Raw genomic sequence first — 56,168 nt, 5'->3', positions numbered from 1 at the left:
CTACAACGCTCACCGTCTCTATTAACTTGTGGTAAGATGCTAAAAGTTCTTGATTATCCCTGAACACAAAATAGAGAAGCATTTGATGAGGATGCCAGTACTTTGTACATAATGGGTCTCACATTGAGTGAAATATTGCACAAGTTTCCATCATCTGGGAAACAAGAATATAGGAACAAAATTAGGGCCGGGACTCGAATAAAAATATTAAGCTAATTAATTAGAGGCTTTGTAATTAATTAATCGAAATTAATCGCATTTTAATTGCATAAATATTTGACCTGAGAACAGTGAGAAGTAATTTTTTTCACATGGATTTTTATTTTTGTTCAACCAATTCCAGCAGACAAGTGTAGCAATAGCATTTTTAGAAATATAGTACTTTCAGAAATTCAGGTAGCCTATAGTTAAGTAGACCTTCTGTAAACTAGGCGAATTCCTTGTTGCACAGCTTGCACACAACCACGCTCTTATCGACGCTTCCATCCGTGTGTTTGTTATAAGAAGATTTCCCATTCACGGGGCCACCCGACACGGTCTCGTCAGCTTCTTCGTTCATGTTCACTGTGGTTTGTTGTTGTCTGAAGTCATGGACGCTAGTTGGTGCTCCAGTATAATCGGTCCCTCCGAAACTCATCCAGTGAGAAACGTTCCGCGGTGCAAAAAATAAGTGTAAAAATGCGTAAAGTTTAATGTGTTATTTTTTGTGTAATTAATTAATCGTAATTAACGCGCTAAAGTCCCGGCCCTAAACAAAATATTGCTTTCACTAAACAAAGGAACATTAGACCTGCGGGTTGGATCACACACAGAAAGCAGGTTCATCCAATGGGAACCATGACTGGCTCAAGAAGGTTGTTATGGCCATTGAGGTCTTAATCTGCACCAAAGTGGTGGGCTGATGGGCCCAGAAGGCCACCCATAGCTAAATGACATGTAATGTAAAGCATAGTTCTGTCACTTGCTGACAGCACACAAACAATTTAAATCACAAAACACTTTAAAGCCAAAAGTCAACAAAGAGGCCGTGTTCGCATAAAGATTTTCTTTAATATCTGTAACAGCAAAGTCAATGCAACCAAAAGAAGAAAAAAATGGAAAAGCACTGTGAATATAGACAGAGGCTGTCCAAAAAAGTGACTCCTGGTGCAAGAAAAGAGGAGACTAAAATGATTACAATTTAAAAATAAAGTAAATACTGAAATGGCAACTCAATACAGGACAAACTAAAAATAACTGTCAAAAAAAGGTGGAATAATGGGGAAGCCTTAAAGCAGAAACTGGAATGATTAACTATGTAATGTTAATTAAAATAATGAGTTGTTATGGGAAAACCTAATGATACAAATGCCATTAATCTTCTCCGCCAGCTTGTGTTCATACAAACAGGAATGTGTTAACGATACAAGTTCAAATAGTGCATTCACACAAATCGTTTCATAAGAAAAGTCTGTCACAGAGTGTACCATTGGACATATTCAACTATTTACATCTGTCAGAAATCCTCTCTCTTCTTTTCTTTTACAAAAATAGTTATTTTCTGTAATGGGTCCGAGTCTACCTTGAAATATTCTAAATAAAAACAATCTAAATGCAAATGCATATAAACCTCAAGATGAAAACCGTGACATCTTGACTCAACAGTGGAGTGGATTCTGGCACTTCTTCATACAAACGAGTTAAAAGTACGCAACAAAGAGCATCTTCATGGCATCAGCAGCGACTGTCGAGCGGGTCCAGAGTGAAGACGGTGCCCTCTAAGGTCAGTCCCATTTTGAACCCCTCCTGGAAGACAAGCCAGAGAACAGCTGTGACATCCAGTGACACTGGTCTCTGTGGGGTCACATGTTGCCCTTTAGACAGGAAGTGGGATTCATGTACACGTTGCAGGCGATGGGATGTCTCTAAACCGCTGAGGGTGAAAGGGAATGAAACACTGGTGTCGCCTCATGCGTTCAGACATGCAAAATGTACAATGTGTACAGGGTCCTAACCTCAGCAGGAACAATGAGGCATGCAGCTAATGAGAGAAGCATCAGTGGGACTAAACATCAGAAAGTTCAAAGCTATTTTTTTCAACTTAAAACATACTTGTACTTATTGTAATATTGCACCAAGAGTTTATAGAATTGGATATCTATTCCAAAAGCTATAGCATAGTTTAAAGGGATCATTAGCTGAAAATCAACATGTTTTTTTTACTTATTACTAGAAAGTCTCAGTCTGGCACAAGCAGCTCATTAACTAAAGAGCTACGGAGCTGGTGAAAAAAAGCTACTAATTAAAGGCAATGAGGCTTGAGGCCGGTGCACTAAATCTCTACTGGAACAAAGAGTAACATTGTGGAGACGATGGAAGAGATCGATTAGACCATCAGAGTGGGAGCATTCAGCGTCCTCCACAGACATGCGAGACAAAGACACAACCACATGGACATCCAAGCAGAGCCAAGAGTACAAACCATCTCTGACGCTACAAGTGGAAAGGACAAGAGATGCATTCACTTGTTAATAGTGAGGAAGAGGAAGACATTAGAGGAAGTGTTCAGTGCACACTGCCTCCTACTGGCAATGATTACAGTCATTGTTCTCTCATCATACAGCCATGTTTAAAGGATGCCAACACCCCTAACTGTATTTGACCTATTGAACTCAAGCAGTGGTTTTCAGACAATAAAACACATTTGAATAACAATATCGGGAGAGCAGTAGAACATGAAAAAAAGCACAAAGGAATTAAGACGAAACAAGTAATCTAAACAAAGGTGGTCTGCGATATTTTTATTCTTCCACACAACGATGGCCAAAAAAAACTGACTATTTATTGCTCAATCAGACGTATTGTAAAATAAAACTGTATTTTGTATGTAAAACATGGGGAACATGGAGACAGAATGCTAATCGATTTCTAAATAAATGTGTAACTGGTTTCATGTCACTGATACCTCACACTGATATTTGATAACAGAGTCAGCTGAGGAGGAACTCATGAAAGTGTTTAACTTCAAAGAGGCCGATGCAGATAATAAGACGGACGGGACAGCGCTGTTTGACCCGCCTCGCTGCAGTTGGGCCGAAAGCCCGGTTTTCACTCACTTGCATCTCGTCCAGCTTGGACTGAATGTCCGGAGGGAAGTCAGCGGAGCCGCAGGTGAACGGATCAAACGGCTCGGCACCAAACAGGTCTTTACCTGGCGACAGCAAACAGAGCGCCGATGGACGCCTCTTTTGTATCCTGCAAGTCAGCCATGTAATTATTGATGCTGAATCTTAAGAGTGGAAACACTCACTCATGTCTGGTGGTAAAGTGGTCGGTGGTGGGGGTGGGCAGCCGTTACTGGCCATCGTGGGAACCAGCGCCGTCACAGGGGAGAAGGGAACCATGTCGAAAACGTCTGTAGACTGCGGCTTTATGGAGATGCTCCCCGCCTGTATGGAAATGGTTAAGGTCACGCTGCTGTACCCTCACACAGAGAGAAGCAAAAAAGCAAAAAGGAGGGTAAAAGCAGAAGGGCAGGAAGGAAGGAAGGAAGGAAGGAAGGAGCGTACGCGAGGCCGCGGGATGCTGCACCCCTCGGGAGGCTTAGGAGGAAGCAGGGCGGGTTTGGCAGGCGGAGGAGTTAGTAGCCCGTTGGACTCCGGCGAGCTCATGGGCGTGAGCGTGAGGGAGGAGATCTCCAGGCAGGAGAGCGACGTGATGCTGTGGCACCAGAAGAGAGAGGAGGGCCTCTGCAGCATGTACGCCTCGTTCGCCTCGGTCATGTGCAGCGGCTGAAAAGAGGAGGCGCAGTGAGAGAGAGACCAGAGAGGAACATGGTCGAGGCTCCCTGAGAGGGGCGGGGGGGGGGGGGGGGGGCGCAGGAAGCTGTCACAGGTACTGGCTTCAGCCCAATAACATGCACAATGTATCACGTAGCTAATCAGACCAATCAGGCGAGTAATTGCTTTGCGTCAGACGCGCCGTCGGCCTGCAGGTGGAGGTCTTTAATCCAACGAGCAATACGTCGTCAAATGAAGCATAAAAAGGCTTAACTTCCGTAATCAAAAGACGGCTGTGATTGTGTACTTTTGGGTAGAACATTTGGATCTCAAATGACTGGTTTTTACAGTTACATTCTCTCTGCAGTCAATGCAGATCTCCTCATATAGAAATCACCCCAATCTTCTACTGAGGAACAGTGATAGTAATGTATACATTACTACATTCATAGACAATGAAGCATAACTCTGGTATGAGCAGCATAGAAAGCATTCATAGAATCTGTTGTGACTGAAGCGTGAAGTGAAGCTGCGTGTGTGTCTGTGTGTGTGTTTGTCCTCACTGGTGACACATGAGATATCATCAGCTGCTCTTCAAGGTCTTGAAGCTGCTGCTTAAGCTCAGAGTTCTCCGTTTCCAGCTCTTGAATCTGCATGAAAGACAAAGCAGTTTTACTTTGAAACATGAATTATGACGGACTTCCTGTGGTCTACTGCTAGTTCACTTTTTGCATCTCTCATGAAATAAGTCTCCATCATTTTTGTTAGGTCTTCTTGTCTGTGTTGGAAGATGGATAAATCTCCATGACAACTGAGCAGTTTTTAACCAGTGATGGAGACGAAAGCTTCAGAAAATGCCAGCCAGTGAACTGATGGATTTCAAAGTAGTGTCAACATTGACTTTATAAAAATGATTTTTCTTCAAAAAAGTTCGACCTCCTGTCACTCACGGTAAAAGGTTCGTACCAGTGTTTGACTGAAGTTGCCATACAAACAGAACCACGGGGCGAGCTCCCCGCGCTCCGGTCCGTTACAGCATTAATGACACTTTGTACACGACGCAGCTTAATTGTCTTCGCCCCATGATTCCAACCAATCAATAGAAACAAGCGTTGCATTAATGAATGTGAATGTCAGCGTGGTGCTGCACGTTTTGAGTGAATTCCTGTGCGAGCTAAGCCCCGCGGGGAGGGACACAAACCCTTTTCTGCAGGGTTCCGATCTGCTTCCTGGTTTCCACGTCTTTGCCTCCAGACTCCAGGAACTTCTTGTAGGCCAAGTCAAACGCCTGGCCGATGGTGAGAGTTATCTCTTCTGCCTGCGGGAGGGCGGCAACAGGACTCGCTCACAATGGGCCGCTTACAGTGGAACGGATGGTGGTTGGCTTTAACACATTAAACATTCTGCCTCCTTCTTTCACTGTAAACACAAGGAAGCTGAAGGCACTTACACACTTTTCACTGTCAAACACAAAGCACAGGTGTTTGTTGGACTCGGAGTCTTTGCAGATGAAGGTAAATATCCTTTTATCCGTTTTGTCATCCGCACAGAAGGAAATCCGATGTAACTGACAGTTATGCTGCACATCCTGGAAAACAAACAGTGCTTCACTGTTACATGGACGTCATGTTGTTTATGGATGTCTTCTGTCTCTACATAGTGGCTTTTGACAGCAGGCCCCGGGCGTCATGGCAACAAAAAGCATTTCTATTTTTTGACTCACTTTTGTTTTGAGATCCAATATCTTCACGCCATAAATGGAGATCTGCAATTCCACTTTAGGGGTCTTCAGTCCCTCTGACTTCTTGATATGTCTCTGAAACTGACAAAGGCAAAGATGGGGTCAGTGCACATTCCTAAGGATGATACAGCAGTAGAACTATGGGAGTGTTGCACACATCAGTGCCGGTGTGTCCTCTGCAGAACAAGCTGAAACACAACATTCTCTCCTCAGAAAATTATGCACGTAACGTGCTGTTGATCAATAACCTAAGCACACACACATTAGCATTCATTACATGCTGGGGTACAGCGGGATGACCCCCATGGAACCTGGGGTTTTTGGTTACAGATTGCATTAGAGGCTGAGTAGAGGAGGGGAGGTTGATTTTATAAATGAGGTCAACAAGGTCTAGCGTCTCTTAACACGATGGCACTTTAAGGCTTCAGGTGAAAGGATGCACTCGGTCTTTGTAAGACCTTGACTTAGGCTTTCATCAGTTTGTGGCCTGCAGACAAGAACATGTCTGCAAGCCCCAAGTTGTTATTCAAGCAGATCCGTCTTGCTTCAGTAAAATCCCACATGAACGGATCTTAGCTGATGAGGAGACTACAGTATTTGACCTAAACCACAGAGACACGTCTCCAGGGGCTGTCTCCTTCTCCAAAGATCTCTGGAAACGATTACTAACCCTAACTCTTAATTGCCAGTGCATCTGGGAGAGTAACCATGGAGCCTAGCTCTCCACACAGGCTTTTAAGATCAAATGCCATTTAACAGAGGTGGGGGAAACCCCCCACCCCCCCCCCCCCCCCTACAAGTGGCCTCACAAATTCAACTCTTGGCAATGAGAGGCAGAGAGCACAAGAAGCTGTGGGAACGGAGTCTTGAAAGAAGTGGGTGGTGACAGCGCTATTAGGAATAATGAAGAAACCCTTCATTTGATTCAAGTTCATAGGGTTGCAATATACCTAGTGACATATCATTGTGTGCATGCAATGTTCTCCTCATCACTATCCTCCGCTTTATTTTGGAAAACCACAAGATACCCAGATACCAACAGCGTAGAAACTGAAACATTTTCTCGGAATGTACAAAAATGTTCTAAATAGAGCACTTTGTCAGGTGAAATGTGTTTTGCTCGTCCACACGAGTACGTGCTTTACTTTGACTGTTGGAAGACCAACCAGAAATGAACCTGCTGGTCAGTTGGTGAGAGTATGAACACGATGTAAAGCAAATAAATAACATCAACAAATCCTTAAACTGAACATGCTACATTTGGAATAAGGCCTCATTTGTAATATCCAAATGGACAATTATGTTTACGTGAACCTCTGGTTATTGGCGTAATCATCTTTATTGCTATCAATGAGTTCAAGGGATCAAAATAAGGTGGCTTACTATACGACATGCGGTCCAACATTGGAAGGTTTTGACAGCAGGTCTTGAAATGTACCCGAGGCTACTGTTGATGAGTAATGGACTCCACCTGCCAATCACCCAATGGCACACGGACATCCAGACGCTGGGACATTTAGTCAAAAGAGGCATGTTTTCTTTCCTTTGTTTGATTGAGTTGGTGGAGACCAAACACAAAGCCAAAAGTAGGGTTGGCGCTGCTGACTTCATGAAATGAAGCGTCAATGCTGGGTTTCCATTTTTTTAAATGCAATAACTTATTATCTGCCCACTTTAGTTGTTCCAGCAAATAGTTGCCAATTTGAATGAACATTCTTTGTGAGTTAGTGACGCCTTTCACTTTACATAAAGTAATTAAAACCATTACTAATATATGGGTTGTGCAGCTTTGATCAATGCATCTATTAGGAAGCAATATTACAGCAAACCTGTGTGTAAATGAGTGAAACGTATTCATTTATCCCCATTAATATGCAGATTGGATATAGCTATGCAAAAATAGGCTGCGGCGCTTCATTAAAATACCTACACTTGAGAATAAGTGCTCAGCTGAAACGCTGTGCTGGAATTTATCGACTGAAAGTGTCCCGGCTGAAGGACTCAAGTTGAGGAACCGACAGCTGTCACGGCAGGTAAATATCCTTCTTATTGAACCCTGCAGCACTTCTATGCATCCAACAACTACAAGGGCACCTTACTCGGTGACTGATGGAGGGAAGTGGCTGTCACTCTCCCCCACACCCCACACCCCCCCCCCCCCCCCGGCTCAGACTCTCCTGACCAATGGGCTTCAGGCTACAGCTCACTCAGAGGACTGGCTTTACCTTCAGCTTTCTGACTGCATCCTTCACAACTTCTGTGCCTTTTGGGGTTTCAACTTCTGTGTTTCCGAGGAACTGCAAAGAGAAAAGAGGCACACTGTGATATGAGAGCAACACAAGTACACACAGTACGCTTCATAGAACTAGGAGTTTGGTGCATTAAAAAGGATGTAAAGGGATCTAAGGAAGAATAGATATGATGTTATTGATAGGGGTGGGTATCTATAAGCTTTTGCTTCTCTCTACTCCTTTTCTTGAACAAAAGGTGACTTTTCTAATTTTGTGGTCTATGTCTATGTTGATTTTTAAATAAATTTAAATATTATTTTTTTTTTTTTAAATGTCTACATGTTCAAGAAATAAAATGCTTCAAAAAAAAAAAAATTTACAATGTCATGGTCATAGTCATGTATAGTCATACATTTACAAATGTGCTTTTATTACAAGTACGGAGACAATTAAATGTAGTTTAGTATTTAACCCGAGTACAAAAAGCAGATAAGTGCTGTATGCACATAATAATACTTCTAAAACGTAACCTGATTTCTAGATTGTTGCACGTTGGACTCAACACAGGGAAGCTAATGAGATCACAGAGGGGAGGTTACTGAGACATTATCTAGAACAGCGTCCTATCTTCTTATCTTCCTCTGTTCTCCAACATTAAGTCAAGGCACTAACAGCTTGTTCTTTGCAGAGGAACACCATGTATTTAGAAATGAGCATCAGGAATCAGGAATCGTTTATTGCCATAATATGTTGTACATACATGGAATTTGTCTTGGCGGTAGGTGCATGACAGAAGACAGTACAACATACGGTTTCATGGCATTTTTTGCTTGGTCACTGGGATGAAGGAAATATTCAAACCCTGATAAAAACTCAAGATCGGTGTGCAGAGGAGCTTCTTGGTAGACCACATGCTGGCACAGTAACTGTTGAGTAACCATCAGGGTGTTTGAGTTTAACAAGGCGTTTGTTCACCTTTCTGAGGAAAAAAAGATTCATTTCCATCACTACCAACATGGCTCATATCCCATGTGCTCATATGAAGCTCCTGATAAGCTGTGAGGTATGGGATGTGTTTTCAAATTACACCTCTCTTTTTCTGTCTCAAATTATTTCCTGATTTTAAACTTCCAGCGAGGGTCTAAACACTGGAAATGCAGCTCACTGCTCCAGCAAATAGGACGGACCTTCGGCGAGACTTTGCAGCGGGAATTCAATTGGCTCGGTGTTATACTTGGGCTTTGCCTCTTTAATACTGTGATAATATTCCAAGTGAAGCATTGGGATGATGGTAGATCACATGCAGCAGGATAAGGACATGAAGTCCTACAGTGGAAAAAAAAAAGATTGACACCTTGATAGGTAAACGTTTAAAACTTGAGGAAGTGGTCTTGTAGAAGGAGATGATGAAGGTGGAGGACAGGGGAACAACTGCTGTCCAACCCGGGTTTCTGTCGCCATCACGCGTCTCCCTGTGGTGCATCTTGGGAAACAAGAAGCCTCTCTTTTTCTTCTTCATTTTAAGAACAAGGTCCTTTGGGTCAGCCTTCTCCTCCTCCAACTTTTCATGCTTTTGTTTGCCACTCTTCTTTCTTGGCCAGCTCCACCGTGGACCTTCTGTCCAGATCCTGGAGGTTTGATTGCCAAGTCTTCCATCTGACTCCCCGTCTCTCAGCGAGCTCTTTTGTGAACTTGTTCCCCAGGGATTTGTGTTCAGACTGTCCCTGAATGTCAAAGACTTTGATTGTGTTCACTCAGCAACTGAGTAGACAGTAGTAAATACCCAGAGGATCAGTGAAGGCTCTGCTATCGGCCCTGAACAACTTCCAGAGTGAGACCTCAAACCGCCTCTTTCTCTCTCTTTGCACGCACACACACACACACAAGAGATAAGGCTCCAGTAGATGCTGAGAAATGCAATGTCAACTGCAAAAGAATCCTCAACATAAATGTGCACACATCCCAGTCTGTAACATCACGATAATCAGATCTCTCACTAATCTCACTTTTCATTTCATTTCCACTGTCTTCGTGTTAATCGTTGAATGACAATTAATTACGAATAAGGACCTCGAGCTGAGCTTTCCAATCGTTTGTATGAATACCTCCTGTACATAGGTGCTTATGCTCCAGACAGAAATGACCACATTACACAAATGGACTTGCGATGGTTTCTGAAATGCATGCCCTCAAATGAAGGGTGGAGCGCTGAGTCAGCTCTTCTCCAACAGATGGAGCCATTCTCCTTTGAGCCCAGCAGCAATGGTTCCAGTCACACACATGGCTTCAGTGCCTCCTGAGCCTAATGTCTATCGCTTGTTCCAATATCAGACTTCATCAACTGGTTAAAGCTTAAAGGGCGAACAAAACAACAACGTCTCCCTCTGGTAGTTTGGAGGATCCTTTTCCCTCATTGGCTCACCCCAAATCGCACAAGAAACACATCTTACATTAATGTTCAGCTGAGAAACGAGAGTTTGTGACCTGGTTGACATTTTGGAAACCTGGCTGAAGGAAACCTCACATTTTTTACTTTAAAAATTGGAGGGTGGAAATAGAGAAAGCATGAATAGAATATAGATTCTTATTTGATCATTACTTTCTGGTTTGACAGTTTGATCACAGTTGGATCAGAGTTCACTAGATCCAGAGCAGGGATTCAGCTCCAAGTGGTTGCTTCTTATTTCGATGGCGGTAGGATTCACACGTTTCAACATCAAACCATCTGTTACCACCAAGAGAAGAGGTACGGAGTGAGTCTGGCATACGAAAGCACCGGTTTGACTGATGCACGCCACGCACTTAGGGGCGTGTCTGGAAGCGCCACTGACAGAGGGAACAGGAGGGGGGGGGGGGGATCACTGGTTCCCCACCAGTGCATTCTGGGCTTGCGACCGGGGAGGGTTCGTTTAGCAAGGTAAACCGAGCTCGGAGGCTCATCCATCAACTGGTGCCTCCAGCTGCAGGACGACGACGCGCCCCCCCCCCCCCCCCCCCCCCGACCCTCATTCCCCGCAGCGACCGTTCACGCGTTAGCTTCACTTCCACCTCATGTTCCTGCACAGCTCGCTCCTGCTGACTGAGCGGTTCCATCGTTTGACGGCGTGGTGCAGAGGGCAGCGCGTGTGCACTCCAGGGCCATGTGTTTGATGTCAGACTCACTCATCTCACAGGCTTTGAAAACCTCTCAGCGATGTCTCCCCTCCCGCAGCGCCGAGGCCAATAACACTTGTTGATCAAAGGTCAGCAGGAAGTCAATAAAGCTGCACCACCACCCCCCCTCCAGAAAAAAAACAAACCACCAGTAGCTTTGCAAAAAATGTACAAAAATGCATGTGGACGTCTCAGATCACGTCGGTTATTTTCTATTGTTAGATATTATTTTGTTAATGTAATGTGAGAGAGACTTGAGCCCCACTGAAGGTCTTCTTCAGCTCGTTTGGAAGCGGCTCAGCAGAATGTCCACTATTTGCCCAGTGCACACGTGACCTTTAGAGATGCTGAACCGAAGGCTGGGCCACTGGTGTGTGAACGAGCATCAGCTGGGCGTCGGGGTGAGCTCCTTGTATCAGGTCACTTTTATGTAGACATGTACGTGATGTGTGATAATTAAACCATTCCAAACCCTCCCATTTGACCTACGAATGATGTATATTTAAAGAATTGACTCCAACTCAGCAGTCGGTTTTCAAAATAGTTGCAAATTGATTTTCCGTCCATTGATTGACAAATAAATTCACAAATTGTTGCAACTTTGGCATAAATGTATCACATGAACTCTGCAGCATATCTGGACCATCTATTCACTGAGAGTAGTGAAGATGTGTCAAAGTTTCCCAAATCTTGATCCAATTCATTCCACATGAGTTAAGTTTAATCAAAATGTTTCATTTAATATCGAGCAGTTCCTTCAAGCTTGATTTGAAAATCAATAACAGGCATTAATCACTAAGCTACAAACTAAAAAAGGAGTTTCGGGAACAGCTTTAATTTCCCTAAAAAAATAACTCATTCTTCACATGAACCCTCCTAGATTATTTTTAATTACAGACCTGTATAATTAAGCATACAATTTTTTGCTGAAACTATATTTCAATTAATCCCACTAAATTACTAAAAACACGTATTCTCATCTCCCAATGTGTGCATTTTCTTCCCCTTTCTCTGTTTTCTGTCTTTTGTTTAATAAAACTAAATACTTCTGGACATCACCTCTCTTTTTTTTGTTTCTATTTTGACATTCAGGTATTTTGGGAGTAGAAGATTAACTGAATAAATCAGAAAATTCATCAGTAATGAAATGCTGTTTTTTTTCGGCATTAGGATCCTAACTAAAGTTGGAGTTTCCAAGTACTGAATCCTTTATATCTCTTTTTCTTAAGTTCACGAACAGATATAAGATACTATAAATAACATTGGAAATAGCTGCCCTACATATGTTTCTCTGCAGATCATCGGTTAGGGAGGATCAGGCCTCAGTGTTCTCATCAGTAGCTCCAGGCCTTCTACTATGATTCATGTGACAAATCACATTTCCTCTCAGGTTTAGGTGTTTTTTTCTCTCTGCTTCAAGAGAAGCAGAAAACATTGCAGATATTTCAATACTGCCATCACATCACAATGGTTCAGTGCACAGCCGTCTTTTATGACCTCATTTGACCCTTGATGGGTCAAATATTCTTATTGAGAGATCCTTCTCTGATATAACTGGCTGCATTACTGTGCACTTAACTACCTCCTTTTTAACCCTTCCGAATGCTGCAAACCGGGGAGATTAGAGCGATGAGTGGTTCCCTGATCTCAGCAAACAGACAATATGCAGACCGCATGGGAACTGACAACACGCTCTGACATCACAGAAAACGTAAAAGGAGCTTCGCCTGTTTGGAGGATGCACTGGTTTTTGAGCTCGGCCTCCAATCCATCAGGACACTTCTGAAGCTGCTGACTCAAAAGTCCAAATGAAGGAGAAAAGCCCGTTTGACAGGCTCCCGGGTCAGACTGTCCTGCTTCAAGCTGTGTCTTGTGCGATACTTTAAAGATGTACTTTTAAAACATCCACTGCTCACACTGATGTAAAAGGGTCGAGGCTGTTGCCTCAATATGCTAATTATCTGTCACACAGACGGTGAGCCGCTGTCCTCACCGCAGGGAGAAATGCACCATGGGACGCCTGGGTGTGACCGACCTGACAAGAGGGCGGGGGCCAATGGAAACTGAACTCACCACTCGCCCTTTTACAGCCAAACAAAACCCTGCCTCCACGCTCACGAAGCTCTGCAACGCTGTGATTGGTCGAACGTACCTTGACGTTGTAGGGTATGTAATGCTTGGCCAGGGCTTCCGGGGTGTGCATCCATGATTTATCTGAAATGACACAAACAGATAATCATGGCATCTGTGGTCTCGTCCAATAAGAACAATCATCCACATAAGTGTGTTTCAATCCCTCTGCAGGCAGACGGGGAGCCGTGAGCAATGATCATCATACACACTCACACACACACACACACACACACACACAACTTCATCATCAGAGACAAATGATGTATGTATTAGGAGCTCCCAGAGGCAAAGAGACAGATGAGAACTGGGCCTGATCAAAGCCTTCTCTGCTCTTAACTCATATGCATTTTTATCCTTTCTGTCTTTATTCAACTACGTCAGTTCCAATAAGAGCAAATGCTCTCTTTTCCACACATTTAGACTTCAAAGTGGCCCCTGTAGGTGCTATGGAGCAATGACCTCATCACACGAGCATCACACACAACTTGTCACGCTGTGAGAATAATACCTTTGTTGGGTAGCTGCATTGCAACAAGCCCACAAAGCGAGAAAAAAGACAGTTATCAGAGTTTTAAATATTCCAAAAAAAGAGTTTGTGTGTGTCTATAATCCCTGGAGCGCATCAACGTCTGTTTGACAGTCAAAAAACAACCTCTAGTGAACATATAACTGAAAAATAACCAGATAACGATTGGTGGGTTTGGTGATGATTCGTCTGAGTTGTGACACACACACACACACACACACAAGCAGAGGTACTTGTGCAGGACAGTCTTTGACACAAAATATGAGCAGTGGGTCAGAGGTCATCAAAGGTTTTCAGCATTTCTCAATCATCTGCTGATTGCGTCTTCACTTTTCCTAATCGGCTCGCCCGGTAATGGCGGCTGTGACAGAAGATGCATAACTGTGACCTTGAGGACCTCCTGCAGGTTGATTGTGTTAATCAGGATTTTGCGAGCTGCAAAATGCTGTGAGTCAACTTCCGGCGCACAAGGACTGTTTAAGAAGCCGGGTGAATTCAAAGTGAATTTGAATTAGTGTTGATTTGGAGCTCTGCATTTGCTCAATTGTTATTGCTTCTGTGAGCTAATCCCCCGTTTTATTCACAAGGAAACCAAGGAGGTTTCTCAACACTTCCAGAAATCGTGCAGACAGAGCAAAAAAAACAAGTAATACTTTTTCAGACAACGCTTTGTACACAAGGAGCCTTTTCCTCTACTTCTGTTTTAATCCTTTAACGTTTACGTAACAGCTGTGAGACGAGATTACCCCCGCCTGCACCTTGCAACCCTGTCCGTCAAAGTGCAATCAATTCCCTCGAGGGACTCCTGCACCAGTTGATAGAAGGGAGATGAATCTCCTCCTTTCTTGTGCAGGGGGGGCTCAGCTCAGGAGGCTTATTAACGTTAAATTAGGAGCAGGCGCGGAGGGCTGACAAAGGCTGACTTCTTTTTTCCAAGGCGTAAGCACACACTGTTCTGATGTAATGGGGGGGGGGGGGTTGTTGCAAATGCAACACCACCGAGAACAGAAAAAGGTCACACGTTGGGGAGGTGAGACGCGCAATGGCATCTGAAGGTCACTCCGTGTGTGGGAGGGGCTGTCAGGTGTTGGATAACGACATGGGGGGGTGAAAAATATGACGCCTCTTGGTGCCAGTTAAGAGGGCACACACACACACACACACACACACACACACACACACACACACACACACACACACACACACACACACACACACACACACACACACACACACACACACACACACACACACACACACACACACACACACACACACACACACACACACACACATTCTAACTGCCCTCATCCTGTAAAACGTGTATCAGCATTTTCTATCCAGCGGGTGTAAAATGAGTAGGGTCAGTCTGCAGCGCACGTCCCCGCGTAGGAAGGAGGCCGCGTGGCGTGGGAAGGAGGCCGCGTGGCGTAGGATGGAGGCCGCGTGGCGTAGGAAGGAGGCCGCGTGGCGTGGGAAGGAGGCCGCGTGGCGTAGGATGGAGGCCGCGTGGCGTAGGAAGGAGGCCGCGTGGTGCACCCCACCTCCACCCTGAGCCATCAAATGTTCATCTCGGGTTGTTTGGGCTGATGTTATCTGATTATATATTGGGACTCATATATACTCATATATATATATATATAATATATCTCGAAGACTCCATCTCAAGGCGATATGGGGAAGGATCATATTCACTCATTACTCATCCCACTTCTCTGCAAAGGGACTAGAGTGAAATTACTTTGATACAAAAAAATCACTTTTTCTCATTATTACAGTTGACCGTAAAATCCTAGTGTATTTAACAGCTATATTGTCTTTATAGGCTCAGTTTGGTTTAGGATTTAGTTTCAGGGATTACAGAGTTTCAAAAACATCCGACTTTGATCTTTTCACATAATTGCAACCTGCAATAGTGAACTTATGGCTCTATAAGTCTCTCTCTGATCTGGAGCCTGCAATGCTGCACGCAGATGCCCTAAAGGGCCGACAGTTCTAAATGGTTATTTGCTGGAATAAGAAGACACCATGTATACCTTGTATATTATTTGTTGGCTCTTATCTGCCTCAGCTGCAGATAACACAAAAAGCTGCTTGTGTTATCTTAGCATAAACTTAATGCAGTATCGCAGAATAATGACTTTGGAAATGTGTTCTTCAGTACCATTTCTTTTTAAAGGAAGAATTCATTTTGTGAGTGCAAAGCATTTATGTACCGCGGTGCAATCGAGGACAAGCGCACTCAAGTAATGGATGGATTTCTTGATGGTTTGATCTCATTCAGCTGAAGTATTAGCTGGAATTCCCTTCATCTCGTATTCTTCTGTGGATCCAGGCGTTCAGGAGATAAAGGCTCCTCACAGACGTTGAGATATGATCCCAAGAACACACCAGTTCTATGAAGTCCTCCGTTAAAGAATGATAATAAAATATACATATATATACACATTTTTTCATAGTAAAGCAGCGGCATTTCCCAACTAATTGCCTAAGAAAATGGCATCCTCTAAATTGACCAAAGGGTTGAAGAGGAAGACTGTTTGTGTCCTGTCGTACATCTGTCCCAGTTGTGCGGTTACCATTGAAATCATTAACACTATGGGGGAAAAACAATACAAATGTATCTCAAGGCTATATATAGTGATATCACCATATGACTGATGAAAACAACAGTGAAAGCCTACGCTGTCATATACAACTACTTTCTACCTCATATTGTTTAGTGTTGAGGTCCCTTCTTTAACATGGTCTGAGCTCAGCTCTCACAGCTTGAGTGCTACGCTCTAAGTGCCCTCCTCTTGCTCTACAGCGTCCACCCGCATCGCTCAATCAATGACACGCAGGGAATATGCTGCGTGTTGGAAAAGAAGCCGCAGCCCATCTCTGCAGAGTCTCAGGGGGACGGTGTCACTTTGAGATGAAGCATCAAAGCTTTAAAAACCCATCCGCTTCCACACGTCAACCGCTGTCTGACAGAGTGCCACGGGGAGTCTGTCCTATGAGACAACGTCACTGGGGGGGTCTGCTGTGCATTTGGGGGGGGGGGGCTGATGAAGGACCTCCCACCAATTCAATGCATGCAATACAATGATTGAAAGGTGGAGACTTCAAACTCTACAACGGCAAACAAAGGTTTGAAATGACCATCGCGGTTTACTGTACGCGTCTTCATGAACCAGCATGGGCAGAACAAAGACTCAGCAAGTGTCTGCAAGGCTCCAGAATCCTCCAAATGTGTCCAATCAACCAGACATTCATGGGGGGGGGCAACATCATTGAGCCTGCTTTCTAATCATATCACAGCCTAATGCCGATTGCCAGTAGGAGAACATTAGTGAAGCTCTGAGTTCTCTATAGTTACTGAATTCTTGTGTGTTCCTTTTCTATTAGAACTACAACATATCACTTCAGCAAATCTGCATGCTAAAATGCTTTACTGGTTGAATGGCCAGTAGCCATCTGGTTGCACTGCTGTATTTATTACATTGCTTTTCCCTGCATGTGCGATAATACGTTTACTTGCTAAGCGCACCGAAATAAATTCCTTATCAGCCAGGGTTTAAGCGGCAAGGGGAGAAAATAACAACATCAAATGTGAGAAAATGTAGATGGAGAATCCGTGCCTTATTTCTCCTCCTGCAGTTGAACGCCACACACACACACAGTTAGATTCACCATGACTGTGTGTAATTAGAAGTAAACTGGAGAAAATATGAGCCTAAACACCTCGGTAGCTCCGGTTATCTGCTGCTGGAAGGGAATCTGTGGCAAACAGTGCATCCTCCTCTAATAAAGACCACAGTTCGACTCTTCGTCAGCTGCCATCTGTTGGTGCGCTAGATTTGTAAAATATGAATTACGGCAGTGTGCATCAGCTCCGATGTGAGGCGGCACACTGCAGTGACCCCCAGTGAAACGGAGCCACACGGGATTCAGTCCCTGCTTTCAGTAGCTCAGCATGACATCTGCAAAAAGGTACAGTCCAAACTATGCAGCTGCTCTGTGAAGTTGGTATGTTGTCAAACAGGGGTTTAATATATATTATAATTAAGGAATAACGTGGCCATTACCCTCCATAGAAGAATTATCATGGAATTAAACCATTAAGGAACTGATGTACAATTACAGGTAATAGGGGTGAAATACAATGATAAGCAGTGTTCAGGTGTAATAGAAGCAGATTCAACGTGATCAAGTCCACAAAGCACAGAGATGGAGGGAAAGGTAACTCAGTGGCAGTGGCCTTCACACCTGCACAACATCCCAAAGACAGACGTGGTGTACACATGTCACCCCGCACCGTCACCAATGAAGGACGGAAAGACACCATGAGGACACCAGGACCATGGAAGGGAGCTCTCAGCATCACTGACACCAGGCAGTCATCCTCAGTGACAACTGTTAGCTGAGACAAAAGACCTCAGCCCACGTGTGAGGAGGTCCGCTGCCAAGCAGACGTTAGATTTCCAATTGATGGGAACGTGTCGCCCACAGCTAAAGTCAAATTTGGTGGGACGAAATGGAAGAGGAAATGTCACGTCCCCCGAAAGGGATCAAATGATTACATAATGACACAAAGCACAATCTGCCTGGCTGCTCCAGATCTAAATTCAAAGTCACGCCCAGAGGAGCAATTACTGCAACATTATTTTCTTTCTTATCGCAGATGGTTCAACATGTCAGCTCATTTAAAACTACATTCAAAACTCCCATAATGAAGTCCTTTGTTCAGTGACATTTGTCAACATGGAACCTGGAATACTGAACTGCATTGAGCGGCTAAAACGTGCACCTGAACGCCTCCGGATGTTTTGGTCCACCAGGACGCTCACCTTGAAATAGAAGGCCTTTCTATTTGTGGTGCTTTGGGATGAGTGTAACACCCGCTGCAGGAACAGCAGCCCGAGGGTCACCCCCCCCCCCCCCCGCTGCTCCTGGTGACGAGGCTTCGACCCACTGTGAAGGCACACGCGTGAACGTGTGCAGCTGGAACGAGTCGCACGGAGTGAGCTGGCCTTTCAGGGGGAATTTATTCAGAGAGCCGTTTACCGTCTGTCCTTCATTCTTTTTTCTGTTCCCTCGTTATCTGTCTGCTTTCAGAGCTACGGGGAGGGTTGTGCCTAGTTTTATTTTTTTAATTTCACCATTTTAAACATTCTGCCCGCTGCATTAGCTGAAATTCCCAGAGATGAAATCATAGCTCAGATGAGAGGAAAGGAGCCATTTGCCTTAATGTGAGAGCGGACCATCTCCTTCGCTCATCAAACGGAGAGCTAAATAGTGAATTAAAACACCCCCACATCATTAAAACGGGCCAGACGCACCACCTGCGCCCCCCCCCGACAGCGCCCAAGGCTTCTGCAGGTCGGTCCAATCACACGGAGGGAGTGGAGCAGATGGTGGTGGACACCACAGGAGACCCTGTGGAGCTCCTCACAGCCCTCACAGCCCCAACCTTGGACATGTTGGAATGGTTGTGTGACCCGGCTGGATTGATAGTTGGTTTTATGGAAATGAGCATTTTTCAGTTTGAGCTGTTTTAATTGCAAAGTCCTATGTGCAGTTTTATAAAGTTATACAGTAGTTGGTGATTTGGATCCAACCAATAAAATGGTTTGCATCAGCAGGAAATAATAACATTGCTGAGTTAGTTTTTCATTTTGTAAGTGTAAGTGTAAAAGGTTTATGGTGCAGCCTGATTATTGATGTGATTATTTAAGAGAGGCAGTTCATCGGACATGGTAGATTAAACAGTTCTTATGTTTGAAATGTACGTACATCAGGAAAAAGAGAAGCTTTTTAATGACTCAACTGGAGAAGGGTCTCAGTATATTAGAACGCACTGTTGGTATCAAGTATGGGTGAAACTTCAAAAAGACTAAATCCTAAATTGACCATGATGCAACTGGAAGAAACCTTTAATCAGACCCAAAATGCCCGCTTGATGTCTGCATCTTTCAAACCCCACACCCCCAATTTGTAATGCAGAGTTTGTTAAAAGTAAAACTTTAAGGAGACATCATCAGGTTTCCTCACGTAGGAATCCTCCTCCAGAGCAACAGAGGAAATTACACAACTGTTCTGGCGGGTTTTACTCCTCCAGTGACCAATACTTTCTGCATTGAGGAACATTTAACCCGCACTGATCCACTGGCCACTCTGTTGCTGCTAATTGCATCAATGGAGAGAACGAGTTTAACCACCATTACTACACGTCTATGTGGAAGAAGTTCCAAACATGCAGGGTTTACACCCTCCATGTAAATAACTTGTCAGAATTGCGTTTACAATGTGCGCATCGTGTCCATGGCCAAATAGGACGCGCATTGTGTTGCTGCAACTAACAAAAAGGTCCCCCGACAGAGAGGCGCCTGTGCTGCGTTCCCCTCTCAGCCGTCTGGATCAAATGTTGCAGCTAAATCAGGCGACCAGAAACAAGCACCAGTTATTCCTGCTCACCTTTTTTCCTGTTGAAGGCGCGGTTCATAGTGGAAAATGTGCGTCTCCGAGGTCCCTCCGGAGTGTCTGCCTGTGTTCCACCTGTAAAAGCCGCAGGGAGAAGGGAGTTAAAAATGGCGTTGACCCCAAACTCTCTTCTTGAAAGTATTTATTTTCCTGCAAAACAATCTCCACCCTCTGCGAGTGAAGTAATGTTGAGCTGTCAGAATGTGTTCCCATTAAAACTCAGCATTACAGTTGTTTACCGCTGGGCCACATCACAGCTGACATCTTGATACAATAGTCGGGCTCAGTAAGATGTAACATTGTTTACTGCCATCCCCTGGCGCATTACTTTCTAATCTGTACAACAGAACCAGGGCTTATCATGCTGTCAAACTGCTGCAAGGTCACCTACATCACACACACACACACACACACACACACACACACACACACACACACACACACACACACACACACACACACACACACACACACACACACACACACACACACACACACACACACACACACACACACACACACACACACACACACAGAGATTCCATGAAGTAAAGTCATCACAAGAGGTGCCAATGTTGAACTCATTTCTTATTAATAATCATGTCCAGATGTATGTCAATAATAAAATGAGCTCAGAAAAAACAGCGGTGCAATTATTCTTGCTGTATCGATGTGTTCTGGAAAAAGGAGAGAGATGCATGTAGGCTGTGGTCATGTTTTCTTTTCTCTTAAAATCAAACTCTGAGCGAGGTTCCATGTGGTCTAAAAAGAGTTTCATGATGAGAAAATATTTCACATTCTACAAAAGTCACTTCCTGGTTGTGCTCCATTTCAGCTAATGTACAATAAAGGTCTGCTGGATATGGGGAAACATCACGTTCACCCTCGATTTTTTTAAGCTACATTATAGTTAAATGAAGCCCCGGACCGGGGGGAGCAGAACACACCACATGTGAGCATGTTGGCTTTGGCCAAATTTAATTCCGTTAATGGTGAAACCGAAGCAGCTCCAACAGAAAACAGACAGAAGGGAAACAGCTTCTCTCACTAATGCAAAGTGGCCTCCTTCAGAACATCACCAACATGTGACACGACGCATCGACATCTTCCAGGTCCGAAGGGACTGCAAGGACACACCGTCCAGGCCCCCCCACTCTGATGATGTGAGTGAACCCACGCAACAGCTTTCAATCCTTCTCTTTGCAAACACATTACCAAACGCCTGGGCAATTTACAGAATTAATTGCATTTCTTTCCATTAATCAGGGGAAGGATTTAGTGAAAGTGGAAAACAAACCCTGCAAAAACTATAACACGATACTATTAGAGCTGAATCGCTCACATGTGAAATGGAAAACTGTTCTTGTAGGTTTAATAGAAAAAGTCTCACAGAAGGTTGCAGCGTTGATGCTTCATTTTGAGATTTAAAACTATACCAAAACTGAAGCATCACGTTAGGTGTCAGCGTGGGACACAAACGGGTCTCCTTTATGCCCCCCCCCCCCTCCCTGCGTTGTCAGAGGTGGGATGCTGGCGCAGGCGGAAAGCAGGACCCAAACGCAGAGTTACCGACGTGCACCAACAGCGACTGACTTGAGACAATGACGCGACAAAGGACAACAGACTCACAGGGCTTAAATACACAAGGGAGGTGCAGGTGATTGGACACAGGTGGAAACGATCAAGCAATCACAGGACAAGGCAGGAAGTGAAGTTAACCACTAGATGAACTCGATGGTCTTAATTTAGCTGATCACTAGCATTAAGTAAGTACCAAGTATTCCATATACTGATGAACCAAGACAAAAGGGTCGTCCCGAGCTGCTTAGAACCGAATATTCTTTTGACAGAAGCCAACTGGGGCACCAGGCCAGACTTTTATATGTCGGTAAATTAGAATGTAAAAAACAACAGCACCTTTTAGATGGTTGCTACTGTTGCTGATTCTCACCATAAATCTCTGCTTGTTGCATCTCTGACGGAGTCCGTGGTGTCTTTTATGATGCCGAACACCAATTAAGTGCATGACAAATGATGCCATTCGGAAAATAAGCTGTTATATAAAAATCCTTTAGCAAAGGATAGTCCTTGGGGCTGAGATGAGATAGAAAGTGAGAACTAATCGATCAATGTAACACGGGAGGTTAATGGATCATTAGCGCTGGATAAATAGCAGCGAGGGACCATTTCAAAATGATGGCGTCATAATGCCGAGTCGTATGTCCCCTTGTGTAGTTCTACTGCTGGAGGCTTTGAACGGGCCAGCGCTGGTCAGACAAGCCCTCAGCTGCAGGATGATGCATGGCGTGTAATTGAGGGCAGCGTAGTTTGAGCAAACAAATACAAAGTATGTGGCTTTCTCACAAGAAATCGCATATTTTACTGCACCAGAGGCCCCACGAAAGGCTGGAGAGAAGTTAAACGGAACAAGCTTCAGGGTGGAGACTGGGACATTCCTCAGTGGAGCAAAACAGAATCTCTTTTCTCCAGGAAGTCTGACGTGCTGCTGTTGACTTTGAACCAGGGCACGCTATGGTTTAGGGAGGGTGGATCTCATCTCAGCACCAGCATCTGGACTCTGGGTTCAAGTGCACTGCAGGCCGCAGCCACTTTGATCTTATTTGCACTGAATTAAGTGCAGTTGCACTTCATTTATTATGGAGGCATTGCGGATATTTTGCCTTACCAAATTCCTGCGAGAGAGAGAGAAACATCAGTGGGAACAGGACGTGTGGAAGGGATTCTTAGCGACTCGTCATATCTATTATGACAAGGAACACGTACTTTAAGCAGAGGTGAGGTACGTCCGACGAACTTTGCCAAGAAAAGTCCCCGGTAGGAGCTTTAAAAGGGTGTCAGTCTGGCAGCGCACCACAGCTGCCCCCCCCCCCTCGGCTTGTTTGGGACACACTGTGGTGTGATGCAGCGCCTCTGACACCTGACCGTGATGTCACTCATTTTGATTGGCAGCCGGCAGTGTTTTGCCCGCTTTAATAGCTTCCTGTCTGGTGAATCAACAGCACCCCTTTGAGAGGACTATCGACCCCGAGACAGACACAAATCACGCCTGCACACACACACACACACACACACATACTTAACAGTGAGCTGCAAACTTCCTCCGTCTCCCTTCAATGTTTGCCTGCTGCAGAGGAAGCACCAGGTGAGGTCTCTTCTCTGAGAAGAGTGTGTTCACAGTATTCCATCAGTCCACAGGGTCCATTATCCTGTTTGTTCCAACATTAACGGAATGAAACGAGCCCACAAACCACAACAAAGTGGCAACAAAAACCAGACCAGAAAATGGGTTTCTGAGCTGGTTGGAACGAGGGCCATGAGCTACACTTCACATACTTGGAATATCCTGCTCCAAACAGCAAAAACAAAAGCAGAGTCCAGAGCCCAAACATCCACCTACGGTGACTCAAACAGTTGGAATTCGGCTGCAGAGAGACTCTTTCTGAGACCCACTTTGACCCCGTCGAGTGAAAAGGACTCCAAGCACAGAGCACTTTGACAAAAGTGAACGTTTGAGAGAAGGTACGTTCAGAACAAAACCAGCCCTCTAGAAAATGCCTCTCAGCCGCTCACTAATCGGAGCCATGTGTGCGTTAGAGTCAGAAGGCTTTCAGCGTGGACCAGAGGCAGAGCGTGCGCGTAATGCCCCACGAAACACAAATCTACAAAGATCCTTTGTTTTCCTCACGTTGCCCTGGAATCTCGCCGGGCTGAGCGCGGCACATTAGACATCCCAACTCCAGTCTGTTTATGGACTCAGTGACACAGAATTCCTCGGTTGAATCCCCCGCGGCGTCTAATCTTAAAGCCTGCTGCTTAAACTCCTCCAGATCAAATGCAGCGCCCTGACATTCTTCATCAAACGGCTGGTGAAGGGAAAAAAAACAAAAAAAACGAAGGAGATCTGTGGAGAGAAACACGCAAACAACAACAGAACAGAGATTGGAGCTACTTACTTGTCTTCAAACGGGGCAGGAATGGTGCGCAGGAAGTTCCAGCGGATCTTAATAGTTTTCAGCTGTGGGCCAGATGGTGGTACACCAAGGACCGCGAACCCAACGACACACGATACTTGACATTCAAAGCAGACTTCCTCCGCCCACAGTTTTTCCCGCAAGGAATCGTTTGTCGAGTTTTACATGTGTAAAAAGGAAAAGAGAGAGAGAGAGAGAGAGAGAGAGAGAGACCCCCCCCCCCCCCCCGTCCAAAAGGAACTGTTGCACCTAGACGGGCCCGATGGAAGCCAACGGCCTACAGGTCAACATCGTGGAATCCCTCGAAAACAGCAGCCCCCCCCCCCTCCCCCCCCGAGGGATTAGGTCACAGGAACGAGACCCTTTGCTTTTTCTACCACAACAGAGTGTTGGTCCGGGAAGCTCAAACGGGGTCGCGGCCCTTTCAAATCTGACACACAGACGGTCACTTTTTCTGTATCAAATAAGAGATTCTGGGCAAACCATCAAAGTGAGGTCAGGAGTCGGGGAGGGGGGCGTCTGAGCTGCCGAAGGGGATTCCCAATAACTCTGATTATTGAGAATGGAAAGCTGTGCAGCGGTCGGGTCGGGCTGGTTTGCCCAGGCGCTGCTCGCTGTGACATCATTCATTAGTTCATGGAGCGGCTTTGAAGCCTTCTTTTAGGCATTTTCCCCCCATCTTGGTTTAACATTGTTGCTCTTTTGGGAACCAGAAGTGACACAAGAGTTTCAACTAAATGCTGACTAATGTATTTTTAAGGCAACCAGAAAGGTTACAATTAACTTTCATGAAAAACACAATGTGAAAAAGTTCTGGGATGAAAACTCTCACAACTGACTGTAAGATGCATGAAAGCTTCAAAATGAACTGGGTATTGTATTAACAAATTCTGTCATTGAACATCAAAATCTGTTAAAACATGGACCTTATTTCAGGCATCTGACCAAAAAACACAGGAACTGGGAACAAACGCTGCACAAATGCAACCCCCCCCCCCCCCTCTATACAATCAGACAGCTTTTAGCTGGTCATCATTAGAAAGAAGTTCAAGAGTTCACCTCGATGGCTTCACAAGAGAACCACTTCAGGAAGGGACACTGACCACCTTTGGAAGAAACCACAGAATAACCAAAGGAGGTTCCTGAACAATACGAAGACGACGCGCGTCATCAGAATGTTGGAAACACATAGCTGGAGCTGGAGGAATTTTCCATACTGGTCGTAAGCTGGTTCCACAACAATGGAGACATTCATCCAGACATAGCGATGGTACCCTGGACCCAGATGAATCCATGACTGTATTAACATGGATGTGAAAACCTTCAAAGAGCCGCTGTGGAATTCTGGGTATGTATCAGAGAACTAGTCAACTTACAAAAGTCAGTGGTGGACATGTTCTCCAGGTGGTTTGTGGTCTGCTATTCAGCTTGGTCAGGACCTCGCGTGGTGCCGTGTTTCTGCTGGACGGCAGAATTTAAAACCGGGAGGCTGTTCTGTTCACTTTGTTATTCTTGGGTCGACCCTGTACCATCTGACGTTTGGGTCTTGTATTAACAGCTGGTGTTGGGTCAGGGGAGTGGTCGGCCCTGACACTTTACAGGGCTACACCCCCACTAGTAAAACGCAGCTTTGTGTATAGATTTAGCGCCATGATTGATGACCATAACACCTTCTAATCAGTCAGGGTGCATTCAACGCCTGGAACACAACAGACAACAACAACACAAACGCATCTAGGTCACTAGCTGAAAACAATACCCAATGAGTCATCCTTTGTTCAGCAACTAGGCTTCACATTCTTACCGGGTCACATTTCATGTTCGGCCTGCAAAAATGTACCAAGAGAAAGATCCAGTTGGACATTATGCAAATAATTACACAGGCGATTTAAAGCACTTTCATCTCGCTACCAACTCCTTCAGCACCAATGTTTACCGCTGTTACGGTTTGCACATGTGCACAAATTCAGGGTCCAATTATTTCAGTTCTGGCTTGGATGGCGTGGGTGGAGAAAGAGCAATGTGCATCTCAATGAGAAGCGTCCCGCTGGATTTCCATCGAGGTATGCAACCTCCACTTGATTTGTTTTCCATGAAACTAGTAAAACAAAGTAGCACAGACGCTCTGCATGGGGACTGATGAGTGGAAGCCATTTTCAACCCTCAACTACATTAATAAAAGCACAGATGTAGTCCCGGTAAACCGTGAAAAACAAAACGAGCTAAAACATTTTGATTTGCCAATAGAATTTTTTCATGTTCCATTCATCCATGTTGACACACAGTATGTAATGCAACGGAGGCTGGAATCCGTCCATAGATGTTGTGGCTTTTGTTATGAATGGACTAAGCTGGCTTCTTCATACCTTCACGCCTGTGAACCCTGAGGCTTCCCTGCACGTGTTCTCATTGGAATTTGTGTTGGACGGCAAAGTGCATTGAGGTTCATTTGAAAAAAGGAACGTGTCACATTCAAATCAATTTTCCTTCAGACCGTCCAACAGGAATACTCAATAGGTCACGAACTGGCCTTCTTTTGCTGAATCTACACCAGGAGGCTAATTAAAAGAAGACAAGCCTTGCAAAAAAACAAAGGTACGGGGGGGGGGGGGGGGGCAGCAGAAAGGTGTCCACGGGCTGATGTTCACTGCCCAGCTATGGACAGCACAGAAGGTCAAGTTATGTCTGCTCTAATGCTCTACTGGTAGGAATATATTGACTTATTGTATTGTGTATTACACCTTTTGGTCTCAGGTCTTGCTGGTAAATAGAGAAAAGTAAAAAAAAAAGATGTATCGGTACTATTTATATCTCACAGCTCTATTCTCTCTATTTATTAGCCACAAATATCCAGTAGACCAGTAACTAAAGATTACGGTCAACTATAAATTAACGGTGGGCTTTTCCTTTACGTCCTAATTTCTTGACCATTTGTTGGAGGGACTCAAAACGTTAACGTTGATACTGCAAACAGTCAAGTGCAGTTTTTAAAGCATCCATATCGTCATCATCTCGGTTTTGAATGAATGAAAACTCACTGTAAATCCTAGACGGGAGCTCAGTGTTGCATTTAGCGCCACTTAAGGTTATATCAAATCAATCATACTATTAATTACATATAAATCAATCAGTATTTCTTTACAATCACCTCCAGCATTTAACTTATATATACCTGCCGTTTTGAGAAAAAATATATAAAGAATTGTATCATTAGAGATCTACAAAGCGCAATCTCTGTTGATTTCTACAATTCTACCAAACAGCCATTGCACTAGTTTCAGGTGAGTGATTTTAACTTTTTTATTACTGTAAAGGTAACCAAAAACTGACAAATACAGCCGATTCCGAGGTCCAGCCGTTTTACACCTGGCACTTGTTGGGGGGGGGGGGGGGGGGGTCTCTACTCAGAAACAAACGTTGGGCGCCAGACAGACAAATAACCCCTGTTATTTACTGTCAATTTATATTTTTATCATCTGGTAAAGTTCACCATATTGTACCCCCCCCCCCTCTACAAAAGTGTAAATTCATTACATACAAAAACAAGGAAACCCATGTAGTTAGGGGAAACGGGTGTATTCAAACATTCAAAAACACAAATGGTACAGCCCTACAAAAGAATCACGTTATTTTTACACGGGAGATCAAAGGGACGGTCTTTTTATAAAGTCTCGGGGTAGGCGTCCGGGAACAGAGACGGTTCGGGTCCAGTAGCCGGCGTGGCCGGTGTGTGTGTGTGAGTGTGCTTAGCTTGGGGAAGTCAGGAGAGGAGTCCTGCTCGACCACGGCTCTTAAGGCCACCATGGTCCAGGGCAGTCCACCAGTTCTCCAGCCGGTCCCCTTCCTCGGTCCGTGTCAACTAGGATCCTGTAGTAGAGTCCTATTTGGACCCTCGAGGTCCAGGACCAGCAGTCTTTCACGGTTTCTGTTCTTTCTCCTCTCACTCCTCTCACTCTTCCTATGCAGCCTCTGTCAGTTACCTTTTTCACCAGGTGTCTTCAATCTGTTCCTGGCCCCGCCTTCTTTATTTGTTAGGTCAGGTGGGAGGAACAAATCAGCAGCTTTGGTCTGCTACACACTAACAAGCGTCTCTGGGGATGCGATCGACCGCGTCTCATCTTCAGCGTTAATGCTAATGTGCCTACAAGGTCGTAGAAGGAAAATACAGAATCATGAGGGCTCTTCTTCTTCCTCTTCTTTAAATTACCAGCAGACGAGGCCTTGAAGGTGACTTGTTGCCTCCTGCTGGTTAAAAACAAGAAAGGATTTTTGTCTTCACACAAAGCGGGGAAATGGTGATTGGATCCGAACAATCCTGTAAATGTGCGTCTCCCCATAAATTTATCCAAATCAAGGCTAAACATTCTGTCACAATCCTCAATTTGAAAACAGAATGACTCCTTTGTGACAGTTATATATATTTGTCAGTCACAACTTCACCAACTTCAATCAAATCACCCGACCCGACCCCGGATAAGCCGTTGAAGGTGAGATGAACTTAATCAGATCTAAATCAGATCATTCTTGAGTGCAAGTTGACGGAATTTGAAGAAATTTGCTGAGATACAACAATGTTGAGAATGGGCAAAATCCTGATGACCTTTGAACTTGAACATTTAATGAGTTCATCCATGACTCCGGATGGAGGTTTGTGCCAAATTTGTAGAAATTCCCTGCAGTCGAACCACGTTCACGCAGAGGGACAACACGAAAACGTAATGCCCCCAACAATTGGAATCTCCTTCTTGAGAAGGTTATGAAGGGAGGAAAGTGCTGAGCAGAAGGTCGGGGACAGAAGAGAGACTGAAGAGGTGGAGCTGGGAGGGAGGGCTTTAAAAAGGAGACGACAAAGCTCTGTTTATGATGCCCTGTGTGGTGTGTTGCTACTCAGTCAAGAACCGACTGTGAAGCGCTGCCTCACCTTGTTATGTACTTGAGTCCTTCTTTCATCTTACACTGGTAGATGAAGTCACCTGGTGTACATCGTTGGGCCAAAATGTGCAGTTGTACAGTCATTAGTTCACATTGACCCGAGCGTTCCACTGATCATTGATCACTGCGCACTCAAAGTAACGCGTTAACACGACGATTAGTTTCATTCATTTCAGCTTTTAGCTCGGTGCCGATTGCCGAAAAAACACAGGAAAGGCTGCAAATGATCAGAAAATTAAGCTGGACGTCATGAGCGATGTGAATAAATGAGATGGTGCGAGATCTTGCATGGAGACCCAACACTGTTCACATGCACGTACAGGGACTATTTGTCCTATCGTTTGTGCGATACACAACGTTAGGTGGCCACAGCTATTTTGTCCTGAAAGGCATCTATTTACTTATTAGTGATAATGTCGCTGGTAACCGTGTTATAAAAGCGACAAGGTACTGGAGTCTCTACTTTATCTTCAATAATGTAACATTAGGGGGTGTGGTTAGGTCCTCGGCTGCGCGGACATTACATTCTTAGTTAATTAAACATCTCTACATGTTTAATAATGGAACAGTTGACATCTGGCAGTTTGAACCTAGTTACCGTGTGTAGAAATGAAACAAAAGTCAAAACACATCGCTTGTATACAGTTTTACTGTAGATGCTTATTCCAGATGGGAGCTCAGTGGGTTGAGAGATAGTTTTGTGTCAAAATCACAAAATACTCAAATCCAGCTCCCTGATATCTCCTGGTAAAAGGATACATGTCTTCAGGGTATGTGATGTGCAACTTGGATAATGTCAAAACACAGCAGCATCCTTCAGATGTGAAGCATCAGTCGGTATCGGAAGATCCTTTGAATGCTGCGTGTGAAATCTGATGCGGGCGGTTTTGATGTTTTGGGATGTCTGCGTGTGAACTGATGGTCTCACAGGTTCTCAAAAGCTTTGTGGTAGTTAACGTAGTGAGCCCAACATGCATTATCCAAAGAAACCATCTCAGCATGTGTGTAACCCTGGAGAATAGACTCCATGTGCTCATCAGAATAAGCCTGAGTGTGTGTGTGTGTGTGTGTGTTTAAACTTGCGCACAGAGGCTAAAAATAGTTTCACTTGGATCAGATATATGAAATAAAGTAAAGTATGTCAATCTGAACTGACATATTTTTGTTCTGCCACATAGTGGATAAAAATATGTGCTTGTGTGTTAAGAGTGAAAACGGGCTTCCATAATGAAAAGAAATGTCCCCAAAGAATCTGCCACCAAAACCTTATTAAAATACGCAGCTATATTGAGAAAAAACAGAAATATTGAGTGGAAGAGAAAAGGCTCCAAAAGAGAAATTTCAGTAAAATGACTGCAACAAAGTTTGCTCAAGCGGAGTCTCAACTGTCAAACTCTAGTTATGTCTTGAGTAAACGCTACTGCAGCTGTAACTTTATAACATGGCTTTAATGTGAACTAGGAGGTTAGCCTCATTATGACAGCACGCTGCTCGTAACCTTCTCCCCTTGCTGCCAGTCTTCGTGCCTCCAGCTCAGTGTCCAGTCAGCAGATAGGAGTTTGAGGTACATTGTCTTATCTCACTCACAAAAAACATCAAATAAATCGCTCTATCACTACTGAGCAAGGAGTAACGTCATGATGAATGGGCTGCAAGACACCAACAAGTAGGATTCTACTGTGTGAAGAGCAGTTCCAACAGATGAACCTCAGCCCTGTGTGTGCGACACAAGCCACTCTGCCACTAATCCCTACTTTGAAAAACCAAAACAGTGTTTTTAAGAAGGTTCAGACAACAACCTCTTATCTAGAACCTTGACATTTAATCAAGAAACTCTGGGCCAATAAAGCCACTGGAGGAAGTGCGCCTGTAAATGTGTGATGTTTAATGGTTTCCTTTTCATCACTTATTTACTCATCTAGGGGGTGAGCTTTAGTAAAGACAATGCCTTAATCCTAAACCTTACAAGATGGTTTGAGCGGGCTTTTTAAAATCTTTTATTATATAAAAACAACATCTCCTTAATTCCCTTTTTTATATCACATTTTCAGAAATCTGAATATGAAATGAGCGGTAAACACTGAAACCACCACACTAAAAAAGACTAGTATCAACAGCTCATTTTGTCTGCCTGTTGTCATGGTAACGTGTTCCACCTCCTGTCATACAGGTTTTCCATGTGACTGACATGGCGATAGAGAAGCCGTCTAAGCAGTCTGACAACGGCTTCATGTCACAGTGCTTTGATGACGCTATGAATATATATATATATATATATATATATATATCTTTTTTAGGACTGTGTTATGACAAAGGCCCCCCACAGCTCTGCATGCAGCAGCAGATACGAGTCCTTCCTGTTACTGTCGTCTCTGTGACTCCTCTACAGGCCGATGGGAGCGAGGTGAACAGTAGCATTAAATCATCTCTACATCTTTGGTTCATTGTAAAGCTTTTTTTCACCACTTTCTACTGTACACCCTTAGAGAGTAAAAGAAAGTTTTAGAGAATGAAATAAATAAAGTGAACCAGAGTTATTACGCTGGCGTGTGCTTGATGACGGATGCTGACTCAGCTCTTTCCACTGGAAGCACCATGAGCTGCGCCTTCCCTCCAATACGCTGCTAGTGAAGAGTTGTCAGTGAGTATTAATAGTTTAAAGAAAGCAAACGCACATTGATCAATCACTCTTAAAAAATCAATGGCGAGATAAATAAAGAAAATCAATGAAATGGATCTCTGGGCGAATCTGAAATCAAAGCCATAAGACAGTCAGATTCACAAGGACGCTTTATCTCCATTTTATTATTGGTGCTGCAGTCATGAGGAAAAGTTCATTTAGCAAACACTGCTTTGCAGATTGAAGTTGGTGAATGAAGGCCAACGCGTGTTATTGAGGAGCTTTGCAGAGGGTGCATGAGAGTGGAAGGTCCTTAAAAAGAGCTGAATGAGATGCACAGTTGGAGTTTTCTAGATGAGCATGTGGAGAAACACAAATAACAACACGTGCAAAGTTGTTACGTTCATTATTTTTAGATAAACCATGATTTTTTTTCAGTTACGTTCCTAAAAAGTCCTTTTTCCCTTCACACCCACCACCCAAAGACTGACACCTCAGCATCAGGAGGATGGGGCAGAGTCTGCAGGTGCACACACGGGATGATCTGTACATGACTTTTTAGGAAAATGCTGCATTGAATATTATTTGTTTTTAGGCAGTGAAACTGGTGAAAATGATGCGTGCCTTAAGGTTCAGTGATTGCTGGATGTTTCATTATCACAACTATTCTGGTCAGAATAACATTTCCACATGAAGCCGGGCTTATTCGTGAAACCTATTTTTCATCCAGCGTATCCCGTAGCTGTACAATGCCAGTCATTTTCTTGAGTTAATCTCTTTATTCTAAACTAAAAGAAAGCTTCTGAGCTTCATTGATTCTCCAAGAATCAATGTCAAATCCTTTCCTTCCGTATTTCAGGATTTCCAGCTCTACAAAAACAAAATCTGGCCTAATGAAACGTCTCCGGTGTGCCTCGAGCCGACGGATAAGCGAGCTGTTCTGTCTGGGTTAGATGTGGTCATGTGACATCTCCCAATATGCTACCAGGAACAATGAAAGCTACGTAATTCCTGTATTGATATCCACCTGCCTTCAGATGTTGGAACAATGAGACTGAACCACGCTGTCTTCTTCACGGCAACCTTTTTTGACTTTTTGGATGCTTTTGGTGAGTTTTGACAGCTTGTTGGCACTCCAAAGTTCACTCAAAGAAGTGGGCCTTGATGAAGTTCTCCATGTCAGGTCCAAGTGTATTCGTATGGAAACAGCTCAAAGGTCTCAGGGACAGCGGAAAGTTAAGTAATTTAGTACATACAGTGGATCGTGTCCAGGAGAGGAAGACGAGTGGAGAGAGTCACTTATTACTGAAGGAAGTTGTGGTGGCGGGCGTGGTTGGGCGTGGTTGGGGCTCGGCTGCAGGAGGGGGGGGGGAGAGCGACTCAGGTAATGGCGCCAGGTGGAGGTGTAATCAGCTCAGCTGCATCCAATAATCAATTGCCTTTCTCCCAGGCGATTTAAAGACAGTAGCAGCGAGGACTTTTCACTGCCATAATCCTCCTATATAAGAAATAAAAGAAGAGGGATGTTGAGCTGTTTTCCTCCCTTGTGGTCAGTGAAGAGAAGAAGTTTCCTGATAAGAGCGCGTCATGTGGGCAGCAGAAGCAGCACAGATCCAGTCCTCGCTGGAAGTGGGAGATAAGAGCCACGCGGCCCGGCTCCGACCCGACTCCCGACCCGAGGGGCTGAATCGCTTCACGGATCGGCTCGGAGAAACCAAAGAGCTGCTCAAGAAGAATCACACAATAAGCATCAGAAGCAGAGACTTTGGGACTCTGGAGACCTTTCTTCTCATCCTTCACGGTCCATTAGCTCCCTTGAAGCAGCATTGAAATGACGGTAGAAGATGAACATGTTCTTTAATACCCCAGAACTGCAGAGTGCATCATGTTGCTGATTTAGACCTAATATCATTTCATTGTAAGTTATTTGTTTGTCATCACAACAGTTTTTTCTCCTGGATTTATTCACTGCAGGGGTTCAACATTTTGTGAAGAAAGAATAGTCTTATTCTTATTATTTAGCTACTAAAATAATACAAATATTCCTGCCTGCATCTACGAGTGAATGAGTGATGGATCCACTTTGTCACTGCAAACAAGTGGGTTTTAGCTGCCGCAAACGCGTTGGTGCCATAAAATCAAATAAATTCTCCAGCAACATCCACAAGGTCCATTTGGTAAAAATCCTGACACCTTTCAAATAAAGAGCAACACCGATGAGAGGTCCTCCATGTTGCTCATTAAACTAAAAATGGAAATGTGCTCATATATCCCCACATTCCAGCAGAAGATTTGCTCACGAAACCAAAAGCCATGAGATCCAGCAGGAGGGGAACAACATTTCCATCGCTCTGGTTTGGAGGTGCGCGGCGGGGCCCCCGTCAACCCACCCCGCCTCAGAGAATGAGTCGGACATCTGATGGATAAAAAAAGAGGAGGAGAGGCGCAAACTGTGTTTGGGATCATGTCCATAGACTGTAGCTCCGAAACGTCGCCAGCAACACACACACACACACACACACACACAGCCACAGCCCGCGTTGGACTGTGAATAAAACTTGTGTTATTGATGAAATCATTAGCGCACGGAGGCTCTGCTGAGCCCGGCTCCCCGTGCACCTCAAAGTGAATTCTACCCCCCACTGGGTCTGATGCTCGATAGGCGTCCCACCTGAGCCTTTAAACAAGAAGATCGACCAGAAATCCCAGCCAGCGGGTTGATACGCACGAGTCCTCGGTGGTTCTGCTGACAACGGGGGAGAAAAGTAAATCCATCCAACCCCCCAGGATGTTCTTTTCCATGTGGGCGCTAACCACCGAAGGCTCGGTTGTCACTTTGAGCTCGAGACGGATTTTTTGGAGACACCAGCTGAACCAATTGGGTCTGGAAAATGTCTTTAGTTTTTCGCTTTGCGAATTTAGCAGATAAAAACCTGAGCGTGCAATTTATTAACTGTGATGTCCCCCCCCCTCTCAAAAGGGATGAATTCATTGAGAATGCTAGGGCCAGAGATATGGAGAGAAGATAAATTACACTACAGGTCGCCGGGTAGATACTAGCCGAGTCAGCGTGTGTGCGTCATCGCTGCAGAACGTGGTCCGTGAGACCAGGACCAGAAAGAATGCCTCTGTGGGACATTCATGGGTGAAAAGCAGTGTCTAAAAAAAGCTTTCGGCCGGTTGAAAACACTCTCCACTTGGAAGCATTCCCCTGCAGAGCCTTCTGGTAACAAGCTTCCAGCATGACAATCGGGGAGGTTTGCTGGATTAGTAGCTTCATGCAAAAATGCCACGTATGGCCCAGAGGAACCGAGAAGCTCCTTAAGTAGCTGATGGCTATTATTGTATTATGTGAAGGTTGGGATCTCAAGATGAGGAGATATGATGGCCACACCGAGCTCTGACACGTATCACAAGTACTTTCAGCAGGTGGAGGACACCATTTACTACACAGATTTGGTGGAAGATCTCCATAGCGCTTGAACATTTTCCAAGAATGGCCGAGGAAAAAAAGTCATTCTTTTGATTTGGTATCGAAAACTTTTGGCAGGATTTTCGAGTAAAAAATGCAGCAATTAATTGGAAAGCCCCTTCCTCAGAAATCCCCAGAATGTCACTGGACCAAATAAAGCCTCTGAAGGCCAGAGACATGCTGTTTGTGGCTGTAAAGTCCCTTGACGCCGTGATGGTCCCAGAGGTCACAAAAGGTCACTTTACACTGTGAAGTGGTGTTTGAAAACGCGGCCTCACTACATCAAGGGGACGGGGGTCCTCACACATTTGGTGTCCAGCTTTCCAGGACTGTTTGGAGACCCCAGCACGCAGAAAGCAGCTTCTGCACGCCAAAGAACTGCAGGCTCTTTGTCCCAAAATGTGAAGGATTAGAATATAAAAGGGGCTGTAAATGGGAGTCAATAGAATAGAACCTTCTACATCTATTATAAAAAGTGACCTTTCACCCTGTGTCGAGCCTTGGAAGCATCAAGTCAAACCCATTGAGGGGTCACCTGTGCACACTGGCGTTTGGGTTTAGTCGGTTTGTATTGTGTATTTTATGGTTTTGTGTGCTTCCATTGGCCCTTGTATAGACACGTTGTCTCTTTTGTTAAGCACTTAGTGACTTTTGTCTATATAAATACACCTTAGTTACTGAATTCACACATTCAGTAGTGAAACCTTTTAGAGGGATTTGTGTGTTTCACATTCCCTGCAAATACAAATTGATGAAGTGTGTATTGAATGGAACGTTTGATGCCTTCTATCATCTCATTGGACACATTATATGAAATGATTTGACATTTTGTGTATCTTGTTTCCTGACGTCAACGTGTGACTTCCTTCCCCCTAATCCGCCCACGGCGCTGCAATGTGGAGCCGAGTCCCCACCCCCCCCGCCCCCCACACACACACACAGCAGAACGAGCCAATAGCAGGAAGAGCTCTGGATCAGCTGACTTGTGTCATATAAAAGAGGAGCTAGCTAGTCGGTCAAAGAGGATTCACGGATCGTACCGACGTGGGTTAAACTCTCCATTGAGAGTAGCTTCAGTCCCCCCCCCCCACACACACACATTAAGGCCTCCTGGACTCCCCCTTGGAGGGAGATTCCAAACACACAGACAAAGAAGGCAGAGCTGGTGCCAACTTAAAAGGTTGAATTGGCGAGTGGGCCGGCGGCCAAAGCAATCTGCCAAGGGCCGATCCTTCAAAGTCAGCCTTCAAAGTGCGTGTGACGGGGAAAAGGAAACCAAACGCATCTCCAGACGTCTTCTGGCTCGTCTTGATTTTAAGGAAAGGTCAGGATTCTTCCCTTCTAACGGGGGCAGAATCGTATCCGAACACATAATAAGCTGCCATACACAGTATTTCTCACGCTGCAGGTAACCTTGCCACAGTGGGTAAAGGACGGCATATTGTGCACATATCTAACCTCCCTGCTGGAGCGCTTAAGTGTGTCGTCAATCAAAGTCACAGCCGAAGCACCTGACACCAACATAAAGAAATGGCTGGCAGATAAAGAATCAATGTGTTGGACTCACTCAAATCGACTAAAGCTGTCGTTGCTTATTACAAAAAAACAAAAACTTTTTGTTGTATTTTCTGCCAATAGGCCAACTGAACACTGCTTTCAGTGATTTTGTCCTGGATTTTGTAGCTGGGGGGCTTTAGTTTTTTTCCTTGGGGGGGCTTTTTGTTTCAGCAGGTCTTTACTGCAGAGCAGCAGAGCAAAGCAGGACTACAGAGCAGCACCCATCAATCACACGGCATTGTTTAGTGAACTCTCCTACATTGAACATGTCTACAATGCAGCATGCCAGAGAGGAATTTATGTACCTACACCAAATAATCCAAAGGTGATGCTTCAAAAAGGGTCTCATGAGGTGGTGTTGAATCCTAACAGACACGTTTGAATCAGCCGCCCAGAAATGATTCAAATGATTCTTGTGAGCAGCAAACGGAGGGAATTAAAACCCAACAAAGCAAACTGTGCAAACAACAAGACACGAGGCCTGCTGAGATCAAAGTGCTTATTCTGACGTAGCTTCACAGAGAGACCGCTCCCAGAATGCACCTCAGCTTTTAACAAAGAAAATAAATTAAGGGGCAACAAAAAAGGTCTTATTGAATATCTGACTTTAAAGTTTCTAATTTCCTGCACTTCATGAACACAATATGCACACGAGGAGATTGGAGAGAAGGGAAAGCTTTCATTTCCACATTGGAGGGAGAAAGATTAGCAAAACTATTTAGTCTTTTGCTTTTCCAGTTTATGTTAATGATTTAGAAGAAGTAGAAAAAACAGATTTGTTTGTTGTACATCTTTACATAGTGTGGCAACCCAGGGGAAGTGGAAGCCAGGTTCAGGAATAAAAGAAGTCTCCTTTAATAACTGCTTGTGGTCAGTGACTCTGGTCCACTCCACCTCGAGGGGAGTCCAAGTCTGGCCTTGTCCCCCCCACTGCAGCTCACCTAAGTGCAGATACACCCTCCTCCCTCTGATTAGGTGACGGGCTGCAGGTGTGACCACGCGCCTAGCGGTGCAGAATCGGCACCACCGCCTCCCCCAATCGGAGCCTGGGGACCCGCCTCCTGGGCCTGGCCTGCTCGGCTCGTCCCTTGTGGTTCGCCACAATGTACAACGTGTGCGTCCTTTATGAGCTGGACAATAAGGAGCTGCGGGTGCGTTACTTATTCGGAGGTCGTTGACTAGGCGAAGTGTGACATCCATCACTGTCTGTTCCTCTCAGACAGCGAGAGGCCCGAGACGAATGATGGAGGCTCAATTAGGGGGCGAAGCCCGGGAGGGAACAGGATGCGCCCGCTGCAACACATGACAAAGTACGGACTTTGTTATTTTTAAAAGGTCAAGATAAGGAGAGGGAAAAAAAAAGAAAATAAAAAATGTCCCTTGCGAAGGTGACAAGAGGCTGTTTGCGTGTGCAGGAAGGATTGAGCAGAATTTCTAATGTATGACTGGAAACTGTAGCCGAGGACAAACATCAGGGCGACGTCTTGAATCAGCCTCTGATGTCTTTTTGAAGAAGATGCTGATGCTGAAGAGAGGGTCCGTGCACTTAAAGCAGGGCTGCACAGCGTGACCATTCCCTCGTATATTTCTGTTTTTCGGTCGCACTGATTTTTTTTACTTCTAACTTTCACAGCAGCAGAAGTTCTGCTCGCAGTGCTGAGGCTTTGATGACGGACTCTAAAATAAACACGACGCTGCAGGAGCATCATTTGTTACAGTTGGCACTCCAGTTACCCTCTGGCACCCATTACTCTTCCCCCGTGTAATCAAAAATAATCAAATCATAATTTGGCTGCTATTCTTTTGGCTGTATTGGATGTTAAAGCAGCTCAGTGCGTTACTTTTGGGCTCCTGAGGTGAATCTCACAACACACAGGATTCAGTCCATTCATTTTGAATTGAGACAAAATATCTCATTCGTAGACAGAACGTCCTTTTATTTTGTGTGATGCCCTTCAAACGCCTGACAACAGCCGAGAATCCACGGCCTGCATTCTCCAGCTCATTCGTTTTTAGCAGAGCGCCACCCAGTGTACAAAAAAAAAACACAGTGCTGTTGTCATCAGCATAATTGTCCCTCACATTGGATGTCGGTTTAGTTTCAGCACGTCTCGTTATAGTTTTGTGTCGTCGTCTGTGATGTGTTCTGTCATCCCTTCCCTCCATCATGTCTCATGAGGTGCATCTCCTCACAACAACGTGTCCAATCTGCAGCAGAGGCATCTGTGGCTAAATTGATTTGTTTCATTCTTTCATATCAGCAAGAATATTCATGTCTTGCCATAACCATATGAACATTTTATTTACACATTTAACAACAGAAACATGTTGAATTGGGAGTGATGAGGCCAACGTGACACATTGCCCTTGTGTTGGGACAACGTAATGCTGGCCATTGTGATACCGTGGCGGTACTTTAACGGACTTTAACGGATTTAGGAGAGTAATTAATTTCAACATTTGATTGTCTGCGAGGAGAAAAATGTGCACATGAGCAAACCCTTTTAATGATAAAAATGTTGTGTTTTTTAAAGTACACTATCTGCATTGAAAACTAGATCAGGATCAGGAGGCAACCTCCGTGTGCCGAAAGTGGCGCTAACGTGGTGGTGGATTATGCTTGCATTGCACTTATTGACCAGCAGGGGGCGCCTCCTACGGCAGTCCCATTGTACAGAGGTGAGACAGAAAACTCCTCACTTGATTATCTCAATAATCCCCAGTTTGCAGCCTTCTTCAACACCACGTGGTGTTCATTTAGTGAACTACAGATGGCACCAATCACGAAGCGCCGTGGGGAAGGTTTCAGAAGTGAAATGACACGGACCGGACTATCCGGCCAGGCTCGGTAAACGGCCCCCTCCGGGTCTGTATCTCGGCTTCAGCAGGGAGAGCTGACACAGTCTTCTGTGAGTTCTGCAATTACACACTGGATTTCCTGCCTGGCCTCATTTCTGGCCGTGAGCTTTCCAAGCAACCACCAACGGAGCCGGCCAGCTCCAAGAGGCCGACCAGAGACTGGGAACCATTGCGTTTGGATGGCGCAACGTCCAGAACCGCTGCAGAACTTCTTCAAGTGGAGCTTGTGGTGAAGAGCACACTGACAATGATCAGCTCTCTTTAAACTCTTTGTTTTAGTTCAAAAGGCCTCCAAATGTACTGTTTTAGCTCATTCACTGCAGCATGCGCAACTCCGAGGGGCAGCGGGCCCTGAGGCCGACTACAGACAACTATATATATACTACATATATAGTAGTGTGTCCTCACCGCCCCCCTGTAGACTCTCACCAGCTGCCATGATGCTTCGTTTAATCCACGGGGCTGGAGGTATCTGCAGAAGCAGCAGTGATGCAGAACTCTAGAACTCCTGCTGGTCACTCAAACAGCTCCCAGAACCTCAGCGAGGGACATTTGTTTGTTTGACACCTCTCCATCTGACATGCTACGGTCATTCAGGGGGGAAAGTGAACATCAGCATGCATGGAGTGTCACCAATGGTGAGTGAACCTGAGGCCTACCGGTTAGAAAAACTCGGTCTGTGCTGTTTTATGTTTTGCTCAAAGCTCTAACTGCTCACTTTGTTTCCAAATCTCCAACATTCTGTCGCTTCCTCAAAAGCCCTGTGGACCAAACTGCAGCATCGTCAGCTAAAAACGGCACATGCAGCCCAAATAAATGGAATTATCTGTAATGTGAATGATCTTCATGGAGGCTGATGGCGGATAAACGTAAAGAGATAATCGCTTGAGAAGGATAAGTATTTAGTCCACACATGTAGAGGACATGAATAACCACAGAGGCCTGCGAGCAGGAGATATGCTGTGTACTGAGAAATCAGCCTCGCGACTAAAATGCTAAAACAATAGCAATAAAACACACGTAACTGCTGCCAATGTATTACTGGGAGGAGATAAAGCTCAACCGGATAGAAAGAAAGAAGAAATGAATGGCACTCATGAGGAAACAAAGGAGCCATGAAAGGAGTCTGTTTCTCCACATCAGGAGGACTTCTTGAAACGAACCGGGGCTGCGCACAGGACTTTTTTCTTTGCTGATGGGGGGGATGTCCGTTGGTGCAGTGCATTGCTCACCATCAGGGACACTAAAACACTCCCTCTCCAACAAAGGGAAAAGGAACCGAGAGTCGCTTACTTTCGCCCAGTTTCACAATCATTTATGACAAATGAGACGTGCAGCTTGTGGATGTGCAAACACACACTCTGAATGTTGTACTTTCTTTAAAAACTGTTCGCTCTTTGGAGCAAAAAAAACAATGACGCTGACGAGCAAAGTAGCATTTTAAAGTTGTGGTTGTACTAATTACTAATTAATTATTCTATTTTTAAAATCTTTTAACGTCTTTTAATCCTTTTAATTCCTAACTGTTTGTAAAGGCCTTTGCTTTATGTTTGGATGTTTTCTAATAGTTTGATGTGAAGCACTTTGAATTACCTTGTTGTTGAAATGTACAAATAAAACGGCTTTTACTCAAATTCCACTTGACCACTCTGTGCACATACGTGGGGAATTACACAAAGGTCAACTACCTTCTTGTTAGGAGTGAGCAGCTTATGCTGCACCACGGTGTGTGTGTTGGGGGGTTTTGGGGGGGATGCATGACTCGCGCTGTGGGGAGCGTGCACACAGCAGCAGGAACACCAATGTTGATGAGTCACCCCGTGGATTTGGACTTTTGGATTCTTTGTTTTTGGCCAAAAGCGTACACAAGAAAAGGGGCTTTCCTCAGATTTCCACCTCACATTAAAAAGGTCACGGCCCTGTGAAGTCCAGGGAGCCTGCTGCCAAGAGATGATATAATATATGATTAAAAAAAACAAGTATATATTAGTATTCGCTCCACGTCTCACCGCCACGATCAAATCTTGAAAGCTACAAGCGCTAATTGTTTGAAGCCGTGTTTTCCATCCCATTAGCTCGTCCCTTACCAAAAAGGCAGAGGCGACATTCATCAAAAAATGAGATTGCTGAGAGACTTTCATTAATCTGAACCGTATCCACCAATGAACTAAGCCAAGTAATCCTCATTGACATTCTGCAGCAAGCTGAGTCAATGACACAAAAACATGCACAAGTCGCAGGTTCCTCTTGTTCAATTAAAGCGCGACACGAGCCGCCGCGCTCGGAGGTGGAACCAAACACCAGGAGAGAAGCACATGAAGGGCTAAGATGCGTGAATCCCGCCATGTTTGGGGTTTTTTTGGAGATATGAAGAGATAAAACAAAGGTAATAAGTGAGGCGGATGGACGCACACAGAGCCCAGAGAGGCACATCGCACCAAATCAAATCACCCAATCACGACGAGGCCTGCAGTTTGGAAGCATTAATGTAATGAGGCTTTCTCCTCGGCCTCCTCGATCGGCTTCCTGATTCACTTAAAGAGTCGTGGACGTTCCTCTGCGAATGGCAGCGGTTTGTGGTGAGGGCACAAAGCGCCTCTTTGGGGATCACGTCTTAAAAGGGTTTCCGGCGTGAAATCTTCTAATTGGTCTGAATTCCAGTTTTAGGAATCCCAACCCGTCCGTCAACTAAGGCATCACAGCAGCTTTCTCAGTAGTCATGGAGATGTTCCGGTTGCTTTTAATGCAGAATAAAGCCAAGGTCAATATAAACCTTCCAGCTCGCCTGCATCTGAAATATCATCGGCATTAGAAATTAGGCTGAACACCTCATTGTTTTAGGTCAGAGTCTCATTGCTGACTGTTTAAAATGTAGATACCTGGCAATGAGTTCATATCCGCCGGCTGATTTATTGGCCGAGCTCTTAACAATATTACCAGATATGCTCAGAGAGAAAATATTACCGCGCGCAGGAGAGCAAAACTAATTAAAACTGCAGGCAACAGAACTGCTGTTGTAGCTTAATGGCGTTTATTCCCCATGACGTTGTGTATTTTGACATCCGCGACTCACTTGCGTGTCCCGTTGGGTGTGTGGCGTTAACCCTGAGGCCCTTTACCTGTAGAGAGACCCACAGGTCGGCCAGCGGGCCCCAGAGGCCGCGTCCACACACACGCATCCCTTTGTGGAAGCACGTTGGACCCCCACAGACGGACGGTAGGGCCGAGTAATCCCAAAGAGCCACGGGCACAAACACGCGTTAATAAGGCTTCCAAAGTGTACCAAGCCATGTGCACATCTCAGGACCATCGAGGCTGCTCCTCAGCATATTCAGACGCTTTTGGTTGCTTCATCCAAACTCATGCAGCCTGTCTGTATGAGACCAGAACCCTAAATATCAAATCCCGACCTTTCCTGACAACTTGTCAGACTGCACAGCAGTGAGTGCTGAACCCGCACAATACAGTCAGGGATGTGTATTTATTTTATTGTTACCATGTTTGGTCGCTGATGTGGCATCCAGGAGGTTTATTTATCACCCTGAAAGCTTTCATTAGGGCTGAAACCTTGTTGCATTCACTTACTCTGCAGATTCACTTACTGTGACTCATTTCGGCTTCTTTTTAAAGGGCTTCTACTACTATAAATGCAATATGTGTCCATAGGAGAGAGCTCAGCTTGGGTTTTTCCGATGTTGTTTGATGTATATTTCATAGATCCCATTATGTAAGTGGACATAATTCTATAACATCACAAATCCAGAAACCGAGTTAAGAACTTGAGTTGAGAGCAGTACCTTCGACTCCCTGAAAGAAGAGAGAGAACTGTTCTGAGCTCAAAACTTACATTTCACTTCCTTTGCTTCATCAAATTAATGAAATAAATGATTATGCAATATGCCATAGCCCATGGTGATGTCATCGTATTGCTTGTTTTGAATCAGTTTATTGTGTCAAACGAAGAAAGGCAGAAACTACTTAACAATTAGAATCTTCATTTAGTGAATTTATAATTGGAATTAATGTGCAGCCCTAATATAAGATTACATATTTTAAAGAACTTTTTGCCAATTCATTTTCTATTGATCAGATGAGCAATGAGTTCACAGGAATCAGCCAAGAACATTGTGATGTGATCAAATGTTCTCTTGTTTTTAATGAGAAATTGAGGCGGATCATCGAGAATTTATAGAGAATCGGACAAACCCAGTGTGCATGGGATACATGTTATTTGTACATTAGTAGGGAAACAGCACTTTGAATAAAACTACAAACTGTCCACATATAATGACACTTTAATGCCACTTAAATGAATCATGAGGAAGGAGGAAGTGCTGTTTCCGTCTCACACATCAAAGCGCTGCATCTTTTACCTTTTCATATGCCGAGGACATCAGCTGTATTCTTAATATTCTTCCACAACGACACAAAAACACATAAATGGAAAAATCCATTCGCTCTAGAAAAGCAGCTTTTTCAAGCCAACAGCGCGGGGGGGGGGTGGGGGGGCAGCGCGGCTCAGGGCAGCAGTTTAGTGAAGGTAGGCTCCCCCCCAGGGAGTGTGCCCCAGTGCCCCAGTGTCCTTGAGCAAGACACTGCCGACACTCACCAATGGGTGAGGGGTTTAGACCAAAGGGCCGTGAGCAGAGCAGGGACAGCGCCTCACAAAGCACGACACACAAACCAGTCTCATTCAGGGACGGGGGGAGGGGGGGGGGGGGGGTGGACAACGACAACAACAACAAAGAGCAGAATTATGCAGAACATGCAGGTTGCCTGCACAGAGCCAGATTGAGGCTGTCTTGTTTAAATGAGCTCATGATTAATGGAGTTGCCGAGTGGACTAATTCAATCCCAGAGAAGGGAACAAAGCCTTTGACATTTTACGGAGTCAACACCTTCGACTCAAATATCAACGGTCTTCACTAAAGGTGTCCATGCGAAGGACGTCTGGCGTGTGATGGCCCCGCTCAGGCGGGGGCTGCAGCGGTCACATGACGAGCCGCATGATGTTCTTCCCAATGAGGAGGAGGAGGAGGAGGCAGTGCAGCACGGCTCATCTCATTTCAATGGCCGTCTCCATTTTGACTGGCACAATTAAATGAGCATTCTGCTCCCTAAAATCAAATCAAGCGCTTCCTCCTTCCTCGGCCAACCACCAGGGGGAGATTGAGGTGGGGGGGGGGGGGTTCGCAGTCGATGTAATCTGCGATTTTTAAAAGAGCTATAAAGAAAAAAAACAATAACTTAAAAAGCCCAGAGGCTAGGCCCGTCACGTGACACGACCTTGCTGTTGTTTTGCTGACCTCGGCGCTCGTTTACATCACAGCGTCTCCGGCCAACGTCGTGGTACAAGACTCACACGGGCCGAAGGGTTTAGGTTTGTTCCCCACAACGTTCATTTTTAAGCAGAATGAAGACAAAAATAGAAAAGAAGCTTCTGTACCATCTTCTGCTCTGCGCGAATCGGGCTCACACACACACACACACACACACACACACACACACACACACACACACACACACACACACACACACACGTTCCCTCCGGGGATGACTAGAAGAATGAGCCGCACTTGGCTCAGAGCCCGCTTTGTTTATTGTTTTGGTTGTCGTTATTATGTTTATATTCAATTTACATTTATTCTTTGTCCAAATGTTGGAATGTCTTAAGAATAAAAAAAGACAATTAAAAAAGGGTTACCATGCATTGTTCTTCTATTATATGATCATTATACAAGTAGCTTAAAACGGTGTTAAAATGACAATGACAGTGGTTTGTGACGATATATCGTCTGTATTACGGGTTCATTGCTCTTATGGTGGTACACTTAGAGACAAGCAGACCACATATGTCCAAAGACCTACAGGAAATCATAATAAATAATGCAAGAGTCAATCATTCCTTTTACAACCAAGTCACTATAAAACATGTCCACAAAGATAGAAAAAAGGTGAAAAAAAGAAAAGACGACAAAGAAAAGCAGCACATTTCCCTCCCTGATCAGAAGGAAGGGTCCCGTTTATGTCAAATTGTCTGTGACAGAGGCTTCCTCTCCCCTTCTCCACATTTCCTATTTCTGTCGCTCCACTAATGGATTAATCAACCTACGAGTGTGTCTGAACCACACAAACCAAAGGGCATGTGATCAGCGCTTGTCATTGTACGTGTGATTCAGCAGGTGGCAGAACGCCGGGCTCTGTGTTTCTCATCACTAATACATTGACCTCCTCTGGACCTGCTGCGTGCTGGACATCCACCCGTCGTGCTCTTTGAATTGTAGACCTAGAAAAGGCTCAAATACTGAGGAAAACCTGGTGAGAGCTCAACGTGTCAACAATCATTTGAAAGCCAAAAAAGGTCCTGAGATGGAGAGAAAACATGTCCCAGTCATGGAACCTGGAACTACAGTTTTCACTCATTGTATTCTCCCAAAACTGTGAACTACATGCAGTAGTAGTTTTCAGGAGAAATTGTAGAGCTTCTTCAGCAGTCCCGACTTTCATCATTATTTTGTACACAAAATATCAGGGGGGACATTATAGCACAGATGCCTTTGGATTGATGGAATCTGGACACAAACAACAGCATAAATGACAATAGAATACGATTTCTGGTGTAGTTCGACCCCACTTGTGACCTGCTGGTGACTAACAGCTCATCTGGAATGTGAACCATTACATTCACATCCCCTTCATCCAAATCTGCTTGCAGACAGATCTACAAGATCATCTTCCTCCCATGTAGACGAAGAAGAAGGAGGAATAAAAGAAACACTGCCCTGAATTACAATTTGCTGCAGCCTGGAGGCTAATTCACGCTGATAGTCACGGCATAAATCATGAGCCACTTGGAGAGCAGCAATTCAATTACTGCTGCCAGCGGCGGCGCAGCGTCCAGAGATGGTCTCCACGCACACCGTCCACCTGTGATGCACATGTGTGTCACAATGACTTCAACAAGTCTCCCAAAAGACCTTTTTCACCACCAAAAGCCGAAGAACGGCGACTCCTCAGCCGTGAAATGAGAACCGTGCGAATGAAGAAGAAGAAGTGCCACGCAGTCAGGTGCTTATCCATCATCAAAGAAAAGGTTGCTTATATCCATTACTTAAGTTATTAATAGCTCTCAGCGACACAATGGCACACAGTCTACAAAGCCATTGTCTGTGACGGGGTCCTTTGAGAAGATGAAAGGTGAACGTCACTCCACAGATAATGACAGCTTTATTCTAAACACCAGCCAGGGGTTCCAACCAAGCACAACACACACACACACACACACACACACACACACACACACACACGCGAGCAACAACAAGGTCCTTTCACATGGAATCAAACCCTGAAGAACATGTGCTCGATGCGCATCACCACCATCACCGCTGTGACAGGAGGTCAGCGCGTCACACGTGACCAACAGAACCCAAGCGGTACACGTGCGAGGACACGGACGGGAGGCTAAAACAAAGCAGTCCGCCCTGCACGGACTTGCGCAACAAAGTTTCCCCCCCTCCGGGGTCCGGGGTCCGTTTGTCTCACGCCGCTTACCGGGGGGAGACGTGCTCAGAAGCCCGCGGACCCCGCGTCAACTTCCACGAGAAGAGACCGCCTCGAACCGCCAACTCCGAGAGGAGCAAAACGAACGAGACGCTACTTACAGCGAGGCGAGAGGACACGTCCAAAGCCGTCCCGGAGTAGGAAAGAATAGTAAAAAAGAGCCCACGGTGCTGCGCGGTCTGAGCTCCACATCCAGCGGTCTCCTCCTCCTCTCCTCCTCCTCCTCCTCCTCCTCCTCCTCCTCCTCAGACCTCCTGGGCTCCTCCACAGCTGCCGCCGGATAAGTTTGGTGACGTCAACAGGCGCCGGGTCTCAACCCAGCTCTTCGGTCGCAACTCGCAACCCCTAATGGATGGGGGGGGGGGGGGGGGGGAGGAGGAGGAGGGGGGGACACAAAGGCCCCTCGTTAGAATAAAGGCAAAACTAATCAACAGACACGAAGAAATGTGTTCCTCAGCTCCGTGAATCTGTTTCCATTCCACAATGTCTATTACAAGTCCTCATCGCAGCAAAAACACCACTTTCCTCAAAAAGATCCATGATGGCAGACAAATTGGCTTGTGTTGACTCTTGTTAAAACCTTTATCCATAAAATGAAGTTAATTTCCCGGCATTCCTATTGTGGTTTATACATTTCACAAAGGAGCAAAGGAGCTGGCAGACAGTCGCCTTCATGTTTCCCTCATCCACAGTTTGCTGAAAATGGCAGAATCCCCTGAGGGGCTGTCAGAGTATTTAAGGTCCCTCTCTGGCCACCTTCAGAGGGTCTTTTGATGACATTGCAGATACAGAATGTTTCTTGGCTTCTATATTTCAGGGCCAACCCCGTTTTCCACAGTGATGGATTAAACTGTCCTTGATGATACATAAAATGAATATTTGAAATATATCTGATAAATAATCTTCGTCTCATAAGGACCATTCCACCGTTAAATCTGCAGGCCTTGTGATAACACTTATCAATCTGCAAGTTTTGTCAATTATGTTTTTTTTTCTTGGAAAGAGAATTACTTGGGTTAGGATCAGTGAAAACTGTTTTTTTTTAAAGTTGGGTTTAGGGAACAAAAGCACTAGAACGGAAAGCCAAAACCAACCAAAAGTAATTGAGTCAAATCCTTGAGTTATTTTCTGGGCAACAAAAACAAATAAAAACATCAACATTACTCAGCCACACTTCCACTGAAAATATCCCCCAACAAATGAGCTGTGTTAAACTGCCCAAATGTCCTGAAATCCCCCCCCCCCCCCCAAAAAAACATCCAAAAAGAATCCCTTTAAAAATGTGACCCACTAGAAGTAAACATGCCCTCTGCCTGGATTTCCTTATTTTAACTTTGGGATATTTCTGTGTATCCATCTTTTATAAAACGTAGCAATAAGGTGCCACATTGGAACATTGGATCCAAGGGGAGATTTTAAAAATGTCCTTTATGAAATTACCAAATGCCTCCAGGTGAACACGGCAAACGGCAGGCTGACAAAGAGGAGGCATCTGGGGCTGAGGAATGGGAGTAGAAGCCAACTCCGAGCGTTGGTTTCACCAAAAGCAACCGACACATCCAACAAGAATCCAACAAGAATCTGCACTGACTTCAGACACAATGGGTCTCGTTCACTAACAACTTATTTTCTACCCTGAGTGTGATCACTTTGTTTACTCTTCACACTAATTCATTTGGAATGGTTTTTATCCACTTACCACTGCGCAGTGACAGCAAAATTGTTGTTTTCATGTCATTTTCATGCACGCTTATTTTGGAGTAGTAACATTTAGGTGCATGGATGGGTTCTGATTACCATTCAACCTTATTATTCTACTTTCATCCAAAGTGATAATAGGAGCCAACTTTGAGCATTGGTTTCACAAAAAGCAACCTAGAAATCCAACAAACTTCGTACAGAGAGACTGAGATCACAGGGACCTTCAGGAGGAACCACAGCAGCTCTCATCCGCTGCCTTTCACAGCCAGAAGTTCTGAAGACGTACAAATTACTGTTTTTAATGATTTATCAAAATTTACAACATAGAATATTGTAACTCAGAGTATTGCCCTCCTTATTATTTAACACCAGGCGAGTGGTACTTTAAGTAAAATGTTTCCACTGCGTTTAAAAAATATATGAAACTAAGACCTTGACCTTTCCACACCTAAAAGTAGCTTGGAAAATGTTTTATTATCGTTGAAGAGGAGGATATAAAAAAAACAAAATCATTGAAAGTGACACTATGAGGACATTTTGCAACTTGACAGTTATGTTTATAACAACAAATATTTCATCTTCATGTTAAGTCACATGAGAAGAAATTGGGCATTTTTTCCCTCATAAAAAGGACATTTCAGGGAGACTGCATTGGATAACAAGCGTCAGTCCTTTGATCAAGAAAAAAAGGGACATTTCTTTGAAGATTGAAGAGTGTAATGACAGAAAAGCTAATGAATAAAAAGATCAGCGGGTTCATGTATATATATATATATATATAAATATATTATGTATATTTGTGACAATTTATAGCCGTTTGTCTCATTGTGAAATGAAAAATCCAATCTGCTTTTTGCCTTTAGCAAATCCCAGAGCCAAATAACAAAATATTATTTAAATTAAAGGTCGTGCTTGTGGCCATTATGTACTTTTGTACTTATATATACTGCCGTATAGAGACTATTGTTGAGAAACAAATTGCTGCTGATCTGCAGTGCAAAGCCGTCTCATCCAGCTCCTCACAATGTTCTGCTCCTTTTTCACAGAGCATTAGAGATGCCTGCTGATTCCAAGCTGCACCCAGTACCCTGCTGCCTGATTGTTTTTGACATGTATGCAGTATTTCCCAGAGTCTTCATGAGCCAGCTCTATTTCATTCAGTCATCTGTCTGCAGGACTTTCTTTTTAGAAAATAGAAAGCACACGGGGGTCATCTTGGTAGGGGCAACATTGTGTACATGTACTTTAAATAATAATAACTTCCTCAATCTTCAGCCGAACGGTTTGGCTCGCTATAAACGTCAGAGATGTGGTTATGACACTACATCCTTTGAATAGTCTTCTGTTTAATGAAAACCCACGGTTCTAATTATTCATAAGTATGCAGTGTCATAAATATACATCTGTGTGCAGGGTGGGGATTTTAACATGCAGCATTTATTGATGTAAATCTTGTACCTATTTTAGAACATGATTCTATTTTTTGAACATAACATAATTATTCATAGTATGTGTGCAGTGTCATAACTGCCTCTGACGTTTATAACAAACCAAACCGTTTATAAATCGGGTCAAAATTGAGGAAATGACGGTTATTTAAAAAGTCCACTTATCACTACCAACACAATGTTACGGTGACCGGACGAGTCATCCAGCCTTTTATATGTCTATGAGGGGAGGTCATTTCAGGCGTGGGGAGGGGCCCCCTGTTATAATGGTAGGGGAAACACTGCCATGTTAACCCCCCCCCCCCCCTCCCCCCGTGTTAATGAAAGCTTCTTACATGATCCTGAGCTTTCAAAATAAACTTAAAACAAACAGATTTAGGCAACGGAGCCACTTTTTAACGCAATGATCACTGTTGGCATTAACTCATCTGACAGAGTACCAAGTTTAGTGTCCAAACCTTTGACTGGTACTGTATGTGGACAGCGGATCTCAGGACTCAGTGGACCAGCAGAACTAACGGGTCCATTGATGAAAAGGTCAAACTTTCACACAGGCCTACTAAAGGAAACTCGTGTGTTGAAAACAGAAACTGCTGCAGTTGAAGGGCGGCTTTCCATACAATAAGGAATCACAAAAAAGCCTTAATGTGTGGTGTAAAATGTAAAAACCAGAGACCAGAATCATTGTGTTTTTTTCTGAGGTGATGATTTCGGATGCACCGGGTCCACTGTGGGTCAGCGTGTCAAACTAAGCCGTCCTGTGATCTGCTGCTACAATAATTGGATCTGAAATCCATAAAGTAGCATCGAGAGATGTTTCAAATGCAAAGCGCTGCACGCCGTACGCCCTCGTGCCATTATGAGAGTATCGAGGTCACATGACGCCATTTAAAAAGCTGTGATTTAGCTTTCTTTTTCCGGCTTTGCTAGATTTTTTGCTAGATTGTCTTTCCTTAGTCCTTCCTTTCTTCTCCCTCTCTATGTGTTCAGGATCCATGGAGGAGGCCCATATTGAATCAGTATATTCAATATCTCAAAATATGGTAATTAGTCGAATGCGTCTTGCCATAAGATGCGTAACATGCCACGTCTGAAAGTCACATCACGCCGTCGTATCAAGACACATTTGAGGATGTGGAGCCGGCTGCAGTTGATGTTTCACCTTGTTGTAAATTTGCTGATTGGGGTTATTATTACAATTAAAAGCCAGTAATATTATTCTCTTTGAACAGAAAGACAAGTGGAAAGCTGCAGGCGCAGCCCTGTGGCCACATGCTCTCAGCTTCAGCACGAGAACAAACGGGTTCTCATGAATGATTGAAAAAAGAAATGAAAATTACAACACAGCTAAACAACTGAGAAGATCTGATGGGAGCAGGACACTAAATCAGGAAATCAAAGATCATGAAACTCTATTTGGCTGCCAGCTTTCTTAAATTTGTGTCACAAGTGTCATTGTGTCAACACGCAGCTTCGTGATGCAATACCAACATGTGGTGTTCTCCACCTCATAATCAGCTTCTTTCACTTCTGGTTGTCTCCAGTGGACTGAATCCTGTGCAGACCATTAAGACAAAGGGGAGAGAAGTGAGCACTTTCTATTTATATGGATCTGTTTCTTTACCAGTAAATGGGTCAGAATCTGCACTGACTTCAGACACAGAATGTGTGTTCACTTTGTTTACTCTTCAAACTAATTCATTTGGTTTGGTGGAATGTTTTTTGTCCACTTACCGCTGCGCAGTGACAACAACAAAACGGTTGTTTTCATGTTATTTTCATGCGCGCTAATTTTGGAGTAATTGTAACCTTTGTGTGCGAGTTGCTGGATGGATTCTTATTACCATTCAACCTAGAATTCTTCTACCTTCATCACCTTCAGTAATAACAGTGGTACACAAGTCTAAAACGATGGTTTCCGCTGGACAAATTACGGAACAATCCTGGTTTGGTCAGTGGGAGACGCCCATGAAAATGTGAACCTGATCTCAGGCTCTGGAACCATGTTACACAACTCAGGACACAGGACTGATCCAATGGCCACTTGAAGGCTTTGAGCCATTTGAGTGTAAGTGTCATTATCATTATAGTCTTTACTGAAACACAGAGCCCAGTGTGATGCCCTCCTCCCTTCACAATCCTCCATAGTAATATCACGTCCACCACGTATTCACTTCTGGTTTTGGGATCATCTCATCAGATTTGCGCGAGCTGATATTTAAAAAAAATAAAAAATGACCCAGTTTTCCCCCTAATGATGCATCTTGTACTGAAAATAACAAAGATGGTCCCCTGCGCATGCACTGTATTACATACATGATATCCTTACTAGCTAAAACTCACACACACACACACACACACACACACACAACAAAAACCCTTTTGGAGGTATGAGGGAAGCATTCGGAATGGAGCATATGAGCTTTGAGCAAGTTTGCAGCCGCAGGCAACTGGGCCCCAGCGGGCGGATAGAAGTAAATGAAGTCTCCATCACCATGTTGGAGATGTGCTGCAGATGAAATTACCCTCATTACCCGTGGAGCTGGTGGAGCACAAAAGAGCTGGAGCTGCTGCTGTGAGCCATAGCTGAAGACAACATAGTACATGTTTAACAAGGACACTGAAAAATGACTCCATAAATCCAATTTCATCATCCTAGGTCCCAGTTGTAGAGCTTGTCTGATGTGGCAGCTCTACTTTAGCTTGTGTTTACTAAATCTAAGCAGTTGATGCTGGAGCCGCGCTCCTTTCAACGCTTCGACCCAAATCAGACACCATCACATTTACATCTCACATTTAGCAGCTGTTTTAGGGTTTTTCCTGGTGACCTTCGACACAAACGAGTCATTAATACACATTCAGCAAAAGACATCAGTCAAATTACAAGCCACCTCTCGCAGTGACTTATTTAGAACAGCCATCCGTTTAATTTGGAACGACTCTCTTTAAAGACGCTGCCAATTTGTGCTGTTGTTATTGGAGGCCTGCAGGCGCCTGGATGCTCTGCGCCGAGTAAAACGCTCCTCCGTCACTCAGCAGGATAATCCCGGGAACAAAGGCCCGCGTAGAATAAGCAAATCCAACGCCATCCGCAATATGCAGTGCATGTAGAGCGGAGATTATGTCGCTAAAGGGAAAACAGATTTACTTCCCACCTGTAAAATCAATGTAATGTGTGAAATCAACTTGCATTTATTTGTTTATTCCTAAAAACATCAAATGTATATTTTGAGCACATATTTTATTAAAGCCTTCAAAACATTTTAATGAAGATTGTAATCATATGACTATTTAATTAATTTTTTTTATTTATGTACATCTATAATAATTCACCATGGTGCAAGTATATGAAATAGCAAAGGAAAAATAATGAAGGGCATCAGGTTTATTTCATTACTTAATAATACGTGTGTGTGTGTGTGTTACTGTTTTCATTTACTTTTATGATGTATTTGCATTCATTATTTTACCTTTTACCCTCTTTTTGGTTGCCTTTTTTCTTATGGTTTTGTGTCTTATGTGTGTGCAAAAACACTAGAGAAAAAATAAAACACTCCTGTGAGAAGTGGATATTATATAACAGCTTAATGCCACTAAAAAAAGGCTCACAAAGCTGTCGCTGAATGCAGCGCTGTCTGCTTATCCCTCTTTTATTATCACATTCTAATAATGCTTTTCAGGAGATTTCTGCTGAATCAGGTGTTGGCGTTGCTCTGCTAAAACAGGGGCAGGTTGCCTCTGGGTTCCTAGCAGAGGATTAGAGGTGATCACTGTCATTTTGCTGCAGCGTCTGTGCCAGGTTCTGTGCTTGATCCCAACAGCAACAGCTTCCAGTCCCCCCCCCCCCCCCCCCCTGTGTGACTCCACTGAAGCATCCAGCTGAGCCCGGGACTTAAAAGAGTCTGTTTGGAGAAACCTTTGAGCGTTAGTGGTTCTCTGGAGAAATGTGGGGATGAAATGAACTAATTGCTGAGGTCTGGAATTAAAAAAGGCTGAAGCCAAGACACTTACTTTGTCAAGTGAAATCCTTCAAATCCCCTTGTTGAAAAAGTATTCTGCAGTTTTCTTTACTCGGCCTACGACGTGCGGTTGGTTCATGCTTTTGTTATTGTCAAATCAAACTAATCCAGCATCACTAATCACTTTGCATGGCCTCCCTATCAATTTAAGCCCGTTAAGACAAACTTAAATGGATATAACAATGTTTTCAGGCTTCAGGACAGATGATATCAGCACTGCTGATGAAGCATTCATGTTGAAAGTGGTTAGTACAGTACACTGTGTGGCATTCAGGAATCTAAAAGCGTGAATGCAGATTGGTATTAACGACTATTGTTTTGTGAGTGTATAATTAGCTGGAACTAAGCATTAAACAGGGTTTTATACACCTGCAAATTAAAGTCACTTTTACTTGCATCCCTGCCAGATGTTATGTGTGTAAATCTACACCCCTGTTTAAGTAATTTGTTAAACTTTGTTGAGTACGAGTGCAACGCTCTAAGAGCCGTCACCATTGGGGTTAACCCCCCCCCTCAGTCATTATGATCTGGTCCTTCATTTAACCTGCTTGTGACACAGCTGATGTAACGTTCTTTATTAATTAGGCTTGGTGCTGTAAAATTGCTCACTACTCGTTTAAGGGTGACGCTGAGTTCATGGCCCACCTTGATGCAAAGGTCCACAAGCAGCCCCCGTACACTAGGAACCAGTGATGCTTCATCCCCCACTGCAGGTGGTGGGATCAGAAGCACCTCTTGACATGGAGTCAACCAGGTAACGCGCTGATAGAGATGGAGCCAAGATGTCACTGCGGCCCCCTGAGGACGGTCATGGATGAGGATGAGGATTACTGCACCGTTAGTTACAGCAGGGTTTTTTTTTAATGAAAAAGTCTTCAATACTGAAGTAAAATGAAAAGCAAAGCGAATTTTGTAAAACAATTCTCTTTCTCGTTGAAAGGCCTGAATGTGGAAAAAGTCAAATATGAGAACATCTTATAGACTAGTGCTTTACAACCAAAGCGCTCTCTGGGGCTTTGCTCCTTTTCATGTCATGCTGCCCATTGTGTAGAATGAAGAACTCAGGGATGGGAACCCAGAACCTCCCGGGACCCAGTGCATAAATGTCCACTTCCCGTCATCTGTAGCATCACTATCTGATACACAGCTATACGTTTCTCAACCCTAATGTGCAAAACGTCTTCCCGCTTGGCTTGATTCCACAAACAAGGTCACATGTTGAGCCCAGCAATGACATCGGGATGATTTGTCAACATTTACACATCCATCAGTCAAACCACATCTCACTTGAGTCAGCTCAGCCGGGGCCTTCAAACACGTTGTGTTGGCGACTTATTATCCATACGCAGCAGAACAGAAGAGCAAAAGCCACGGGGAGATGACTTCATCATCGTCGTCATCATCATCATCATCACACATTCAATGCGTGTGTGTAGATCTGCAGTCTCTTGCATGGTTCATTTGTGCCTCGTAACGCCTAAAATAAAATATAAGAGTGTGAGGTTTACATTTGTAGCCAACTGTGGAATCAATGATTTGGAGGCAACATTTAGAACACCTAGTGTTGAGGTACACCGTGTGGGTGCAGGGGTGGGGGGGGCGTTCCATTTATGGCCCTGATTCAATTTTGGGAGACCCCCATTAGCAAATTACACATTCAGTAATGGCTTTATTCGGATTCTACAATGAACAAAATGGAGCCTTTTCAGTCAGTGGATGGATGCTCAAAAACACACAAGATGTAGCGCTTACAACGTTTAAAGAAATGTAATTAAGTAACTCGTGATTCGAGGTTTAAATGGATTCTGTTGTTTCTTCTGTCCTTTCTCCGTAGTGTTTCGACATTTGCTCCTCTCAAAATGCAACTGGATCAATTCATAATCTTCATATAACTCCTCAGTACAATGGAGGCTTTTAGGGTCTTCAGTGTTACAGTGTGGTTCAGTCCCGTATTGCAGCAGAAGCATTTGTCTTAAACTTCACAGCAATAATAGTTCAAAC

The 56,168-nt window shown here is 44.4% G+C and overlaps 1 protein-coding gene across 6 annotated transcripts; it reads right to left on the bottom strand.

The window, feature by feature from the left end:
• Positions 1-1,030: 1,030 nt before the first annotated feature.
• On the bottom strand, positions 1,031-47,261 carry gulp1a (GULP PTB domain containing engulfment adaptor 1a). 6 transcript variants are annotated; one of them, XM_037487749.2, is made up of 12 exons: positions 47,101-47,261; positions 20,002-20,082; positions 13,036-13,097; positions 7,725-7,796; positions 5,482-5,580; positions 5,209-5,346; positions 4,960-5,076; positions 4,322-4,408; positions 3,549-3,770; positions 3,290-3,428; positions 3,096-3,190; positions 1,031-2,472 (listed from the first exon to the last, which is right to left on the bottom strand). In XM_037487749.2, the coding sequence occupies exons 1-12, from the start codon at positions 47,189-47,191 to the stop codon at positions 2,389-2,391; spliced, it is 1,287 nt and encodes a 428-aa protein (XP_037343646.2). In that variant the 5' UTR covers positions 47,192-47,261; the 3' UTR covers positions 1,031-2,388. The 6 variants fall into 6 exon arrangements, with proteins under 6 accessions (XP_037343646.2, XP_037343647.2, XP_037343651.2 ...); XM_037487750.2 differs by having other exon boundaries at positions 1,031-1,785; positions 47,101-47,260; XM_037487754.2 differs by lacking the exon at positions 47,101-47,261 and adding an exon at positions 46,991-47,009.
• Between the last annotated feature and the right edge of the window lie 8,907 nt (positions 47,262-56,168).

The sequence above is a fragment of the Pungitius pungitius genome, chromosome 10 (genome assembly GCF_949316345.1).
Source record: "Pungitius pungitius chromosome 10, fPunPun2.1, whole genome shotgun sequence".
In the NCBI taxonomy this organism is placed as follows: Eukaryota; Metazoa; Chordata; class Actinopteri; order Perciformes; family Gasterosteidae; genus Pungitius; species Pungitius pungitius.
Note: the sequence above shows the minus strand (reverse complement) of the source record. Positions and strands in the feature narration are given on the sequence as shown.

Bases quoted from the DNA above. Each gene is read 5' to 3' on its own strand.
- gulp1a (XM_037487749.2), bottom strand. From the start codon at position 47,191: ATGTGGAGCTCAGACCGCGCAGCACCGTGGGCTCTTTTTTACTATTCT. The intron at 20,083-47,100 runs GTAAGTAGCGTC...CGGCTTTTACAG, and splicing joins ACGTGTCCTCTCGCCTCGCT to GTGGAACACAGGCAGACACT. The intron at 4,409-4,959 runs GTTTGTGTCCCT...TCTTTCATGCAG, and splicing joins TCGGAACCCTGCAGAAAAGG to ATTCAAGAGCTGGAAACGGA.